General features: G+C 43.6%; 1 protein-coding gene across 7 annotated transcripts; it reads left to right on the forward strand.

Moving 5' to 3' along the window:
• Positions 1 to 635: 635 nt before the first annotated feature.
• Positions 636 to 58,050, forward strand: LOC110497924 (steroid hormone receptor ERR2). Of its 7 annotated transcripts, XM_036954875.1 has the most exons (9): positions 637 to 1,133; positions 5,867 to 5,903; positions 11,642 to 11,710; positions 21,922 to 22,331; positions 27,923 to 28,039; positions 34,676 to 34,786; positions 35,259 to 35,420; positions 51,721 to 51,990; positions 55,577 to 58,050. In XM_036954875.1, the coding sequence occupies exons 4-9, from the start codon at positions 21,935 to 21,937 to the stop codon at positions 55,819 to 55,821; spliced, it is 1,302 nt and encodes a 433-aa protein (XP_036810770.1). In that variant the 5' UTR covers positions 637 to 1,133; positions 5,867 to 5,903; positions 11,642 to 11,710; positions 21,922 to 21,934; the 3' UTR covers positions 55,822 to 58,050. The 7 variants fall into 7 exon arrangements, with proteins under 7 accessions (XP_036810773.1, XP_036810772.1, XP_036810770.1 ...); XM_036954878.1 differs by lacking the exon at positions 11,642 to 11,710 and having other exon boundaries at positions 636 to 1,133; XM_036954876.1 differs by lacking the exon at positions 5,867 to 5,903.
• Positions 58,051 to 72,089: the final 14,039 nt, after the last annotated feature.

Here is a 72,089-nt window from a genome sequence, read left to right on the forward strand (position 1 = left end):
TTGTCTTTAAATGTAGGCTATTTTATGTTAGCCAACTCATTACATTTTTATTTTACACAATTGCCTACGAAACCTATGAAACAATAGATTTGATAAGAAGCATATCAATGCCGACACACCAACAGTGGCTTACTGTCCATAGTTTACACGAATTTCAGCAACTCTTGGTGCATCTCACTGGGCACAGATGTCAGTCAGTTCAACTGTTTATTTACATTCGGTTGAGTTGTCAACTAACGTGAATTACATTCGAAATCAACAAAAAAAAAGGTCATGGGATTTAGGTTAAAAGTTGGGTGTTTCATACGAAATTCGCTTATGTTGATGACTTTTTGCAAATGCAATCAGTTTTCCACGTTGCTTCAACGCGTCACATTGATTGTTTTTGTTGAAATTACGTGAAACAACATTGGATCAACCGGTTTCTGCGCAGTGGGATATTTCCAAGAGGAACAACTAATTACAAGTTTTCAGACAATAGCTGAAATGAGGTCATCCGTAATGAAAAAAGGGGTTTCTGACTATTTGCATACACATCTGGACCCCACTCTCACCGTCTCAAAACTTCCTGGGGATCTGTCACAATGTTAGCTATGTGATACTTTTGCAACGCCCTGATCTCACTCTACTACAGACGCGACGCTACTATTGTCTTGTTATCTATTTATCAACAGTGGAATCCAACCGACCTTTTCCAGAACTGCCGTGGTATTTAAGATTTGTACCGCGTGTCAACTGTCACTGTTGTTTTCTTGGTGAAGATTTACACTAATCCAGGCACACGTTGCTGTTATGGACCCCGAGAGGGAGGGGAAAGAGAGCGAATATTCAGTGGCAGTTATCCAAATTATCTCTGACTTTTTCTCAGTAACTATAACAGTAAAGGTCAGTAATGGCTTCTCAGCTGCATAGGCATCTTGATCTCTGCGACGGATGTTTGGTGTCGCCGCAGGGGATGGAGAATATACTGTAAAAGGGCGAAGGCTGGAGGAGGAGTTGATAGATGTAGCCTACCTACTGTCGTATGACTAAAACGGCGCATTCACAATCACATAGGTAGCCGCTCCTACAACCTGAAGACACCAACCCTACACAGTAGCACCTGAGGGATTTGATATAACCTGTCTGTAAAGGTAGAGTATTCTCCACCTTACTTTTCTCTTCCATTTATTATCATTTAATTACTTTTCTGAAGGCTATTTATAAGTTGTTGGCACGTCCACTATCACTTCATTTATTAGCAACTTTTTTTTAACAACTTTACTTTTCATTTCATGCAACTTTTTAAAAGTTGATATTTAATGTTGCCTGCTGTTATTAATGATAACGCTATAGCCTACTGCTGACCCCGTTGGCAGATCATATGCATGTAGGCTACCTAGCCTACCAACTTGTGAAACAGTACCCTGAAACAGTGCATATTTTTAATAACCCAGCTATTCAATGTTTTATAACTGGACAGTGTTCACTCTTTTTTCAGTTTATTTTTGTTTCTTTATGATTTTCTTTTTGTATTGATTGTGGCGCTGAATCAGAGTCATGATGAGGGCTGCCTGTTTTTTTTTTATGAAGGACTGTTAATCAATGGAGCTGAAATTTAAATCAACTTGAATTGCGTCGCACGCGCCTCGTGGGCATAATGAAAAACAAGAACATGATTAGAGCGAGGGAGCGAAAGAGAGGAGGACATCCCCTAAAGCCAAACGGTCAACACAATTGCCAGCCCACGTCGTATTCATGTGTAATCTTACCTTCAGAGTTTGAGTGAGTTAAATTGTGATTCGGCACCTCCAATCACTCATTACTGCCACGCACAGGTCGGAAGTCGACAATAGCTCAATACAGTAGAGGTTTTTATTTATTTTTGAGGAAGTACATAACGGGAAGAAATTAAGATAGTTGCTCAGCGAAACTCCACATTTGCAGAGTAACAAACGTATTTTGACATTGTAACACTTGCAGCGCTGTCTAATGGGAGTTCGAGTCAGAGCTTCTAACGCCAGATACGGGGGCCTACTATTGCTATTGCCTGTTAGAAAAACATTTGGGCCTGTGCAATTTGGCCTATTGTTAATTCGCATATCAGTCCCTGTAAGAAACTGGAAGTGCGTGACAGACATTAGTTATCATGTTGAGACAGCTGAAGTCGTTGAGAACCCCAAATTCTAGCCACTTCGCAACCAGCAGCCTAGCCTACTTCTTGGATCAAAAACAGGTCATGTGAGGTGTAATGGAACTCGGGAGTATTAGTGCTGTATTTGTCTAACAGGAAATTAAGACACAAGAATGCATGTTTTAGTACTTCATAATCTTGTGGTGACACACACTCACTGCTTCAACATGTTGCTATTCTTATAGAATATGTGTTGTGTCTATTGTCTAAATTGAAGCCTCTATATCGGATCTGCAGGGTGCAAATTTATTGTGGGTTATCTATGTGCTATGAAATAAGGGAGGTCTGTGAATGCAACAATAGTCTAAATTCTTGTATGGCATGAATTGTGCGTGCTGTATTACTTTCTGTCATAACTCTGCTTCCACATTTGCTCACCGAATAGTGATCAAGTGTGTTCAATGCATAGAGCAGTCTCTTCTCTTTTTGTACCCAATTTCTCCCTGTCAAATCATTTTACACTATAGTGGTAAGGGAAGGTTTCATAACACACCTGATACGAGGGCATTATAAACAACATCACTTTTTTCATAACTGAGCCTACGCTACAACAGTCTGGCCAATGTCATCTAGTAAGCACCAGAAGTGAAGTGTAATATTTCTCAATGATATTCCGTCATCTCATTCTCTGATATTCAGGCAGGTTGTAAATGTGGGGCAGTATCAACTCTGGTAGGCTCATAAAGGACAAGGATGAATTTAGCAAATTTGCTGAAAGAGACATCACATCCAAATACGAACTTGAATATGTAACCCTGTAAGTAATCTAATTCGCTATATAAAAACCTGTGTGTGCGTGTATAGTTACGTACTGTAGCTGCATAATGAATGAGACAGGATTTTTTTCAATGGAGGATTCCAGCAGTGAACAAGCCTTCTTGATAAGCATTCCAAAGGGATTGCACCCATCCCCTTAACCAAGTCAGATGGATTACAAATTAGGATGAATGACCTTTAATCCATTGTTTTTCAATGAAATTACAGTCTGTTTCAAAATATCTTAAGACATCAATCGTCTATTTGATATGTGCCTTTAGCACATGCCAAAGCCCTATGCCGTGAGGTCACAGGTCACTCACTGTCTGTTGTATTTTACAGTAGGTTGATAGTAGTTTTATTCATACTGTATGCTGATTCATGAAATCCCTTGTCAGCGTTGCCTGAAATCTCCACCACGTGTCTTTAGGGTTGTATCTAGGTCAAGGAAATTGGGTAGCACTTTGTTTTTAAGAAAACACATAGTCTTGATTTGTCTTTGATTTTGTCTGGCTATTTCTCATTATTCCATTGGAATATTCAGTCAGGGTTATTATAACTTTAACAGATGTTTAAGATTTTATAATTGATTCACACTAGTTTGATTTTGGATTGTATATTGTTTTTATATACAGTAGCAGCCATGTCAATCAATGGCTTAGATGTGGAAATATAGTTCTTTGGTGTACTGTAAGTCATTTTTTGTATTTTTTAAGAAGGACTAGATGTTTTTATGTGAGCTACTTTAAAGCAGCTCTGATGGGGATGTTGCTGGACATCAATAGGCCTGTGATGATCAAGAGGGATTGAGTGATGGTTTTGCGTCGATTATGGAAACGTGAGCTGATTAATACCTGGATTATTTTTTCAACTGGAATACCAACATGCAGTTATGGGGCAGTCCTATTTTACCAGAGACATACTGTTACTGTATTACAGTAAGGAGGGACAATTTGCCAACCTCCTCTCTTTTGTAATCTATTATTGGAAGACATTGTATTCAGTTCCCCAAGTTGTCGACTCTTCAATGATGAAATGATTAAATCAACTATGATAAGTAAGCTACTGGCCACCATCTCTGAACTTGCTTTATTCAAGTAGAGCTAATTAGATAAAAACAGTAAAGTCATGGTATTTGACTTATCCCAGAATTGTCAGCCATTGTTCGACTGCTCTTTTCTACTTTAAGATGCCATGTTAAGCTGTGTTCTTATAATATAGGGATACAGTAACATGGAGCCCCTCATTGACTGTGAAACGCTATCTGCGTTCTCCACATGCTTCCTGGGCTTGATCAACAGTGAAACACAGGCGGTTTTAAACCGAGGTCAGAGAAGACAGGGCTGGATTTTCCGCTGCTTTAGAAGCTGATGGGCTCCCAGAGTTTGAGTTATGGCTTTAGATCATCTCTCACAGCTGGTGAAAGGTCCACAATAGTCCTTCACATGTATCACCAAGCGCAAATGGCCACGCACAACTCAATACATGGATTTACTTTCCTCAACGGATGCAAAGTTGTTGTCTTTTGCAAGAAAATGTGTGTTCCCAGTTGTCTCTGTGTTGTTGGGTTTCAGTTTTCTGTGCTTTTTGACTTGTTCTGAATCCTGACATGTCAGATTTGTTGTTACTTCAGCAGAAATCCCAGAAACATTCCTTACCCCATGACTTTAACGGGTGACTATCTAGAAAAATGGAGCACTCTGTTTCTGCATAGATCTGAAAGATTTATTGACGGGACATTCAAACAGGCTGAAATGTCTCTGGGGTACTGAAAAACCACTACGGCTGTTAGCAGTTTTAAATTAAGCTCATTTGAAGGATGAACAGTAAAGCATTGCTTGGTTACATTGCTTTGTTGTGGTTGTCTGTCATAACCTGCTGAAACAAATACTTTTTTTTTGTAATGAACTGTTGTTATTCTTGTGCACACTACAGTATGTTGTGTAAAAAAAACTTTGTTTTTTACATAAATATTCCTTGTGCTATTTCAATTGGTATAAAAGCTTTATTTTTGTGAATCTGAAAATAAAGCTGGAATTGAATTAATAATATTGTTTTACTATAAATGTTTTCCTGTTTTCCCGGACTAATTGTGATTAAGTGGGCTCAAGGGGGAAATCATAGGATTTTATTTTTATAGATATGTGCTTTCTTTCAACATCAATAGGGCATACATGTCCAGCAACTCGTGCATGTATTCATATTTGAAATTAGCATTGTGAATGGCTGCATGTGAGGGTTTAGCTGTCATATTTTTATTTGTGTGTTTTTCAACATGTTTTAGTGTGTCGTGTGAACTCTTTTAAGTGCATGTTGTAAAGTATATGCATCTGTCTGTTCTAATGACTGTGGCGTTGTGTATGTGTGTGTGAGCATGTGTGTGTATTTATGTGTAGCAGAGAGCTCTATTGAGCGTTTGGTTCCCTCCTCCCCCGTGCTCTGTCCCTTTAAGTCCTACCCCTCGGAGACAACAGCAGCTGTTCCATATTCATCAAGCCACTGAGTCTTAAAGAGCCCTATCCTGACCATGGAAAGAGTCATTCCTCTCTCTCGCTCTCTCAAGCTCTCTGCATCTTAGCGCTCATCCGCCGCTGCCTGCGCTCCTCTCGATCTCACTGTCTCTCGCCCCCCTTTACCTCTCTCTCTCTCCCACTCCCCTCTCTCGATCTCTCATATACACACAGACACACACATACACGCACAACCATAGACACAGACACAAACAGTCTTCAACTCTCTTGCGCACACACTCTGGAACACAGTCAGATACAGCATACCTGTGCAGGCTGGGGGAAGCAGTTGTGGAGGGGCTTTTCACCGTTCTCTCTGAGGGTGCTCTGCTGTCATTTTGGGGGAGAAGCGGGTCTCAATTGTTTCCTATTTCCTCTTCCTCTTCTCATTCCTGGAATGCTAAAACTGGACTGATGGACATTTCAGAACTTTGTCTGCCAGACCCTCTCAGCTATCATAACCAGTAGGTGCACGTCTTTCTTTCAACCTTTCTTTTAACATACCCGTCTTTTGTGATGTTGGATATAGCTTTGTTCCCCTCTTGCAATCTTTCTTTCTTTTTCCTCCTCTCTCCTTTCTCTTCATGTTTTCTTGTAGAAGTGCTTGTATTTGTTTCCTTTACAAAGGACCTGCCGATCTCGACGCTGAACTTTTTACTGCTATTGTTATGGTGCACTGTGCTTTCCCTGGCTCTCTTGCTCTTGCTCTCTCTCTCTCTCTCACACACACACACACACACACACACACACACACACACACACACACACACACACACACACACACACACACACACGTGCACTATCTGACTCTTTCTCTCTATATATGTTATAGAGGGCTGTTAATTCATACAGGACTGTCTGCTGCCAGTGATACCCTAAAAGCAACAAGACAGGTGTACTGTGGTGTGTCTTTGGTTGTGTTCAATAGGGAGAGAGGACCCTTAGCCCTTTAGCACATTGTCAGCCATGTGTGTCACTGTGCACATTTCATTAAGAGCATGGCCGATCAATTAGGAGTAGCTCATTGCAACGTGCAAGTGTGTTTTTCCTAAAGAATAGAGGGAAAGTGTCCTGTTGGGTTAGGAGCTTGTTCTGGGATGGCTTTGTTCTCTGTCCGTGTCCTGGCCGGACTGCCACCCTGACAGAATCAGAATACATTTAAAAAGATTAGATTCAAGTGAATTCATGGAATTGGGGAGGATGAATTGCACGCTGCAATATTTGTATGTCTGGGGATAGACGTATGAAAGAACCGTGTAACCCCAGTGATCAGTCAGATCCATCCCAGCTAGTAGCACATCAGCCAGGCTGCCTGTCTGAGAAGCCCTCACTAACTGTGGGCTTGCTTAAAGTCACCTGGTAATTGTATATGCACTTCTGCTTTTATACATTCATATCTTGTTGGCATGTAGGAGATGTATTTTTTATTTTATAGCTGACTGGTATGATTGCTTGAATAAAAATGGAGAAGTATCTCCAATCCTATTTTAGTAATCTACTTTAGAAAGTGTTCTAAAAATACAACAGCTAGATATCTATACATGTATGTTTTAATAACATTTTACAGTACAGCTATATATTTTAGGCCCAATATTCCACTCAGCAGTGACAATCTTTTAATTTGCAGGGTCTGTAAGTATTATCATGTGCTTTTGATGAAATTCTTTATTCTTGCTGTCACATCCTCATGTAGTATTCCAGATAGTCATTATTTCAACCCATAACTATTTCCACGCAAAAATCGAATCAGCCAAATGTGTCTGTCGTTGTAGCTGGATTATGATGAAAAGGCATGTCTGCTGAAAGATTGAGATATATTTATTTATTTTTGTCATTTAGCAGATGCTCTTATCCAGAGCAACTTACTGGAGCAATTAGGGATAAGTGCCTTGCTTAAGGGCACATCAATAGATTGTTCACCTAGTCAGCTTTTTGGATTCAAACCAGCGGCCTTTCAGTTACTGGCCCAACATTCTTAACCACTAAACTACCCGCCGCCCTATGATATGATAGAAAATAATAAATGAAAGTAGTTGAGCAGTATAGATTTTCATGTATAGTGTTTCAAAGCAATACAACCAGAGGAATTCTCAATGGGATGTCATGCAACAGAGGGAACGGGTAGAATTGTTCTGACAGCCTAAGGATTCACTAACTTGTTTTCAGGAACTCTAGTTTGGGCATTAACCATATCTCGCTCAGAGAGAGAAAAGACAATCTAGTGGACTCATTAACTCCTTAGACGGACTTTTCTAATCTCCTTTGTTTTACAGAGGTTCTATACAACTCTGCCTTTTAGGTACACTTCAGTGGTAAAGGGTCAAAATAACAAACTTGCTCATCATAATATACATTAACTATACAATACCTACTGAGACATATTTAAGATACCTTTATTAGTATTAACGTTTACATAGTATACTGATTTATTATGAGAACATTATTTTTAACGCTCAAACCTTTGAAATGCAATCTTCCACCTCAATGTGACTCATGTATTCATTTTTATGATTTTCCTCCAAATCATGTTGTTTGGTGCAATGTTGTTAACAACATTCTAACCTACTTTGGTGGTTATTCACTGTAAACACTCTAGCCAATATGGGGTGCATAAATTAAAAAATGAAATTGCAGTCTATAAAACCAGTTTTTATTTTAGATTGACTGACATTATATTTCCGATAGGGAATGTTGAATTTAAGATCATTGTGGCAAGTGTTTCAACAGAAATGTGCAATATAATGATTTTGGATTTCATTGGAAAGGTGGGCACAGTGCACAATACAAATAATGTTAGTGTTAAATTAAGCAAAGCTTTTCTTTGGTGGCTTTAATGATACATGTACACTAGGTGATGCAGAATGATTTATTTATTTCAATTTGCATCATGTAATATAACATATATATCATGCAGTGGAATACGATTATTAGATACAAATCATTTTGTGTCCCAATGTTGTGTTTCACACCATTCATGTAACATTTATAAGACAAGCAATTCTAATACAAAAAAAATACAACTACAAGGGGTGGTTGGCACTCAAAATACTGTGTTTTACATGTTTTATTTTCTATCACATACGATGTAGAGACAGCGTGCGTTTCCTTCTCTTCTGTGATATAGAACAGGTCATATCTGTAAATGTAACATATAACGCCATATTAAATATAGGTTTGACATAATTGTGGTGTTCTATGATATAGGTATTAGATGTATGTGCATGTAAAATGAAATGAGTCAATTGAACACTTATTACTGCTTTAGCCATGTATAGCAGGAATTACATACAGTAGATGTTTTGACATGCAATGGCTGGCAATATCTCAAACATAAATCAGTTTAAGATCAGCTGTGATCTTTTTCATACATTGCATTTAAATAGTTTAGATATTTATGTACAGTAACACTCTAGTATACACTTAAGATGTATTTGAATTGATTTAAAATAAAATGTCCAACTATAAAAAAATATATAAAAAATCTTTACAAAGCAGTTAATCCGAAAGTAAAATCATTACGCAAAGGATTAAATACTTTATAATGAAAATAACATTGGACAACAAATTCAAGTCTTTACTTCCAGCTAATGCATTGTTGTTCGTTATAGGACATAGTTTGCATTGAGTTTACAGTGTCTAGTCCCTCTGCTTGGTCCGTGGACAGCAGTATTTCCAGCCCCTCAGTGTGGTGTGGTGGTGTGTGTCTCCGGTGCTTGGTTGCTGGGATTACTGGGACGTATGTACACCATGTAATTAGCAGAGCAATGATGTAGAAGCAGTGTAGTATGTTGCTCTATAGATTGACCTGGGGGCCTGAGTGACACTGCCTACGACTGTAGGAATCGGATTGAATCAGTAATCGTTTTTTATTTCAGACAATATGGAGAGGTATGTATAGCCTATTACTGCTTGTTTGAATTGATCACTCAAATACATTTTCCCTAAAAAAGAGCAATAGTAGGTATGAAGTGGCATGTCTCTCTCCACAGCTTCAAGCTTCCTCTATATTTATTCTCCCTTCTCGATTGGGATGATGGATAGTAAGCTACGCATAGTAAGATTGGGATGATGGATAGTAAGCTACGTATAGCAAGATTGGGATGATGGATAGTAAGCTACGTATAGTAAGATTGGGATGATGGATAGCAAGCTACATATAGTAAGATTGGGATGGATAGTAAGCTACGTATAGTAAGATTGGGATGGATAGTAAGCTATGTATAGTAAGATTGGGATGATGGATAGTAAACTACGTATAGTAAGATTGGGATGGATAGTAAGCTACGTATAGTAAGATTGGGATGGATAGTAAGCTACGTATAGTAAGATTGGGATGATGGATAGTAAGCTACGTATAGTAAGATTGGGATGATGGATAGTAAGCTACGTATAGTAAGATTGGGATGATGGATAGTAAGCTACGTATAGTAAGATTGGGATGATGGATAGTAAGCTACGTATTGTAAGATTGGGATGATGGATAGTAAGCTACGTATTGTAAGATTGGGATGGATAGTAAGCTACGTATAGTAAGATTGGGATGGATAGTAAGCTACGTATAGTAAGATTGGGATGGATAGTAAGCTACCTATTGTAAGATTGGGATGGATAGTAAGCTACGTATAGTAAGATTGGGATGGATAGTAAGCTACCTATTGTAAGATTGGGATGGATAGTAAGCTACGTATAGTAAGATTGGGATGGATAGTAAGCTATGTATAGTAAGATTGGGATGGATAGTAAACTACGTATAGTAAGATTGGGATGGATAGTAAGCTACGTATAGTAAGATTGGGATGATGGATAGTAAGCTACGTATAGTAAGATTGGGATGATGGATAGTAAGCTACGTATAGTAAGATTGGGATGATGGATAGCAAGCTACGTATTGTAAGATTGGGATGATGGATAGTAAGCTACGTATTGTAAGATTGGGATGGATAGTAAGCTACGTATAGTAAGATTGGGATGGATAGTAAGCTACCTATTGTAAGATTGGGATGGATAGTAAGCAACGTATAGTAAGATTGGGATGGATAGTAAGCTACCTATTGTAAGATTGGGATGGATAGTAAGCTACGTATTGTAAGATTGGGATGGATAGTAAGCTACCTATTGTAAGATTGGGATGGATAGTAAGCTACGTATTGTAAGATTGGGATGGATAGTAAGCTACGTATAGTAAGATTGCGATGGATAGTAAGCTACCTATTGTAAGATTGGGATGGATAGTAAGCTACGTATAGTAAGATTGGGATGGATAGTAAGCTGAAATTCACAGAACTTGATTTGTTTAAGTTGAAGTCACTCCTGGTTCAGGCAGCAGGAGGTAACATATGGCAGTCAGACAGGCCTATTGTTGCTCTCCTATTGCTCTGGCTGTTTCAGTGCAACTCAGAAATCAGCCAGTGCTGAGGATTGTCAGTTTGAGTTCATCTGGGCTCTCTAGCAAACACACGCTGAGCGGCAGGCAGCTGATTGAGACGGGACTCCTCTCCCTCCCTAAATGTTCCATCAACACCCTCACTGCTCCTCCCAGCCATACTCTACATGTCCATTTTCCATTTAGTAAATGCTTTCTAAAGCATTTTCATAAAAAAGCAGTAGTTAGAACACAGCAATGAATTACATTTCAATTTGTTTGACTTCATTTCCAGGTTGCTGCATTAGGCTCAGTAAAATGCCCATCTCTAACATTCTTGTCCCTTCTCTCTTTATTCTTATTAGGTTTCAGAGAACAAGGCGAGGGAATTACATTAGTGTATCTTAAGTTAAAAGCTCTTTGCTCTTTGACCAAGTGTTTCAGTGTTATTGGGTTAATCTGATTTTTGCTGTCTTCATGGAGATGCTATCGCAGGGTATAGGTAGTGGCTGGTAACCAAAGCAGTCCTGCACAGACACCATCCAGATGGGATCAGTTTACGGTAATTTGGTTTCAGAATACATTACCAGAAGAGGCTCCTGGCCGAGAACGGCCACCCCGCTAAGAGCTAGGAGTCTGTGGTCGCTGTGGCCACTGCAGACAGCCAGCTCCAGCCGGCCCAGGTGACCACCGCTGTTCCCCGGCCCATTCCAAACCTCCTCTTGCCTCTCTCCCTCTGCACTTAAGGGGAGGTGTCGGGATACATGCCTTTTAAGAAAAACCTAATGTTTTAAATTCAATTTGTCACCCAATTCTAAATGCATCTCCTTGTACCAACAGGGCTTCGTTGTCCAATTCATTAGGGCGATTACTCAGTCCACTGGCCACACTGGAGCCCTCACATTTCTGGTAAGCCCTGCATATAAGTATCATTTCTTTCACTGTAAACATGTCACTCAGACCAGGCTGTTCAGGGGGGTGGGATGCTGCCCCCGGCCCCCAGGGCGTTAAGGGATGCAGAGTGGATTGACCCTCCCTGCTCTCCATTTTTGTTCTGTGTATTTGTAATTGTTGGCTACTTGCATCTGCTATTTAAGGGAAGCTCTTCACAGCACTTCACGTGCAACTTCACATGCAGTGTCACCCTCCACTCTTCCCCACTCTGGCCCTTCATGCATCCTTATCCCCCAGTTAACTAGGCAGGACAGAATATAAGGACAGAGTATTGAGATTCAAACTCCACACATCTACTTCACCTTCCCTGAACATAGCATCCCGGGGTCCCATTTAACTAGGGCCTCATTGAGATGCTTACTTATTTCTTGTAGAATACATAATAAAGATGATACATTCCTAGACATATGGTATAGAGCATAGTTTTTACTGAACTAGGTGGACTTCAACTTCTGTTTGTTTGATGTTTCTTTCATCATTTTGCTTTTGATTACAGACTGTTTATGTGAAGTGTGTGTACTGATATAGTTTATCTCAGAAGACCTCGATAATTGTTTGTAACACCCATTGTTAACACTCTAAAATTACAGCTTTATTTTGGATACCGTGACTCATACGAGCTCATGCAGTGTTTGGCCTTTCTAGTCTTTTCTGTGATGAGCCACGTGTCACTTTGACCATTTCACGACATCCAACCGCACTGAAACCACCAAACTTCACCAGTCGTCCCTCCTGATTTTGGCCACGGTAACCTTGGACACCTTCACTGCAGTGTGAGAATGTGTTTAAAAATAACCAGGTCCATTAGTCAAGGAGGATAATGCTAGCCTGGCTACGTGGGCTACTCTCACGCCCTTGTGGCAGCGAAGTGCTATCACTGACACGGTGCGTCAGCACTTCTTTCTGTTGCTCCAACACGGAAAGGCTCCCCTTGATTCACACACGCGCGCACACACACACACATAAGGAGGCTCAAATGGAGGACTGTCAGAGAAGTTGTGGAAAAAGTGTAAAAACATAATAACTGCATTCTGAATATTATAATACATTATTAGTCATGAGGTATTATCATGAGAATATACGATTTCAGAGTCCAAGATTTGTTTTTCTAACACATTGGGACAAACAGCTGTAATTACATATGTATTACTAATATTCACTGCACAGTGAATATGTGGTTAGAGTGTGATTATCCAGTTATAGTTTAATCATTGAAGATCTTTCTTTGGTTTGGTGTGTTACTCATCTCGTCTACTGTCTGTTTTCATTCATTCCTCTCTCTGTCTGTATTTGCGTCTGCTTTGCCGCCCGATAGACGCCAGACGGAATGATAATTCTGCAGCTTTTAGATACGCTCTGTCTAAAATGTAATGGAGGGAACATGCTAAGTCCGCTAATTTACACTTGGTAAAAAGCGTGACGTGGAGTGGACGATGCAGGCGTTTATCAGTGAATGTTATTGGTATTGAGCGGCCAGTCGTTTGAAGGTTATGTTTCTGAGCAGTAATTGAAATGCAAAATAACATTAGGATCGATGGTTAGCTCTGTTTATTTATGAAATCAATATTGAAACCGTCCGTCACAATAGCAGCTCTGATTCTTACTGACAGCTTAAGTACGGATGGACTGACTGTACACAGCCTCTGCAGCCCTTCCAGGCCTCCCAGCCATAACAGCTGTTAGCCTGAGAGCCATTTGCCTCCTTGCTCTGCCCTGCCCTACACTGCTCTACTCTGTCCTGTTCTGTCCTGGCCACCCAGGCAGACTGATGGCATGGAGCATTGTAGGAGGTTCTGAAGACATATTGTAGGACAGTCTGAATGACACCATTGATGAGCTTGGATAAGGATCGACACTAAAGCTACAAGTTCAAGAGTTTCCCTTAATACTGGAGTAAATGCAATCCAGTCTTGATGTAAAGGTTGTGACATTGTCGGGTGTGTACATACTCATTGGACCCTCGCTGTTGTTGTGTGCATGTGTCTCTCCCAGAGAGAGAGAACACTAGCACATTCTCCTGGTTAGGTTTGCCTGCCCTGGGGCCAGAACTTCTGAATCACCAACCATTAACATCCTAGCATGCAGGCTAACTGCTACCCACCCTCTGCCTCAGTGTGCAGGGCTAGTTTCACTGTGGTGACTGGGAATATTTATTCATGTGTTTATTTCCTAGGGACCTTGTCAATAGGCTTTGTAGTCGCATTACAAAATGGATGGGAATCTTGTTGTTTGGGGTTTTCGGTAAATTGAAAATGTTTCAATTTTAGAATATTTTTTAGAATATCAGCGGGTCAATGAGAGATTTCTGGGGGGTTCACCCGTGAGTTAGAAATGTGTCACTGACAGTCGTCCGCTGTGATCTTTTTCTGGGGTTTGTCTTTTAGGAAGGTTACAACGTCCATTTCATTTCTTGTTTTAATTCAATGTCAAAGTTCTATCTTCTCTACGTAAATCAAAGTCCATTAGATGTCCGTTTTGTCCCTCTCTCAGTGCTGTGCTGACCCGTGGCTGTCTCAGTAAACCAGACTGCATTATAATGTCAATCTTTATTCATCATTCTCTCTGGCTGAGAGAAGCCTCTCGGCTTTCATTTCTGGAATGTCATAGCAGGGGCATGGACATACATGATGCCGTAGAGGGTACATTGAGGCTTGGCAGGGGGAACTGCATGTGTTATGGAAGGTGGAAGCTAGTCGTGTTGTCTTTTTACATGTTTGTGTTTGACCTTTTTATCATTTCATATTTGTATACCCTGTACCCTCAAATGCACACAAAACACAGTGAAATGGTTTAGTTGAGCTGAGTAGTATAAACTGCCAGGTAGGATTCCTCTTTCACTAACACTGCTATGACACCAGACGGTGTCGGCTGCTGAGATGTATGTTTAGATTGCCCCCTGAAGGAGACTCATTAATTCAAAAAATATCCCCAAAGTGTAATTATTCCTGAATGGCATGGTGTTGGATGTCAGCATATAAATCATCCACCCCACCCACCTTTTTATAATCACCACTATTTATGGGGAGTGAGGGGAGGGTCTGGGACATGAGCCTGTAAAGAGCTGGGGACCAGGGAGAGACTAGGGAGAGACCAGGGAGAGACCAGGGGAAGACTAGGGAGAGACTAGGAAGAGACTAGGGAGAGACCAGGGAGAGACTAGTGAGAGACCAGGGAGAGACTAGGGAGAGACCAGGGAGAGACCAGGGAGAGACTAGTGAGAGACCAGGGAGAGACTAGGGAGAGACCAGGGAGAGACTAGGGAGAGACTAAGGAGAGACTAGGGAGAGACGAGGGGGAGACGAGGGGGAGACCAGGGAGAGACCAGGGAGAGACTAGGGAGAGACCAAAGAGAGACCAGGGAGAGACCAGGGAGAGATGAGGGGGAGACCAGGGAGAGACTAGGGAGAGACTAGGGAGAGACCAGGGAGAGACTAGGGAGAGACCAGGGAGAGACCAGGGAGAGGGGCCCTGTGTGTCTCTGGAGCGATTTGAAGGGCTTTAACACACCACCCCATAGCCGTGAAATAAAGGCCTGGGGCCGGTTCCATACAGTGGAATAACTAGAGATCATTGGTGTCCTCTGCATCAAAAGAGATTCAGTTATCGCCTCAAAGATGATGAAAACAAACAAACAAAATCAAATTAATTTTGTCCTCACATTTTTATCAGTATGTTCAACATTGGACATTATTTCAGTGTTCCATATTCCACAAAAAAATGTGGAACTCATCCATGTGCTATGTTTATGTGAGCCTGTGTAAACATTGACACATTTGATTGCAGTTAAATTATTCTGGACACCTGATAAACCCGTTAGTCTTGCCTTGTGTGTGTGTATATATATTGTGTGTGTGTGTTTGGCCCTTCCTCTGATGAAGAGGGTAATTTATGGTAGTGGCAGGACGGGCTCTTTGTTTAAAGCAGGTAGAGTTCCCCCCTAAACAAGGACAGCCTATCAGAGGAAGATTAATGAAGTAATTTCATGCATGGCTCCTTGCCTCTGTCCCCCTGTACTCGGAGTCACTGTGTCTCAACCTGTGATTTACATTGGTCTGCCTTAAATAGGCTTAACCCTTTACAATAATATTTCCTCTGGTTGTACGCACACACTGCAGAGTGCATGCAATGACTTTAACCCTATACACCCCCTCTGTGTATTATCCATATTTCTAGAAATATATGTGTGTTCTAGTTAGATTTGACATACATGTATAGTTGTATGGTTATACACTAGTTGCTGGTTATACACTAGTTCTCCTTGGTTCACAGGGTTGTGTCTGTTCTGCTTCCAGAACAGTGTCGTGTGGTATACAGCTGGAGCCAGATCTCTGTGCTTGTGGTTTAGGTCAGGGAATAGAACGGCTGGTAAGGCTCAGTTAGGAAAGGGAAAGGGGGATACCTAGTCAGTTGTACGAATGAATGCCTTCAACTGAAATGTGTCTTCTGCATTTAACCCAGCCCCTCTGAATCAGAGAGGTGCGGGGGCTGCCTTAATCGACATCCACGTCTTCGGTTAGACATGGTGAAGTGTATGGGATCTGAATTACACAACACTATTTATGATTAGGCATTAGGCATCCACTGCCAACGATTAATGCTCTCGATGACACATTTAATGGTGGCTAATTATTTTGCTGAAAGAGCACCATTAGACTTTCTTCCTATAGTGAGATGTGATGATACAGAATAGCTCCCTGAGCTATTCTACTCTACAGGGAGCTTATCTGCTGTGTATGCAGAGTAGTATGCTCACTCTTTTATTGCCGTAGAACCATGTCTGAACTGGTAACCCACTCCCTAACAGAGTTCTGGCATCTTCATCTGATCTTTCCTACCGTCATTTGTTTTCCGAGGATTCTTAGCCCTTTTCAGAATAGGATCACTCCAGTGTCACTCAGACAGTTTACGTCAGACAAACAGCAGTGCCTGTATCATAAGAGGGCCTGTTTTTCCTGCCAGCATCGTTTCAACAGGAAGAAAAGAGGGGGGATCAATAGATGTGATCTGTGTCTGGGCAGCCAGCACTGTCTTGTGGCTGGCCTGGTGGAGCATGGGGCTCATGTTGTCGTAGTGGGTGAGCTCATGGCTTTATAAAGACTACAGTGACATCGCTGTGGAGCAGCTAAATTTAATCCTCTGTTGGAGACTGAAAAACTGAATTGGCCGGGCCACGGAGCTGCATGGTCCCCGCAGTGGTAACCCTGCACCACCCAGCTCCATCCAGCCCCATCCCCTGGCCTACGGACTATTGATTTGGGGCCCACGCCGCTCTCCATAAGCACGCATAAACAGCCCTGTCTCCCTTCCGCTCTCTCTCTCTCTCTGTCTCTCTCTATCACACCCTCTTTTTTGCTTTCTGTTTGTCTGTCTCTCTTACTCCTCTATTGTGTTCTTCTATAGATCAGCACATTATACATATCTGTCAGCTGATGTGTCTGTTAACAAAGAGGGCCCACCCATCCCACCCCCTTTACACATACCCTGCCCCTTCCTCTATCTGTTTAGAGCAGGCCTAATGAATGAGAAAATCCCAAATTAGGAGATTTTCCCAAACTAAGAATAAAATGGGTCTCTATTGGGTGCAGGGAGTGCCTCTACCTCTATACCAACCACTGCCTCCTTTAACATTTACTACGATGCGTCTCCTCCTCCCTACTTACACACACACCTCCCCATTCCCCTGATGGTCATTAACCTGGACCCAGTTATATAGCAAGACATCCTCCCCCCAAGCTCTGATCCCCCCCATCTCATTTAATTTACATGGCCCCATGTGAATACAGACACCCTCCAGAAACGTCTCCTAAAGAAACGTCTCCTTTGTAAGTATTCCAGTGATTATAGCCAGTCAGCCTGGTCCTGGTTCCAGTCAGTCAGGCCTCTCTCCCTAAATGAGTCGTCCTCCATGCGGCCGAGAAGTAAGAGGTGACGGTGGCCCCTGGAGGTGAGGTCACCATGGCAGCTGCCAGTGGGCTCTGGAGGTGGCGGGAGGCTGAGCGAGACTGAGATGGTCTGTCAGGAGCTAATTGAGTTCCTCCTCCTGCGCTGACTCTGGGCCAGTGGCTTATCAGGGACATCGCCAAGGGGCCTCCAGGCAGATCTGCCCCTACTGGGGCATCTGATATCACCATCACCCCGCCTGTGGATGTCACCCCCCACCCCCCCAGTAGGAGCAGAGAGGGGGGGCTGGGGTGAGGTTAGCCAACGCTATGAAACCATGTTTTTGGCATCCCACAGCCAGAAAGTGAACAGTACATTCTAAAATGATCTCATGCCATTGTAAAACTCTGTCAAAGGAAGAATCATTTGAGTACACATTTTATCTCTCCCCATTTTATCTCTCTCCCCATTTTTCATCTCTCCCCATTTTACACCTCTCCCCATTTTACATCTCTCCCCATTTTACATCTCTCCCCATTTTATATCTCTCCCCATTTTATCTCTCCCCATTTTATCTCTCCCCATTTTACATCTCTCCCCATTTTATATCTTTCCCCATTTTACATCTCTCCCCATTTTCATCTCTCCCCATTTTACATCTCTCTCCATTTTAAATCTCTCCCCATTTTTCATCTCTCCCCATTTTACATCTCTCCCCATTTTATATCTCTCCCCATTTTACCTCTCTCCCCATTTTATATCTCTCCCCATTTTTCATCTCTCCCCATTTTACATCTCTCCCCATTTTATATCTCTCCCCATTTTACCTCTCTCCCCATTTTACATCTCTCCCCATTTTACATCTCTCCCCATTTTTCATCTCTCCCCATTTTACATCTCTCCCCATTTTACATCTCTCCCCATTTTACATCTCTCCCCATTTTACATCTCTCCCCATTTTTCATCTCTCCCCATTTTTCATCTCCCCATTTTACATCTCTCCCCATTTGTCATCTCTCCCCATTTTACATCTCTCCCCATTTTTATTATAAACACTCGAGGTGTGTGATGTGCTCATATACAAAGTCAATGCTAATGTGAATAAGAGATACAGAATGTCTGAGTGTCTGTGTCTGTGTTTAACACTTCAGTACGGGCATTAGCACCCTACAGAAGTCAGCATAGAGCTCACAGCAGGAATACTTACAAATTGGCCCAATTAGTTTCTCCAGGCTCTGTCGTGTTCCTGTGACAGTGTGCAGAATGTTCAGGCCGTGTTCAGAATGCTTCTGGCGGCCCAGCCAGGGAAGGGAAGGGAAGCGCTGAGACATGGGGATGAGTGCTCTTTAGTTCCCTCTCCTTCTGAAGAAGAGGAGCGGAGAGCGGGAGAGGAGCAGAGAGCGGGAGAGGAGATCATTAGGGCAGCTAATCCTGGTCACGGCAGCAGCACTGGAATGATATTAGGGATCTGAAATGCTGTTAGGAGGACCAGCTGGAATCTGATTAAAACCAAACTGCTCAGTGTGCTTTTGTGGGCCCATAACCCACCACTCAGCATGAATGTTGATCCGTACAAAGGGAACAAAAGGACGAGGAAAATGGAGAGAAAGAGAGATATCTTTCAGCCAAGCAGCATAATGGGAAAGACATTTACTGAACCTGAGAAGAAGACAACTATGGATTTCACAACATACCTGGGTCTTCATCAGTTCCGTCAACCTTTTTATTTTATGTCCTGTCTGGGACACATCCTAATTAGCACCTGGTCCATATGTTGTATTTTTATTAACACAGTTCCTGCTGTCAAATGATTCATGTTCATATTTTATTTGCCATATTAATAATAATATTTATAGATTTCATTTGAACTTGTCCCATTTGAGAATAAGATTAATAGAATATTAATAGAAATGTAAGAAAATATTTGATGAATGTATACTAGGTTCAAATGGTTAGTATTCATTCAATGTCATTAATCAATATAAGCAGCCTTGTTAAAAATACAAGCACAGCGGTAGCATAATGTGTCAATGCGGAATGAGTTAAGGAGATTCTAGCCAGAACATGTATTATAAATGACCACATAGAGCTGGAGGGGAAACAGTTAAGACACTTATGCAATTATGCTAAGTGTCACCCTGGAGGTGACCTTTGAACTGGGGTTAAGCTTACTCTGAATTTGTGAAATAAAAGCTAAATGGAACCATCCCGCATGCTGCCATTTTAAATATATTGCCTTTAATAAGCCGAGTGCTGGTGACCTATTATACAGGTGCACAGAGCTATCTAAAACAGAGAACTTAAAGCAGATGAGTAGGGGCTCCTTTCATTCATTTATGTGGATGCAATCCGCATGAGTTATTTAAACAGCGACATTACGTTAAAAAGCATCAAGGGAATGGAGCTTTTTATTTCATTATCTTGTTATTTTCTTGTTTTGCTCTCACTTTCTAAGAGTACATAGAGTCATCTGTTTGAGATATAAATATTTCTTAAAACACGAAGAGAGAAAAAAACTTCTTTGGCTTTACTTTTACCTCGTTTTTTGTAGGTATTGTCCAACTTGGTTTTATAGTTACTGTGAGAAATACTGTAAATAGAGTCACATGATACCTAGTAAAAAGTGTGGTTATGGGTTTTATATTATGTACGCTCCCGGAGTGTTCAGCCGAAGGACTTATTCCACAAGGTCAACGGTTTTAACAGGGGGCATTTTTTATTATTTATTTTAGCAGTTAACCTTTTTGTGAATTTCCAGAGGTGGTGGGCATCTGGACCTCCAATGAATATACATGACAGGAGGGAGGGAAACCCGGGAATTAGATTTAATTTGACATGCTGACCCCCATCTCCACGGGCCCATGAAGCCAGGGTGAGAAAATAAGGTTGACCCTCTGACCTCTGGGCCTGAACCCTACTGTCACCCACCCTTACAATTAAATCAACCAGAGAGAGAGAGACAGCTATCCCGGCTGGCCCGGCCCTTCTCTAGCTGTCCGATGGGGATATAGAAAAGGTCTCTGTCTCACCCTCTCTGCATTCTGAGACGGCCGACCATGTGTCGGATAGATCCTGATGGTAACGTTAGGCATACTGGTAGAGAGTATCCCTTCTCTTCCTGCGCTGCTGATGGGAAACTGACATGTCAACTATGGAAACATTACCATTAGTTGGCAACATATTAATATAACTAATGTACTAAAGCAGAACTTAGGCTGTCTAGCTGCCATCAACCATGAACGCCGATGTCTGCATTTGCATAGCCCTCGCAAGGCTCAATTTCATTAATGTGGGCGAGTGCAGATGACCTTTCACCTTGTCAGTGGTGCCTAATGCAGAGGTGTGTGTGTGTGTGTGACCCTGCCACGACCCTGATGGGTCACTGTGTCCACACGACCTTTAGAAAGCATAGAGGTTGTCCGTCTCTCATAGCGCTCTATCTCCTCAATTCCCTCTGTTTGTCCAGGAAAAGACCAGGTTAGAAGAATCCTCTTTAAATGTGGTGGCGACAGAAATACATTTGTATGGACAAAGAGCTGTTTTAGGGTTAGTTGCATTGTATCGACACAGCTAGAGGTTGCAATTTATTTCAGTCACGGCAGGCAATACATCAGATGAGATGCTGTTATTAACCAGACAGTGAACAAAGTCAATATCCTTCTTTTTTTTTGTTGACTCAAGGAGACTGCTCCCGGTATGTTCTCTGTACTCTGGCTCCAGTCTAAAATATGGGTCCCAGGAATGCAGTCCTCCCTGTGTTAGCGTTGACTGTGTTCCTGTGTTAACAAGTGTGGTCGGTGTTGAGTGTGTTTATTTCACCTGTGTGTTCTCTCTCTCTCATGGCTGGTGGCATGTGGGGCTAATGAAGCTCTTAGTATCCTCCCACCTGGTTGGCTGGTTCATGATGAGGGTTAGGAAACACTGTGGTGAGGATGAGACAGAGGGGAGAGAGAGAGATCAGAATAAAAGAGAGCAGCAGAAGTGTCACTGAATGTGTGCTGATATGGAAGAAGTCCTTCTCTTTGGAGTGTGGGAGTGTGAAGTGAATTGCTCTGTGTGAACAGTAGCCTACAGAGTTTTCACACGTAGTCAAATTGTGCAAAGATGTGTTTTCTCTCTATAGCTGTCATGGTATCGTTAGGCAATGTATAGATTTTAGTTTTGTGGGTAGCACCAGTCGATCTGAAACTTTGAATGTCTGTAGTCTAAAAGGCCATGCTAATGGTCATGTTTCTCTCACCTCTCTCCCCTCCCCTCTCTCCCCTCCCCTCTCTCCCCTTCTCCAGGCTGCTGAATAGAATGGCTGTTGATGACCGGCACCTTCCCTCCAGCTGCGGGTCCTACATCAAGACGGAGCCGTCCAGCCCCTCCTCAGTCATCGACACGGTCAGCCACCACAGCCCAAGCGGCAACTCGGACGCCAGCGGCGGCTATGTCAGCGCCATGAACAGCCACTCCAACGGCCTGGACTCTCCGCCCATGTTTACGCCCGGTGGGCTGGGCGCCGGCCCCTGCCGCAAGCGCTATGACGACTGCTCCAGCACCATCATGGAGGACTCACCCATTAAGTGCGAATACATGTTGAACTCCATCCCCAAGAGGCTGTGCCTGGTCTGTGGAGATATAGCCTCTGGGTATCACTATGGCGTGGCCTCTTGTGAGGCCTGCAAAGCCTTCTTTAAAAGGACAATACAAGGTATTTCCCTCCCGCTCCCTACAGACACACAAGGGATCTGCCCTACTACACATGCAGACACTACATACAGCGTTTTACCCCCCCCCCCCCCTCCTAACACAATCACCTACTGCCCTAAACCGCTATCTTGTTGTTAGACAGAACATGCTGAGTTGTTGCATGTAGCTGTGTTCATCTACATTATTTTCCATTTATCTCCCTGGGAAAAGGTATATTTTTCAAGGCCGGTGACTCCAGTTGTGCTGCTATGGATCGCCAGCATTACTATAACACCCAGGGTAACTTAATAGTGAGGGAAATTACATGCAATGCAGCACAGTATGAGGCAACACATTTCCTCGGGCGCTACATACACAATGGACAGCCACACACAGGACAGGCCACTAGCCAGAGCCGCTCGCAATGACATCATCAACTGGGGTCAGGCTAGGTAGGGGGCAGTGGTGGTGACATCATCATCAGGGATCAGGTTTGGTGGAGAGTGGTTGTGTTGTGTGCCCATATGCCTGTGGGGGGTCCAAAGCAGGAGATTGACTATGTGTGTGTGTGTGTGTGTGTGTGTGTGTGTGTGTGTGTGTGTGTGTGTGTGTGTGTGTGTGTGTGTGTGTGTGTGTGTGTGTGTGTGTGTGTGTGTGTGTGTGTGTGTGTGTGCGTGCGTGCGTGTGTGTGCGTGAACCTAGGGAATAGGGTGTGAGTGGTGCAGATCTGCATGGTATGATGTATCACAGGTTCCCATTAGAGAGGCAATGACAGGCCCCCCACTGTGTGTCTCTCTGTGTGCTCTGTCCTACATTAATCATTGGGACCTACGGTACGGAGGGAGATATTATTGAGCCAGGGAAAATCACTGCTGAACATGCACAGCTGCCCCTGCTTAAGTCTGCTTAAGAATCTGAGAAATTAAAAGGAAAAATGCAGGAGGCAAATATTGAAATATTCAGCTACAGTAATGGCATGCAGTAAAGTAAACATATTTATCTTGCAAAGGAGACAAATTAATTAGAACTTTTATTTCTTTATTTTGTATAATTGTTTTATACCTCAAATATGTTCTGTAAAAATAATAGTCTGTATGTTTCAATTTACGTCCTTAGCTTCTGGAGAATTGTCCACAAATTGTCCACAGAATTGTCCACAAAATGCCATTATTGTGCCCAGGTTATCGAGTGCAGGCTGTCTAGTAGGTGTTGATTTTGAACACCCCAAATCCTATCAGCTTTAAACAGTCTATGTATCTTTGCAGTCAAACAAAAGCATTAGGCCAAATCCTGCTGTTTACCCATGCTGCCATCAGCTATCCTGTCTATTGATATAAGATTATCATTTTCTCTCAAGTAACATAACTGCGCTTTTGTCCCCTCGCTACAAACCATTGACAGTGACACATAATAGAACAGAAAAGAGCAATCTGGAAAGAAAGAGAAGTCTTAAGTGGAGCAATAGCCTGGTACATGAAAAGAAAAATGGAAAGAGTTCCCTTTTTTTCCCTCCCTCACTTTACATTGTCGATTTGAAATTCCTCTCTTTCTCCTCTTGGAGGGCTGCCTGTAATGGAACTAATCTGCCGTCGTTTGTCCGAGCCACAGGAGTTTTGTCAATAACAATCAGCGTTTGGAAAGTGTAATTAAGGCCGAGGCTTTTCATTAGGAGGAAGGGAGGGGGCTGTCTCCAGGGACTGCAGGGCCAATTAGAAACTCAGGCACGCGTCGCACGCTGGGTAATTTCAGGGAAAGGAGGGAGAAAAAAACGTAGGATTTCTTTAGATTGGAGAGGGACCCGAGCGCTCTTTCAGAGGAGGAGAGGAAAAGCTTAATGGCATAATAATCAGACAGGGGTACCAGTCCAGGCAGAAGAGGACAGGGACGAGGACCATGGGACTTTTTAGGAGGGGGATGAGGAGGGGGTGAAAGCTTCTGAATGAATAAAAACCACACAGGATGACTGAAGGAGGAATAGAGGGAGCAGTAAACAGTGGGACATAAAGCCCTTGGATGAAGAAGAGGTTGCAGTAGATGAGACCTGATTAATTAAAGAAATAACGAGGCTGTCTATCCAGGGTGGAGGGTGTGAGATGACGTCCCTTAATGAGAACAACACAGAAGATGTGTCTTTTACACACATTCATCACATTGTTTTTAAGCAATAACACTAAAGCTAATGGACTTTTTTCCGTGACATTTTTAGCACATAATGAAATTTGAGACGATAGTGACCACACGGTTGACTGTGTTGACTATTTTCCAGAAATCTCGGTTTCTCTACCTGGGATTCCTGGATTCATTTAGCATTGCCTACTCTTAACTTCTCTTCTCTCCTTTACTTCCTGATGTTCCACTGCTGTAAAAGAGACCTGCTGCCCCTACCTCTTCAACAGGACAGAATGGCAAATCCATCTTCTGTCACCTAGTCATTCAATGAAAAGCCCCCTGAACTCTTACATGGAGATAGTTACATTAGTCATTCTCGAGGCCCAAATTAATGTCAACCTAGATCACCATCCATCCCGGACAAACTCCTATTCTCATAGCTCCCTAATCACAGGCCCGTGCCGCACCTCGCGTGCCCTGCCAATCAAAAGCATCGATCTCTTATTGAACCTTATTTTTCTCTCATTTTGAACCCAAGTATAAAATTGCTTGAAAACCAACTGAACTCAGTGGCCCTCTTTTTTATATGAAGTAATAGACCTTGACAGTAAGCCTGTAAAAGTCAGTTTAGATTTTGATGAGAAATACCTGCGATTTTACTATAATTTACTTACAGGACCTGACTTTCCCTCACTGCCCTGGCACAGGTCCTGAAAAGCCATAAAATAAATTGAGACAGATAAATATCGAGAGAAGAAAATCATTTTTTTCTTCTTTCCTTCTCAGATTTTTATGTTATTTGTTTAATACTGTAACATTTGAAACCAGAGATGAACCCTGCATTCTAGTTCAGGGTATATATTAACTCCTCCAATGCTTGACTGACTGGCTGTATAAATAGACATTTGTCTGAGGATCAGTCCTTGAGCTATAAACGCCAATAAAGGTGAACCAATCATGTATTTTTATATATAAATACAAAACATCCTAATATTTAGTTGCACCACCTATTTTGCCCTCAAAACAGCCACAATTCGTCGGGGCATGAACTCTACAAGGTGTCGAAAGCATTCCACAGGGATGCTGGCCCATGTTGACTCCATTGCTTCCCACAGTTGTGTCAAGTTGGCTGGATGTCCTTTGGGTGGTGCACCATTCTTGATACACACTGGAAACTGTTGAGGGTGAAAAACCCAGCAGCGTTGCAGTTCTTGACACACTCAAACCGGTGTGCCTGGCACCTACTACCATGCCATGTTCAAAGGCACTTAAATATTTTGTCTTCCCATTCACCCTCTGAATGGCACATATACACAAGGCTTAAAAATCATTCTTTAACCTGTCCCCTCCCCTTCATCTACACTGATTGAAGTGGATTTAACAAGTGACATCAATAAGGGGTCATAGCCTGGATTCACCTGGTCAGTCTGTCATGGAAAGATCTTTGTACAACTGCTTTGTACACTCAGTGTATATTAGTCTATGCACACTGTCCTTTTAGTGTATATGAGAGAGTATGCCTGTGTGTGTGTTTGGGTTTAATGAATATGGTTGTTTGTGCATGGTCTCTGTTTCAAATCAAATCAAAAATGATTTGCCACGTGCCAAGTACAACAAGTGTAGACTTTGCCGTGAAATGCTGACTTACAAGCCCTTAACCAACAGTGCAGTTCAAGAAGAATAAAATATTTACCAAGTACACTAACATGAAAAGTAATAATAAAAAGTAACACAATAAGCATAACAATAACGAGGCTATATACAACGAGGCTATATACAGATTCCAGAGTCGGCTACTCTGATGATTGCCTCCTGGCAACAGATGGGAAATAGATGGGCTTATTATTATGGTATGGTTGTGCTCTGACAACAGACACAACAGGAAGAGAGACATACCGCATCATCTCCCTTTTCTCACACATTTATTTACCTCAATTCCAAAGAGATGAGAGGAATTAGCATGATGATTTCTAACACAGATACAGAAGAATTTCTCATTATTTAATACATCTTGGGACCCTCCACTTGATCTGTCCAATATCATTAACATAATTGCATAAGTTGTTAAAGGGGGTTGGAGGGTTGGAGGGAGAACCCCACTGGAATGTTATACAGCTCTTACTCTCTCTCTCTCTCTTTAGAAAACTCTGAGCGAGGGTCAGTGTGGAGAGAAAAGCAGGTTTGCTGTGTTGAGATGGAATCCCAATGTGCCTGTGTATGGCTGTTTATCTAGAGGCAGGAGAGCTGCTGGAGCACAGTCTGTGTGCAGTTAGACAGGTTAATACTGTATATAGGCCTATGTCAGTCTATATTGAAGTCATCAAGGTTAAACCTCCTAAATGAAAAAGGAACTGTACACAGCATTGAATAGATAATAGTTGTGTAGATAACATGGCTTTGTGGTAGATAAATAAAGAATCCAAGCTTAAGAATGCACATAAGAAAACATCAATGATAAAATAAGTATTGTGTCTCCAGTGTGCCTCAGAATGTGCTTCTCTGTTCTTCCATTCATGGTGGACAAGGAATGATTCTAATTCAGGACCTCGAGTAGCTTGATATTATTTTGAAAGCCTTCATTGAAAACCTTGACGACAGTCAAATGTAGGGAATCGGACACAAGGAGAATGCCATCGTTTATCCTGTCCTTCCTTTCTATTGCTAGTGCTACAGCACAGGCAGAAACATCTCTTTTATTGAGTAGAAGTGAAACTCTTTTTCATTGTGTTGTCCCGGTATCAGACGCTGTAGTACTGGATGTGAATAATGCATAAGGCGTCTTGCCTGTACACTATGTAAATAGTCAACAATGGCAACAGCGGTAACAACAGGTTTGGGGCTCCTGGAGCATTATGTAAAGTGGCCGGGGGCCGTGTGTCCGGCTCTCTCCCCTGCTATTGAGGCAGCAGGCGGCAGGGCGGCCAGCCCCTCTGAAGAGAAGCGGGATGCAGGCTGGATGGTTGGCTGCTCCAGGGGCCTGAGGAGACATGCTCAGAATTAATGAGAACAATTTAGCAAGGGGCAAGGGTGCATTTATGAAGGGGTCCATGAGGAGTATTGGAGGTCTCCTCTCCCTCCCTCCCTCTTTCTTCACCCCCACCTCTGGAAGTTACCTTGTTCCCTGGAGGTCACCTCATCTCACCTCAGACACACTACTGTAATGGATTGTTGCCCAGGAGATGATTAACAAATGCTGATGCCCAATGTCTGGTCTGCACAAACTGATTTTTATAGACCACAGAATCCTGTGTGATATACAGTAACTGTTTTGGGGTTTTAACCTAGAGTACACACTGCCTCGTACAATGTAAATGACAATGTCCTAAAATGTGTATTGTATCCTTACTTTTATGCTTACTTTTATTCTACATGTAAAAAAGGAGAGAAAAAAGGTAAAAACATTTAACCTTTTGCTTTTCCTTTGCCTATAACTCAATAGGAAGATACACTGCGTTATAAAGAGGGATCAGGTTAAGGCTGACCCATGTTTCTTGTCCTTCTCAGGCAACATAGAATACAGCTGTCCCGCCACAAACGAGTGTGAGATCACAAAACGGAGACGCAAGTCATGTCAAGCCTGCCGCTTTATGAAGTGTCTCAAAGTGGGGATGCTCAAGGAAGGCAAGTAGATCTCTGTCTGTCTGTCTGTCTGTCTGTCTGTCTGTCTGTCTGTCTGTCTGCCCATCTGTCTGTCTGTCTGTCTGCTCATCTGTCTGTCTGTCTGTCTGTCCGTCCGTCCGTCTGTCCATCTGTCCATCTGTCTGTTTGTCTTGGTATCACTCTTTTTATGTTAATTAAAATAATCTCAAAATTCGCAGCAGTGGCCAGACAACTGATCTGAGTCCCTGGTCTGTTCTGTCCTCCCCCTACCAACACAGCAGTAAATCATGGGCAGCTGAGCTGGGGACAGAAATATGCTGAATAGGTCGATCCTGCTGTCTGAGTAATAGAAATGTAACAGTATTCCGACTGGAAAGGCTTCTACTGGGTCCCTGAGCACACACTCCGGCCAGTCTCAGCTCTCCCCAGCATATTGATCCGCTAAATGTTTTCCGAACATCTCAGCTCTCTTCTTGTGGATGATTTTATAAAGTCACCCCAACTGGGAATTCAGTGACAATTAAAAATGCTGCCGATGGATTTCTCCGGCCAGGTTTCTTACCCCCTGCCAGGCCCCCTGAGACCCCAGGCTGGGCTTCTCCTTCCGGGGGAGGCCCTAGCCCCCTACCAACCAGGCCCCCTGAGACCCCAGGCTGGGCTTCTCCTTCCGGGGGAGGCCCTAGCCCCCTACCAACCTGGTCCCCTTCCCTTGCCACTTTATCCCCCTCCCCTCCTCACTTGTTGGTCTTTCCAAACAGCCCCAACACATGAATAATGAGAGCAGTGTGGCTGGGGAATGGGGAGGTGCTGTCATATTTATTTAGCTGCCCGCTGGGAAGAGCTCTTTAAGGAAACATGCTCTTTATGTCTTACTTTCCGCGAGCGCTTGTGAGAATAGGTCAAGTGGTGCTTATGTTTGACTAAGCATGATTATCCCTCCACTGCCACTGTACTACAGGGTAGACGTGAGGAAAAGACTCAGAGGGAGATATTCTCTATTACAGTGGCAGAAGAACACAACATGATTAGTCATTTTATACTCTCATTTTATACTCCATAGCAGTAGCCTAATTACAATCCCTTCAAATATGTTGTTAACTAAGTACAACCATTTTCATGTTGTTTTTGGTATCCTTACTCATCAACATGACATGCAGTATACCCAACTACTTCCCCACCCCCTTCTCTCTTAATTCACCAGAGAATGGAATGTATAGTACATCCTATCCCATCTCCAACTCCAGCTGCATATTAGTCTATATAGATCTCTGGTTTGTAACATAATCTCCGTACTGCATGAAGCAAGATAAAGAGACTGGGCCAGAAAGACAGGTTCAGCGCTTTACTATCTGATGAAAAATTAATGCCAATATATCATCTGGGGGAATAAGAGACTACAAAATATGTAGTGATGGTCATAAATGCCTGGCCAGTGTCGGGTCAAAGTAGGAGATAGTATAGAGAGAGTGTAGAGATCAAATATGCAGAGAGAGACTTAGTCCAGCATTCTAATGCATACTTCTGTATATTCAGCATATCCACAGATTGAAAACTACGCTAATTTTTACAGAGTGGGTTTCGCCACATATTAGAATGGAGGTAGAGATTACCTCTGGCTCTGTGAAGTCCTTCAGGAATCAGGTCACCCACCTCTCTCCCACCTCCAGCAACGCTTTTCAAACACAATCAAAATAAGTAAATACATTTCCCAAATGAACAGAAAAATGTCAAATGCATCTTAATGCACGCCACACGCTATCTTCTCCTTAGAGCAAGGTCAGGCGTGAGTGTGAAACCAATGAATCTGGTCACGGGAACTAGGGACTGGAGGAGATGCTAGTCTAAGCTCTACGAAGCCATCGGCTCAACGCCATGTCCAGGCTCAGGGGCTGGAGATGGTCAATGCTCATGTGACTAAAGCAACCCCTCTGGAGTTCATTACTGCAGAAAGGTCATTCACTCAAGAAAAAATAAAATACTAATTATAACTTTATAGCTCTACCAAAGGTGTAATGCAGTTTCCTAACATCAGGCACTCTATGGAACTACAGTACATTTGAATGCATCACAACACACCTAACATCTCTTTTTAAATGCTCTTATCCAAAGTGACTTACAGTAGTGACTACATGCATTTGTCATACTTTTTCATGCTGGTCCCCCATTGGAATTGAACCCGGGCGTTGCAAGCCCCATGCTCTAACATCTTAGCCACACGGGCCTTGATATAACTGAATTTCAAGACATTCAGGGAGATCTTGGAAGTGCAAAGGAATTACTTTTTTCCCTCAGTGCCCATGTTAAGGTTAATAGTTAATACCTTTCAAAGCAAGGCATTTCAAGGCTTTACCTCCCCTACTGATTAAGCGAATACATGGTAAGGAATTAGTGCATGTTTTTAGTCCATTGGAAAAGGCTCCAGTTTATCTCTGTAGACGTCTTAAGGGAAGTGTAAGGGAAGTGATCTCCAAAGATCAGCAGTCCGCTTAAAGGGGATCTGCCAGAGACTTGAGTTGAATCGCTCTACTTTCCCCCGACTGTATAAAAGAGGAAGTGATCAATAGAAGAATCAAATGTCAGGGGCTACAGGTTTCTCCTCTGATCAATGGAGGGGGATCAGAGCTGAGAGAGAGAGAAAGAGGAACAGATACTATTGAGAGATTACATTGACATAATTCAGTGGCAGATGCCCCCGCACACACTGACACACACACATGCAGACACACACACACAAACAGACACATACACACACGACACACTCCCACGCTACAGTACCGCTGTGCTACCTCTCAGTATTAGGCTCTATCTTGTTATGTTCCCTGGGCTGACAGGTGAGAGCACAACAGACATGTTTTAAAGGAGGGTGAAAGAGGCTGATACACAATAAACCTTCCTGTATATCACTCTGATTAGAAGACACGCGATAGAACAACCTCATCCCACAAGAGCACCCCTATCATCCTTACTACAACATAAAGTACGTACACACAAGCCACATACATGCATACACATAAAAATGGATTCACACCAACACATAAGTAAGACATGTACACAGACAGCCACTGAATGTGTGCTTCAGGAAATGGGGATTCAATTGTTTGGTTCCATAAGAACCTATTAAAAGAATGAACATGCAATGTGAGATGTTTCAAACAGCCCAAGTGTAACTTGGCCTTCATATGGAGCCTGCATCTTGAGTGGGGAGTGAACCCAGTTTGATGTTACTGCAATAGGGTTAGATAGTTCCACTACGCTATGGGCAGGTGGACAGAGCATGTGATGAGAGCAGACTGGGGGCCCAATCAGCAGATAGGGAAAGGAGGGCCATCGTGTGACCATTTTTCCGCTGCCCTCACTCATCACCACTCGTGATTAAAAATGCTGCAACACGCTTACAAGCATGCAAAGCTGGCAACAGGGGCTCTTTGAAATAGTGCTGACGGGGGTTTAGCAGGGTGGCTGCCTTGAAAGGCAGGGTTCACCATGCCTCGCCATGTGGCCTTCTGATTTTCCCAGCTAAAATAGGGTCCGCCTAAGCCCCCCTTGGCACTGCCAACCATCCCAGACATCCTGACACTTTCCCTAGGGAGAGACATCCAGAACAGGTGACGGGCTCAAAATAAGGGCCCCTACTACGGCCGGCCACACAAAGTGAGGGAAGACAGGCCCTTTTGTAGGAGTGTGCTCTGAGTGGGATTATTATTGTTTTTGGAGAGAAAGAGGAGCCCTAGGTCAGCTGGCCCCAGCCCCCGCCCCTAGCCCGCCGCTAATCTGTGCACAAATGCCAGCCGCCTTGGCCAAAAGCCCTTTACCCCTGCACCCTGCTTTGAGCTGACACCCGAGATAACCAGCCACAATCACCCTCCCTTTACCCAAACACAGGGTGATGGTGCAGGCCGTTAATCACAGAGGTGATGAGGCAGAACTCACCCCTCTTCACGCACACATTCATATACACACAGACACATTTACATACACAGAGACACATACACACAGATACATGCAGTACCGATGCACCGGACACAAACAAACAATCCAAAGCTTGGTCCATGGCTCACCGAAGTGACACATAGGCTTGACCAAGGCCTCTGTGAGTTTCTCAGACACATGGAAAGAACTGGTCTACTTCTCTCTCTCTCTCTCTCTCTCTCTCTCTCTCTCTCTCTCTCTCACACACAATCCCTTGCTCTCTGTCTCATTGTCTCCCTGTCCTCCCTCCCTGTATGGTCCTGTTTGACTGTAAAATGAGACAGGTTAGTGCCAAGCTTTAATTCCTGTCAGCATCTGGTAATTATGACCGGGAAAGCTCTAATTACAAGAGGCACCCATGTACCTGGGACTCCTCGTCACTGTGGCTTTACGCTGGCTGACACGTACAGCCACATGACTCACCAGCCAGCCCAGCCCAACACCACGGGACAGCTCATAGGCTACGGTACATTCATACCACCTGGCTGTATCTGAGCTCCTCAGGAGAGCCCAGGGAAACTCTAGAATATGGTGACATCACAATTATCGCTGGTATTTTCCACTCCTATAGTACAACCAGATAAATCTGAATCGTAACCCTCCTAAGCACTTAAACCTAGCAAGCACCAACTTGGTGACATAGGAGTCCGTCTTGTCATGGGTTCATACTCGAGGCCTCGTCCCTGAATAGATTTACTGGTCAAATATTCCTTGACACTATTTTTACATGCTACATATGAAAGATGTAAATTGGGGAATGAAGAATTTGTGATGTTCGCTAATGTGGCAGCCGTCAGATGATCCCCCAGTGTTTGCTGAGAAGGATGGGTCTCTTCTGGGAATTGTGGGTAATTAGGTTAGTAGGTTGACAGTGTCAGGAAATTTAAAGACAATCCTAATCAGATGTGTTTCTAGGGAATCAAATAATTTATATAAGTTGAATGAAATATCCTTATTCTATTCCTACACGAGAATCCTGTTTGCTATAGCTACCCATGCATAGAGTCTAGTTTGGGAGAAGGGGTATGGTTCACTCAATGGAAGGGGTGAAAATGACCGTTTTCATAATCCATCATTTCAGTCCTTTCTATTGAATGAAGGCTATTATTTACGTACTAAATCATCTCCTTTTTGCTCCCCATCCATCCCCACTGTCTGTTCCCTCCATCGACCTCTAATCACTGTACATAGGGACATCCAAACCCATCCTCCAAGAGAGTACAGGCTGAGGGGGAAATTGTATTAGCCTCATTTGCAGTGGTCACACAATACCCAGCTATGACACTGTCTTTGTAGTTATAAAGTGATGAAATCATCAAGCAAGTCCTCTCCCTGTCAGTGATTTTAGCAGAGGGCACTTGGTGTGCTGACAAATAAATCTCCTCCACCAGCTAGACCATACATACACTACAGGATAATACCTCTGATCAAATCTGGTTTAGCATCCATTTGTTTAGGCGGTTTAGGTTATACATAATGTGGAAATAGATAGACATTTGCTATACAGGGTAAAGATCCATCAGGCACTTTCAGCAGTGTGCAGGACCGTGTCCCTGTGCAGGACCGTGTCCCTGTGCAGGACCGTGTCCCTGTGCAGGACCGTGTCCCTGTGCAGGACCGTGTCCCTGTGCAGGACCGTGTCCCTGTGCAGTCCCAACAGGATGATGCACGTGAAACATAAATGTTTTGCATACGATTAAATGAAATCACCAAACACCATCCTGTATCACATAAATGGAACACTGCAGATGAAATATTTTTACTCCGTTGAACAATAATAGAATAGAAAGGACAATCCAAATGGAAACACTCTTATCAAATAATGAAATAATAAATAACTTATGTTACGATGAGGTTGGTGACATTTACAGTATCAGTGCGGGACCTGGTCCCCTGTGAGTGGCAGAGAGTGATAAGGCCTCACTCCTGTCCCGTGAAAGAGGGGTGAAATAAGGAGCCTTCATTGGAAAGCTATCCTCTATCTGTGTCATAATTCTATAAGACTGTACACCAGACAGTGTGTGGATGTGGTTGTGTGTTCATTCCTCCTACAGGAGCTACATGGCTGGACACAGAGGCCTCTAGACACTGAGCTCACCGGTACCTGCCTTGTTGTTCATTAGTATGCCGTCCACCTCACCCAAAAAAACGAAATAATTAGAGGACCAGTCTGTGAGATCATTGACCCTGCATTAAATATTCATATGTTTAGAGCTCCTTCAGGCTCGGCAGTGTCACAGTAGACCAGCCAGGCATGGACCGCATATGGGAACGCAGAGCCAGCCGGCAGTCCCTCTGACACACTGACACTCCCTTTACTCTCTCTCACCATGCAGACAACAGAACAGAGCCATTCCTCTGGGCAGACACACACACACCTCAGCTTGGTCAGGCTTTCAGACGTAATGCCCCCTCACATAACAAGAGGAATAGTTTAGTGTTTTTTTTTTATCATTTCGGAATCTGATGAGTGAATCTGAGTGTGTGATTGGGGAATTAGACATAAATGTGTGTTGTGTAACTCTCTACCAATAACAATGTACTAATTGTGGAACTACTTAAAACTGTGTTAAATTGTTATTTTTTATTGATAACATTCCTATGTTGTAGAATTGATTCATTCATTTTATTTGTCAGAATGGTGAAATTTCCTACTCAAAGGTCTCCTTGCATCTTGTCATGTGTCAGGTGTGCGTCTGGACCGTGTGCGAGGGGGAAGACAGAAGTACAAGAGGAGGATGGATGCAGAGAACACAGCGTACCTGGGCCTCACACTCCCCCCGCCTGCCAAAAAACCCCGTGAGTAGTGCTCTGTTACCTCACTACCCATTCCCCTTCCCGCAGCGTTCCCCCAGACCAGGTTCAGTTAAAGACAGATGCATTTTATTCAGACCAGATTCTCCTGTTGTCTGGATAGATGTATTTCCATAGGAGAGCACTTCTTGAGAATATATATTAGGCCAGACAGGCATTGTTCTGGTAACAGCTGAGTTATGACAAATCTGAGAGCAGATGACCGATATTAAACAGTGACTGGCTTCTCAGGGATAGCAGTCCTAGGAATATCCTCTCACATAATGTTGAGTAATGTGAGGAGAATTTTTATTATCAACCATATTAAACCATTCATTCGTTTACTTGTTAGAGGGAGAAAGAGAGAGTGAATGATTGTATATCCTAGCATGTACGTTTGTATCTGAGAGTACCTGTATTTGCATCACAGTAATGTGACTTTTGACTGTTGTTTTGACCATCTCTGCTTTCTCGTCAGTCACAAAGATAGTGTCCCACCTGCTGGTGGCCGAGCCAGAGAAGATCTATGCCATGCCTGACCCCACCATGCCTGAGAGTGACATCAAGGCCCTCACCACGCTGTGTGACCTGGCTGACCGGGAGCTGGTTGTCATCATTGGCTGGGCAAAGCATATCCCAGGTATGCCCACCCATCTACAGCCCACTGCACTAGTTGAGCACCATAGAAAGATATAGAACACCATTCACTCATGATCAGCTGTAACATACTGTGTAGTTAAAAAGCCACACGTGATAGAAGTTTAGATACAGAACCAGCCATTCAATTCAACTGGTAGAATCTGACATCATGATTAGTCCTTGTTAGTTCCATTTAGAGTAGTTCAACACCAAGTCACCCTAATGAACCCTCTATCCCATCATCCATTTCCCTGCCTTTGCTTCCGATGGCTGTGCATGCACACACACACTCGCACACACACGCACACAAATGCAAACACATATAATTAAAGTCAGCAGCTCACATGGACCTAGGGGCAAAATGGAGACAGCTTTAAAATAATCAAATCAATCGAGTCCAGCTAAAATCCCTACTCTGAATGGGGAGGGACTACAGCCCCGGTGTCAATATATGCCATAACCACAGGGGAGATTTAGAGCAGAGCACAGGACCCTCCCTCTGAAACAAGACAGCTCACTCACTCACTCACTCACTCACTCACTCACTCACTCACTCACACACACACACACACACACACTTCAATTGAATTATTGATAGGCATAATCATGTTTCTTCTCTGCTCCATAGACATCGTGATAGACGAGGTGTTAGGTAATGAGATGCTGTTAAATTAAGAATACCACATTCTATGTCAGCAGACATTCTGCTCCCTTCTAGAGTTTTCTCCTGATTCTGACAGTCAACATATTGTTTAGGGACTCTTTTAGCAACCAAAGCAGAGTCTGTCTGATCTTGAGGTTGACCCTGATAACTCTAGAACATTATAGCACACTGGGCATAGAGGTAACCCGCTGAAAGACTGTGTCCCTCAGTACAGCCTCTGTTGTATAGCCTCTCTGTACCCTCGTCTTCTCATCAGCATAGTAGACGTGTCTGCGCTGACATCAGCTGCAGAACGCCTGCTGTAGTTTCAGCTGGGCCTCTCCTGGTTGTGTACAGGACATGTAGGTGTGACAACTGTACCTGGACAGACAGGTGGTCGCTATATCTTACAAGAGAAGAAGTGGAGTTGTCAGCTACAGATCTAGAGATTAGGACTTTCCCAACCAGACTGTTCTGTACAGCCCATTGTCAGCAGAGGGAGAGTTTAACCAAGGAGCTTACCCAGGACTGGATCAGACTGACCCAATAACACAGTCCCATCCCATTTACCTTGCCAAAACAAGCCAGCCAGGTACACTACCTCTGGCCAGAATATACAGAGAAAACACCACTGTTCACCTCTGGCAATGTGCAGGATTGTAGTATTATACAGAGAATATTATAGAATTCTCCTCAAATGATTGAATAACTTTAAAAGTATATGAGAGTTGAATCGGTTTGATTACCGATAGGCTATTAAACTGTCATGTTGTCAGGGCCTTTGTCTTCCTGTGTTGACATACAGGACAGTAAATATGGCGTGCTAACTGGAGTGCTCGGTATGGCAAAGCTTTTAAGTGCTGCATTAATCCGATTATCATAACCTGCATTGTACAGTGGATAGTTGACTAATCTTAATTGGATTTGCCATGGAAGGCCTGAGAATGCTCATCACTCCATAATGATGGTTTAACCCAAAATCCAACCGGAAGCCAGACTGTCTGACATTTCTAAATGTGTGGAAACGCTTGGCTTTGCATAGTGTTACTGTTGTACTGTACAAGCTGCAGCAGGATGAATTAGCATTCTAATCTGCCTGTATACCCACACACAAACATTTGCATCTCTTACCTATTGTTTATATTTACACGACTAGTCATAGGAGTCAGGTAAATATAAACAACAGCGACTTACTGCATTCAGGGGTTATACATTTCAATTACAGTCTAAATTCTATTTTTAACTTCTAAAAATTATAACACAATGTCAGGACTATAATCTAATTTTCAACCTTTATGATTATTTACCTGCCCCAAAAGTGGTAATAAAATGGTCAAATTAGAATGAAAAAGGAGACTGAAACTGTAACTCCAAAGCTCCCCTGTTCTCCCTGTGGTGAGCTCTGTATTAGGTCATTCCCTCTACACCAGCCATGAAATGGCTGCATAATTGAGTTGTACATGGCTGAACCTGATCAGAGATGGTTCACTGGCTGACCCAGACTCCATGCACTAATACTCTATGCACCAATGGCACCTCAGGGCAGTCTAGCACAGCCACAGAGCACAGAGGACCATATTTCTCCCCCCATCCACGCTCTCTATGAGGAAAAGAGAGGGAGAAAACTGCTGATTGCATTCTGATAGATTTTTTGGCCTTTGGCAATGGAATTAAAAAGATTAACAGTTCATTATGAAGTGGGCCACATTGATTAGGACATTGACAGATGGGCAATGACCAGATTCCAAAGGTAACAATTTATACGTCAAGAAAATTGGCACTTAAGTTCTCCCAATATATTTTTCTTTGCCCCTTTTCTTGGCTAACATTTGAAAAAGTGTTTTAAAAGTGCTGTAATTTGACATGGAGTAGATCTAACCGAGTCTAATTCGAGGATGATTAAGGAACAGCAAAGCGGTACTATTAGCTTCCGTAAACGGTATCATTCTCTCACAAGATCCCATATCAATTTAGTGTGTTATCTCTCCTCTAATTTATGGGCTGGAAATACATTACCATACTACATTATAGTATAATTGTACAGTTATACTGTAGCTGAGGATCTCAACCCTAGACGGCTGGTGGCACCGGAATTGGGGAGGACAGGCTCGTAGTATTGGCTGAAATGGATGGAATTGTATCAGACACAAACACATGGTTGATACCTATCACGTTTCAGGTAAAACCCAGATGTAGACAGTGTCGAAGAAACAAAAGTGTATTTCTAAAACAGGGGCAGGCAAACGACAGTCAAAGGCAGGCAGTGGTCAATAACCCAGAGTGGGTGCAAGGGGTCCAGAACGGCAGGCAGTCTCAGGGTCAGGGTCAGGGGTCAATAATCCAGTAAGGTACAGAACGGCAGGCAGTCTCAGGGTCAGGGGTCAATAATCCAGTAAGGTACGGAACGGCAGGCAGTCTCAGGGTCAGGGGTCAATAATCCAGTAAGGTAGAGAACGGCAGGCAGTCTCAGGGTCAGGGCAGGCAGGGGTCAATAATCCAGTAAGGTACAGAACGGCAGGCAGTCTCAGGGTCAGGGGTCAATAATCCAGTAAGGTACGGAACGGCAGGCAGTCTCAGGGTCAGCGGTCAATAATCCAGTAAGGTAGAGAACGGCAGGCAGTCTCAGGGTCAGAGCAGGCAGGGGTCAATAATCCAGTAAGGTAGAGAACGTCAGGCAGTCTCAGGGTCAGGGCAGGCAGAGGTCAATAATCCAGTAAGGTACGGAACGGCAGGCAGTCTCAGGGGCAGGCAGGGGTCAATAATCCAGTAAGGTACGGAACAGCAGGCAGTCTCAGGGTCAGTGTCAGGGGTCAATAATCCAGTAAGGTACAGAACGGCAGGCAGTCTCAGGGTCAGGGGTCAATAATCCAGTAAGGTACAGAACGGCAGGCAGTCTCAGGGTCAGGGCAGGCAAGGGTCAATAATCCAGTAAGGTACGGAACGGCAGGCAGTCTCAGGGTCAGGGCAGGCAGAGGTCAATAATCCAGTAAGGTACAGAACGGCAGGCAGTCTCAGGGTCAGGGAAGGCAGAACGGCCAAAATCGGGAAGGACTAGAAAACAGGAGCAAGATACAGGCAGGAGCAGGGGAACAAACGCTGGTAGGTTTCACAAACAAAACGAACTGGCAACAGACAAACAGAGAACACAGGTATAAATACACAGGGGATAATGGGTAAGATGGGCGACACCTGGAGGGGGGTGGAGACAAGCTCAAAGACAGGTGAAACAGATCAAGGGGTGACAATAGCGTTCCATTCACTCCATTCCAGCCATAATTATGAGTCGTCCTCCCCTCACCAGGCTCCTGTGATCTCAACCACAGGACTAACTAACACAATAGCTAGATAGACATAATAATTGTTAGTCAATAGTCCACACACTGTAATCAGACTGTACAGTCAGTACATTGAGTTTACGTATCAGGAAGTAAGTTGGTGTTGCTGTTCCCTGGCACAGTTTGCTATTATCATCTCTGAGGATAAGGTTCTCTAATGACAGCCTTTACTTTTGATTAATTAGTAATCATTATGAAGCTTTGAATACCAGCATCTCTCTCTGCTCCAGATAGAGCCAGCAGCAGAGGGAGGAGACTAATATGGCCGTGGGCTAACTGGGGCTGGGGCCCGGTCATTAAGGTCAGTGTTAGGGGGACGATGACAGATGGCTTGTTGCTCATAAGGTGCTAACAAACTTTGACACACATAGCTGCCCACTGCCCCCCCACACACCCACCCCAGCTGCATTTCACTGTCCATGCGGTTTAGGATCGAACTCAGTATACTGCCAGTCTCCACATGGCTATAACCTGTGTGTTCCCCTTCATTAGAGTGGTGATGGTCACAGAGGGTGGGTGCGCTGCTGAACCCCCAACCCCTCCAAAACTACCCCCTCAGCACTTAACCCAGGCACAGTGTGAATGTCACGTGCCCCAATGTGGAATCTGCCATGCATGCCGCTTTTATAAGAGGGTCTCATTGTTAGAGGAGGCAGACGTTTGTCACCTGCTGTCAGACCCCCCATTCTGCTTCCAGGGTCGGAATGTTTTCTGATGGGAATTCTGTGGCATGATTCTGTGGGTTCACTGAGTGCTGGATGTTCTCCTCCTGCTGTTTGTTTCTAGTCCACAGACCTAAACCTGCTCTGATATGATTGATAGTGTATTTCAATAGGTGAAACACACTACATATCCTAGTATGTTTTGTAAGACATTTCATGGTACAATATATTTTTTTCTCCAAATTGATAAAACCCAGAATGGCTGATTTCGTTTTTGAAATAGCAAAGTCTAGCATTGCAGTTCGACCCAAACAACCTAATGAATTGTCCTGGTTCTTGTTGTTATTTATTAGTGATCTACTTGATTTAATTGCAGCCTGTTAGCTCAGTGTACAGACTACGTTGGTCATGAAGCTTATGTTTAGTTGTTAGCGGGGAACAAGGCGGTGATGTTTAGGAGAGATCACGCCTCTTGTATGTTGTCGTATCTGTGTCAGCACCCTACACCCCCCTCCTTCCCACAGCCCCCTTCGGGTTCCTGTTTTCTTTTTGTCATTAAATTGTGAAATCTACTTACTGTGTTGTCGGGCTGATCCCACTCAAGCTGCTTAATATCCTTGTAATAGAGTGCGAATACTGCCGGGCAATACATCAGCACCTCATCAGTGTACTTTATTAAATATAGACACCAACAGACAGCTCTTAGTATATTCACTTTACCCTCTGACGTAGACTTCAACACACAAGATAAAGATAGATTGAGCAATCAGGTGGATGCTGAACCCAGGGAGGCAGACAGGCAGGCAGAGTGGGTTTCTGGGAGATTGAGATGGGGGGAGTTTCAGATGGCCAGGCAGGGATGGAGACCAGGAGGGAGACTGAGAGAGAGAGAGGCAGGGAGGGAGAGAGAGGCAGGGAGGTAGAGAGAGGTAGGGATAGCGAGACACCGGTAGGGAGGCAGGCAGGGAGGGAGGGAGGGAGGCAGGGAGGCAGGGTAGGAGAGAGAGAAAGGCAGGCAGGGTAGGAGAGAGAGAAAGGCAGGGAGGGAGAGAGAGAGAAAGGCAGGGAGGGAGAGAGAGGCAGGGATAGAGAGACATAGGTAGGGAGAGAGGCAGGAAAGGAGAGAAAGGCAGGGAGAGAGAGAGAGAGAGGCAGGGAGAGAGAGAAAGGCAGGGAGGGAGAGAGAGAGAGGCAGGGAGGGAGAGAGAAAGAGAGGCAGGGAGGGAGAGAGAGGGAGAGGCAGGGAGGGAGAGAGAGGGAGACACAGGTAGGGAGAGAAGCAGGCAGGGAGGGTGAGAGTGCGTGAGGCAGGGAGAGAGCAAGGCAGGGAGGGAGAGAGAGAGAGGGGCAGGGAGGGAGAGAGAGAGGCAGGGATAGAGAGAGGCAGGTAGGGAGAGAGGCAGGCAAGGAGGCAGGCAGTGAGACTAGGACAGAGACAGGGAGACTGGGAGAGAGGCAGGGAGGCAAGCAGGGAGAGAGACAGCGGGAGAGAAGCAGGGAGGGAGATGGTTAGGAAAGGGGCATCTGCCAGGAACAGAGAAGGGGGAGTATTTGGTTTTGTTACAATGCTACAAATTGTTACAATTTTAAATGAGCAGTTACCGGCAAGCCAAGCATCAAATCTGTCTGAATGCATTTTAAATGTTGATGTAAGATGACGTACAAAAGGCTCAACATCAGCACGGTTTCAATAGTATTACTAATTTGCAGTGAGGAAGTCTTTCAGAGAGCTGATGATTTGCCTTTAGACATTGTCAACTAGGCATTAGCTGTCCCTCCCTCATTAAGGCGTGTTGCTGGTTGGCAGCAGAGATAAATGATGTGTAATTATGTGAATGATTAAAGTCAGAATCCTCCTGGTCTTTGGGCTAAACAGAGATATATAACACCAAACGAGGGCTGTGGGACTCTTGAGACGGCTAAATACTCCCGAGCCGGGGTCACAGGGTCGGGGGGGTGCAGATTAAGACAAGGGGATTACTGTATTTAACGTTATACAACCTCATAACTTTCACAGGCCGCTGGTCAAATCACCCATTCCCAGCTACTTATAATTGGACAATGGTCTGGTGTTCATTTTAAAAGTAGAGATAGCTGGCACTCCTGAAAAGTGGATTACTGAACCATTTAGTCACAAAACAGGATGAAATCTATTAATTATCTGTCATCCAGCTATATGTGACAATCAAATCAAATCAAATTGTATTGATCACATACACATATTTAGCAGGTGTTATTGCGGGTATAGCGAAATGCTTGTGTACCTAGCTCCAATGGTGCAGTAGTATTTAACAATGCAGTAGTATCTAAAAATGATTCACAACAAATCTAGAATAATAGATTTTCCACTGTTGAAATTCAAGATGTACTGAAATGGATATACCACTGAAATTGAAGGTGTACTGAATTGTATCTGTAAAAGCGTTTATGACAAGGTAGTTTGGGTATTGTGTTATGTAATATGTTACAAGTGAAGGCTTGTGGCGGCCTGACTTGAGCTGTGTGCTGTACGTGTGGCTGAGGTTCAGGTCAAATGATTTATGTCAAGCACAGCAATTTATTACCAAGAAGCTATTGATTGGGTCCTCCTGACTCTTTCATGTAAATTCAGGAAGAATCATGGCCAGCAGCCGCAGCTTACACACACACACACGCAGAAACACGCACAAACACACATGGCCAGGCACAAACCACACGGACACACACACTGGCACACACACACGCAGAAACACGCACAAACACACATGGCCAGGCACAAACCACACGGACACACACACTGGCACACACACACGCAGAAACACGCACAAACACACATGGCCAGGCACAAACCACACGGACACACACACTGGCACACACACACGCAGAAACACGCACAAACACACATGGCCAGGCACAAACCACACGGACACACACACTGGCACACACACACAGAAACACGCACAAACACACATGGCCAGGCACAAACCACACGGACACACACACTGGCACACACACACGCAGAAACACGCACAAACACACATGGCCAGGCACAAACCACACGGACACACACACTGGCACACACACACGCAGAAACACGCACAAACACACATGGCCAGGCACAAACCACACGGACACACACACTGGCACACACACACGCAGAAACACGCACAAACACACATGGCCAGGCACAAACCACACGGACACACACACTGGCACACACACACACACACACAAGCTTGCACACGCACATTCCAACCAAAATGACCAGACAGCTTTGCATCTGCTCCAGTCTGTTTGTATCAAACAGATGTATTTAATCAACCTTAAAACAGTACTGTATAACTGATCAGGAGCACATATCATACACATTACAGCTTCTTGCAATAAACACTAAATGTGGTTTAAAAAAATAAGAATGTATCTGTCTCTGAAATAAAAGTAGTAGATTTGGGGATGTTTTAAAAGAGAAATGTTTTTGAAATAAAAGCTTTGATTTAGGTAGATGAGCAGTCAGTTTAGTACAGTGCTGAATAAGATGAGCTGAACCTCTGGGGCTCTTTTAAGGGCAGTATTGCTCAAAGTAGAATGCAGGCACTTGACTGGCTGAGGTGAGAATGCCGTTGGGCAAAATTATTCAGGGATCGCTTGTCCTTCTGATAGCCAGCCATGATATACTGTACACTACATGACCAAAAGTATGTGGACACCTGCTAGTCGAGCATCTCATTCCAAAATCATGGGCATTAATGTGGAGTTGGTCCCCCCTTTGCTGCTATAACAGCCTCCACTCTTCTGGGAAGACTTTCCACTAGAGGTTGGAACATTGCTGCTGGGACTTGCTTCCATTCAGCCACAAGCGCATTAGTGACGTCGGGCACTGCTGTTGGGAGCGCCTGGCTTGCAGTCGGTGTTCCAATTCATCCCAAAGTTGTTTGATGGGGTTGAGGTCAGGGCTCTGTGTAGGCCAGTCAAGTTCTTCCACACCAATCTCGACAAACCATTTCTGTATGGACCTTGCTTTGTGCACAGGGGCATTGGCATGTTGAAACAGGAAAGGACCTTCCCCAAACTGTTGCCACAAAGTTGGAAGCAAAGAATTGTCTAGAATGTCATTGTAGTTAAGTTAAGATTTCCCTTCACTGTAACTAAGGGGCCTAGCCCAACTCATGAAAAACAGCCCCAGACCATAATTCCTCCTCCACTATGCATTGGGGCAGGTAGTGTTCTCCTGGCATCTGCCAAACCCAGATTTGTCTGTGTGAAGCGTGATTCATCACCACAGAGAACACTTTTACACGGCTCCAGAGACCAATGGTGGCGAGCTTTACACCACTTCAGCCGACTTTTGGCATTGTGCATGGTGATCTTAGGCTTGTATGTGGCTGCTCGGCCATGGAAACCCATTTCATGAAGCTCCTGACGAACAGTTATTGTGCTGACGATGCTTCCAGAGGCAGTTTGGAACTCGGTAGGGAGTGGTGCAACTGAGGACAGACGTTCTTTACGGCCTAAGCGCTTCAGCACTCACGGTTGAGCCGTTGTTGCTCCTATGACGGTGCCACGTTGAAAGTCACAGTTCTTCAGTAAGGCCATTCTACTGCCAATGTTAATTTATGGATATTGCATGGCTGTGTGCTCGATTTTATACACCTGTCAGCAACAGGTGTGGCTGAAATTGCCAAATCCACTAATTTGAAGGGGTGTCCACATACCTTCATATACAGTTGAAGTCGGAAGTTTACATACACTTAGGTTGGAGTCATTAAAACTCGTTTTTCAACCACTCCACAAATTTCTTGTTAACAAACTATAGTTTTAGCAAGTCAGTTAGGACATCTACTTTGTGCGTGACACAAGTAATTTTTCCAACAATTGTTTACAGACAGATTATTTCACTTATAATTCTCAATTCCAGGTGGTCAGAAGTTTACATACACTAAGTTGACTGTGCCTTTAAACAGCTTGGAAAATTCCATAAAATGATGTCATGGCTTTAGAAGCTTCTGTTTGGCTAATTGGCTTCATGACTCAATTGGAGGTGTACTTGTGGATGTATTTCAAGGCATACCTTCAAACTCAGTGCCTCTTTGCTTGACATCATGGGAAAATCAAAAGAAATCAGCCAAGATCTCAGAGAAAATTGTAGACCTCTGGTTGATCCCTGGGAGCAAGTCTGGTTCATCCCTGGGAGCAATTTCCAAATGCCTGAAGGTACCACGTTCATCTGTATAAACAATAGTATGCAAGTATAAACACCATGGAACAACGCAGCCGTAATACCGCTCAGGAAGAAGACGCATTCTGTCTCCTAGAGATGAGCGTACTTTGGTGCGAAAAGTCCAAATCAATCCCGGAACAACAGCAAAGGATCCTGTGAAGATGCTGGAGGAAACCGGTACAAAAGTATCTATATCCAGAGGAAAACAAGTCCTATATCGAGATAACCTGAAAGGCCACTCAGCAAGGAAGAAGCCACTGCTCCACAACCGCCATAAAAAAGCCAGACTGTGGTTTGCAACTGCACATGGGGACAAAGATCATATTTTTGGAGAAATGTCCTCTGGTCTGATGAAACAAAAATAGAACTGTTTGGCCATAATGACCATTGGTTTTTTGGAGGAAAAAAGGGGCAAGCTTGCAAGCCGAAGACACCATCCCAACCGTGAAGCATGGGGGTGACAGCATCATGTTGTGGGGGTGCTTTGCTGCAGGAGGGACTGGTGCACTTCACAAAATAGATGGCATCACGAGGATGGAAAATTATATGGATATATTGAAGCAACATCTCAAGACATCAGTTACAGCTTGGTTGCAAATGGGTCTTCCAAATTAACAATGACTCCAAGTATACTTCCAAAGTTGTGGCAAAATGGCTTAAGGACAACAAAGTCAAGGTATTGGAGTGGCCATCACAAAGCTCTGACCTCAATCCCATAGAAAATTTGTGGGCAGAACTGAAAAAGCGTGGAGGCAAGGAGGCCTACAAACCTGACTCAGTTACACCAGCTCTGTCAGGAGGAATGGGCCAAAATTCACCCAACTTATTGTGGGAAGCTTGTGGAAGGCTACCTAAACAATTTAAAGGCAATGCTACCAAATACTATTTGAGTGTATGTAAATTTATGACCCAATGGGAATGTGAGGAAAGATATAAAAGCTGAAATAAATCATTCTCTCTACTATTATTCTGACATTTCACATTCTTAATATAAAGTAGTGATCCTAACTGACCTAAGACAGGGAATTTTTACTAGGATGAAATGTCAGGAATTGTGAAAAACAGAGTTTAAATGTACTTGTCTCAGGTGTATGTATGTAAACTTCCGACTTCAACTGTATATAGTGTAGCAGCCCCTGTCTAGCGAGAATGACTCTCTCTTTTCCCCCTATCGCTTTCTCTCTCTCTCTCTCTCTCTCTCTCTCTCTCTCTCTCTCTCTCTCTGTCTCTCTCTCTCCCTGTATCTCTATATATCTCTCTGTGTTTCTCTTCCTCTCTGTTCTCCTTATCTCTCACTTCCTCTTTATCTTCTCCCTATCTCTCTCTTTCATTCCCTCCACCCCTTTCACTCTCTCTTTCCGTCTCCCTCCCTCGCTTCATCTCTCTCTCTCTCTATCCCTCTCTCTCGCTCTCTCTGTCTGTTCAGTAGTCTGATTGAGGATGAAATACGAGGGGGCTGCAGCTGGAGGGGGCCACCATGCCTCGTAATTACTTCTCTTTTTATGACCCGTGCTAATGGCCCTCGGGGAGAGGGAAACAATAATAAATTAATAGAATATGAACTCCCGCTCAACAGAAATATCCAGCATTTCATTTTGGGCCGTCCTCTGCTCTGGCAGATGAAATGGCACCCTGATTAAACTGACGAGGGGTGGACCCAGAGGCAGCCAGCACTGGTGTGGCCTGCCTGGTCTGCCACCATCTCACTCCCCTCCCTCGGTGAAGGGGTCTGTCGGAGATAAGGAGGATGGGGATTTTGTCTCTCCCCAATTGGCTTTTTACAGTTGTATCCAGAATAACAAGCTAAGAATCCGAAGATGAAGTTAAATATATTTCTACATGTGTGCATGTATAGGATTCTCACCTTAGAGGACAGAGGTAAGAGACTGCAACAGGGCTGTTTGGACAGGGATATTGTTGTATTTAAATCCAGTATAGGTAAGTCAGGGAGCAGAGCAGGAAAAGCTGAGGGAAATCATCTGTCAAAGAAAACATTTATTCCTGTGTTATAACTTTCATATGTGTATTATACAAAATATTGCAGTGAAATCCAATTCGAGATTTGCCTAAATCAACCAGAGAGACCAGCCAAGCTTGTCAATGTTTTCGAACCCATTTCAAGTGGCTATGTTTATTGTAAACACAAACAAAACTGGTGTAATTTTATACTGTGCCTAGCCAGGGACAGGGATCATTGAGAGAACCAGCTGAAGCATGAAGTGAATTAGTCTACTGTTGAACCCAGTCATGGTCTTCAGTGTCTGGTTAAGAGGCGAGGAAGAGAGCATGTTCCCTGTCCACAGCCACCACATGTTTGTCTGTCTCCCTCTGAAATCGCAGGGACCGAGAGAGCCCCCCCCCCCCCCCCCCCCCACATGACTGTGATTGTGTGGTAGTATGGACCACAGTAGTATGCTATGTCAACATTACATTTCTCCTGAGGACTGCTTGTCCACATGTAATGAGGAGGTATATTGTGGTTAAACTGTGATACAGTAGAGATGATTCACTGTAACCTACTGTGTGTTGAAGTTCCATTGTGTTTACTGGATAAAATAAATATACTGTCATGTAATGTCATTTTTAAATTGATAATGTAGATGCCTTTAAAACACAATCGTCCCCTAACATCACAATACCGTATATGAAATGAACAACAGAGATTTCAGAAATGTTGTTATTGCCCTCTGCTATTTTAGCCTACTTACCCAGGGTAGCCTTGTGGAAAAGGGCCTTCAACCACACAGACAGGTCTCTAAGTTTTGGTCAATATTGTGCCGTGTTTCCTAAACCCCACCAAGGCAGTGGTGTGGAAATTAAGATGTAAATATTGATATTTCATTAGAGGAAATCACCCACTCCGACAGCACTTAACCGGGCTGCCTTCACAGCATGGCGGCCAGAGCGCTGTGTGACCTATGGAGTCTGGAAGTCACTTCATTACTCGATTAAATTGAGTGGAAAACGGCAAGTCAACGACACAAGATCCCATTTGGAGCCATAATTTAGGCCCTGAAGAGAGGCAGAGCAGGGGGAAAACCCCTCCTCTCCATCTCACAACACCGGATTCAATTCAAGGACTTTTAGCGTCAAACGTAATTGCAGGCTGCTGTGTTCAGTGTGTGCATATTGCTGAGAGGTGTCTGGTATAACAGAGGGATTTTGCATTCTCTTGTACAAATCTAGAACAAGTGCTTTCTATGTGCTGTCACATTGAGGGCAAGGTGTTCCGGTTGAGTGCTCCTTGGCATTAAAAGGGTGCACAAAGCCTAGGCTGTGATTGCATGCCAACCTGACGCAGAAATCAGGCTGTACCTTGTCTACACTTGCATGACAATTTCCTTGCGGCCAGTCCAGATTATCTCGCTAATGGCACGGTACGGCTTTTCCAGTGCTGACAGGGACATTTCACAGCAAAGGATTTAAAATTCAAAAGGCACTCGCTCATCTGAGCTATCTTTGTTGCAGGTGAATGGTAACAATTGAATAAGATGAGAAAAATTAAGAAACCGGCACACTGCTCTTTATTTAGCTTTACGTATCGGCCTGAAGGCCTTCGTCAGAGCTTTAAAAAGGATTTAAAATGCATTTTGATGTATAGTAGCACAGGCACCTGCACTAAGGCACTCATGGCTTCCTCCTACAATTATATTAGTATGTGCCTCCTAGCAGTTTTGGCTAGTGTCTGTATTGTGCTGGTCCTGTCTGTGGTTCACAGACCCCCTGGTCACCCGGGTGGGGTGGACCTGCCCTGCCTGTGCTGGGCCCTGCACCTGTCTCTGTTTGATCAGACCCTCCATTCGACTAACTATTGATTCCCCTTCACATTGTGAAGGCCCTCACATTCCGATCGCAATCTGTTAATGAATGTATCCTCCAGCTCTTCCCTCCTGTGGTCATCACTACGATAAGGGAAATGAAACTCTCCGCTACCCCCTTTTCTCTCTCTTTCCCTCGCTACCTTTTTCTTTCTGTTTCTACCCTCTTCAGTGTATCTCTCTCTCTGTGTGTGTGTGTCAATACTGTAATCTATCGCCTCCTAATAACCTGGGAGCAGATAGTATTGCAACAGCAAACTTGTAAAAGCAATCATTTTAATCAGGCGACGGGCTAATATGCTGTCAGAATGGGGGCGCCCGTGGGAACGCTAGACCAGGACAGGAGGTAAGGAGAGGGATGCTCCAAGTAGTAGGGGAAAAGGGTAGTACGGGGGAAAGGGTAGTACGGGGAAAGGGTAGTACGGGGAAAGGGTAGTACGGGGAAAGGGTAGTACGAGGAAAGGGTAGTACGGGGAAAGGGTAGTACGAGGAAAGGGTAGTACGGGGAAAGGGTAGTACGGGGAAAGGGTAGTACGGGGGAAAGGGTAGTACGGGGAAAGGGTAGTACGGGGAAAGGGTAGTACGGGGAAAGGGTAGTACGGGGGAAAGGGTAGTACGGGGAAAGGGTAGTACGGGGAAAGGGTAGTACGGGGAAAGGGTAGTACGAGGAAAGGGTAGTACGGGGAAAGGGTAGTACGAGGAAAGGGTAGAACGGGGAAAGGGTAGTACGGGGAAAGGGTAGTACGGGGAAAGGGTTGTACGGGGAAAGGGTAGTACGGGGGAAAGGGTAGTACGGGGAAAGGGTAGTACGGGGAAAGGGTAGTACGGGGAAAGGGTAGTACGAGGAAAGGGTAGTACGGGGGAAAGGGTAGTAAGGGGAAAGGGTAGTACGAGGAAAGGGTAGTACGGGGGAAAGGGTAGTACGGGGAAAGGGTAGTACGGGGGAAAGGGTAGTACGGGGAAAGGGTAGTACGGGAAAGGGTAGTACGGGGGAAAGGGTAGTACGGGGGAAAGGGTAGTACGGGGGAAAGGGTAGTACGGGGAAAGGGTAGTACGGGGGAAAGGGTAGAACGGGGGAAAGGGTAGAACGGGGGAAAGGGTAGTACGGGGAAAGGGTAGTACGGGGGAAAGGGTAGTACGGGGGAAATGGTAGAACGGGGAAAGGGTAGTACGGGAAAGGGTAGTACGGGGGAAAGGGTAGTACGGGGGAAAGGGTAGTACGGGGAAAGGGTAGAACGGGGGAAAGGGTAGAACGGGGGAAAGGGTAGTACGGGGAAAGGGTAGTACGGGGGAAAGGGTAGTACGGGGGAAAGGGTAGTACGGGGAAAGGGTAGTACGGGGGAAAGGGTAGTACGGGGAAAGGGTAGTACGGGGGAAAGGGTAGTACGGGGGAAAGGGTAGTACGGGGAAAGGGTAGTACGGGGAAAGGGTAGTACGGGGGAAAGGGTAGTACGGGGGAAATGGTAGTACGGGGAAAGGGTAGTACGGGGGAAAGGGTAGTACGGGGGAAAGGGTAGTACGGGGAAAGGGTAGTACGGGGGAAAGGGTAGTACGGGGAAAGGGTAGTACGAGGAAAGGGTAGTACGGGGGAAATGGTAGAACGGGGAAAGGGGGATGAAATGGCTATCTGTTCCTTCTAACCAGATTCCCTTTCCTCCTTTTCATTTGTCTGAATTCTCTCACCTCATCTTCAGAGGATTTGTGGGGATGGTTGTTTTTAAAAGGTTTAATTCTATCCATATGTACAGCAGCCTGTGTGGTTGAAGGGGGAAATGACAATAGTTTTATATGACCCAGACCATTTCAGCTCATCCAGTTGATGTTTGTCAGGAACGGGGACAGGATTTAAGCCTTTAGGGCTGTGTTGACCCACGCGACCCCTCGCTGTGTGAGTGTGTGCACACACTCGTGTGTGTCTGTTAGTGTGAGTGTGTATGCATGCCTGCGTGTAGCATGCATGAGTGTGTTGTGTGTGTGTTTTTATCAACTCACCCAGCGTGGTACTGAGTGTGTGTCACGTCCTCGACCCCTCCAATGAGGATCTGTCTCAGTGCTAATCCCACCAATAGCAGTGTGACAGGAAACAAGGGCTGACCAGACGGCTTTGTGTCTCAAAGACCTTTGCACCGATTTACTGTCTTCACTTACAGTAAAGCCCACTGGAGTGCTGTGACAACCGTTTCAGAGAGGACCTTCCAGAGTGCATTTAAAATTAAACACCTCTGCTGCTAACATACCGTGGCATGTACTCTAGTCAGTCGGGGTTGAGACTTTGAACTCATGTTTGGGTTACTGATCAGATCTGTCCACGAGAAAGACCTTGAAGGTGGACAGTACATGTTTGTCTTCATAGTGTTTTCATTAAAACAATCAGGGTGGTAATGTTCATTTAATTGTTCACCCTTAACTAGTTCACCCCATTTAATAGTTTACCGATGATAATTGCATTGATCATCAACAAAGAGAAAATATAAAGAGCCTATTAGAGTATTTTCACTGTTTTCTATTTCATCTTGAGGGCAGAGCATGAGCTGGAAACACCCACACTCACACACACAAACAAACAAATATATTTTAAGTGTCTGCATTGTAGTGCAGAAAACTGCAGGTGAGAGATTCTCAGAGTGTTTTCCTCTGTCTCCCCAGGCTTCTCCACGCTGTCGCTGGGAGACCAGATGAGTCTACTGCAGAGCGCCTGGATGGAGATCCTGATCCTGAGCATCGTGTTCCGCTCGCTGCCCTACGAGGACGAGCTGGTGTATGCAGAGGACTACATCATGGACGAAGAACACTCGCGGCTCACGGGCCTGCTCGACCTCTACGTGTCCATCCTGCAGCTCGTACGCAAGTACAAGAAGCTGAAGGTGGAGAAGGAGGAGTTTGTCACCCTCAAGGCCATCGCTCTCGCCAACTCAGGTAGGACAATATACACCGACTCCGTATGTAGCATAAATAAGACGGCAGTCAGTGATAATAGGTGAATATTTGGATATTTTATTCTTTACAAGGTTTTTTTATTTATGCAATATGATGAGAACAATCAATCTAAAAATCAATCAAATTTATTATTTAAGGTAATATTGTATTTTTGCTGAAAATGTATGTTTTGAAGAGTCTGATTTTTCAGTATTTTATGGACAATATGATATTGTAAAATGGGCAATCACAAGCAATATATCCATGTGGACAAAAATAATACTTTTTGGACTTTTTAACTTTTTGTTGTAATTTTATGAATTAAGCTAGTATTTATACATTTTAGGACACATTTCATTCATCTCATAAACTGTCATATACTGTATCAAATCTCGAGCTAGAGTTCATTTCAAATGAACAAACTATTACTATAGTGCCAGTGACACAAAAATATAAAATTTGTTAGGAATATTTTTAAACACTCATTAATTTGCCAAAACCAAAACATTTTCCATTTATATTGCACAAATGTAGAAAACTGTTTCAAATGTTATATTGGAATATTATCTTATTATCTTATTCATAATAACAACTGTTCATAATTTATGATGGTTAAGTCTCCATAACAGTAGCTGCAGGGCACGCCAACCATGGGAGATAAATTTAGCATTTCATTAGGAGCACAGGGCCTGTCAATACAATGTGTTAAGTCGAATGGAATGAGTATCAGGGAGTGATGGGGCTTGTTTGTTCCAATGCGAAGACGGTACACTCGTATCGACAGGCTGCTTTTGAGTAGGCAGGGCCTGTCCCTCTCTGATCAATGCCTGGCTGGGCCACGGGCACACTTTCTCTTCTTTTGTCTGGCTGAAAAATGAAAACGCTGACGGTGGGCTTTGCTTTGCTTTGCTTTCAGACAACAGAGCTTTGTTGGGGGGTGGGTGCGGGTGAGGGAGGGAGGGAGGGAGGCCGGGTGTCGGGGTAGGGAGGAGGCGTCCGGAACGTTTGAACAAGGTCTCTGTGAGATCACTCTCCCGGGAGCCCCTCTGTCTGACAGCTGTGAAAATTCATAGCGATTGATTTTGTAATTAGCAGTTTATCAATCGGATCGACTTGGGCTCTCTGATGGATTGCAAGGAAATTGTTTCTTCAAAGTAGTTTTTTTAAGCCTATCCCCTCCTCCATAGCCTACATGCTGCATGCTCTCCCTCGCTCTCTCTCTCTCCATATCTCCATCTCGCTCTCTCTCTGTATCTCCATCTCCCCCTCTCTGTCTCTCTCGCTCCATATCTCCCTCTCTCTGCCTCTCTCTGTATCTCCATCTCCCTCTCTCTGTCTCTCTCGCTCCATATCTCCCTCTCTCTGTCTCTCTCGCTCCATATCTCCATCTCCTTCTCCCTCTCTGTCTCTCTCGCTCCATATCTCCCTCTCTCTGTCTCTCTCTCTCCATATCTCCAGCTCCTTCTTCCTCTCTGTCTCTCTCGCTCCATATCTCCCTCTCTCTGTCTCTCTCTCTCCATATCTCCATCTCCTTCTCCCTCTCTGTCTCTCTCTCCATATCTCCAACTCCTTCTCCCTCTCTGTCTCTCTCTCCATATCTCCAACTCCTTCTCCCTCTCTGTCTCTCTCTCCATATCTCCATCTCTCTCTTTGTCTATTGCTCTCTTTTCTTTCTCATCTGGTCTCTAGCTCTTTCTTTCATTCCTTCCTTCTTGCCTGCACTTCACCCCGAGACCTTTGTCCACTGCTCACTCATTCTTGGCATTAGATGAGTTTAATGGCACACATATACTCACTTATGTTTTTGATACGTTTATTGGTTGTATTATTTTATCACAGTAATTCAAATGCATTTAATTGCTAATAATTTGTCTGGGCATTGACTTGTACATATTACCTAATATGCTGTTTATCTTTGACTAATCCTGTACGAAGCAAAGAGGAGATACGATACTCTCTGACTTCCTGGTGAATTTCCCTTTTGTTCTTCTATTCTGTCCCCCCCCCCCCCCCCCCCATCTGCTCATATCCCCCCACCCCCCCTGCTCAACTGCTCATTCACTTTCCAAAACGACCTACTTCATTTTACCGCTGTGGATTGGAAAGCGTCAGGGTGAGAAATGTCTCAAGGTCTTGGGAATATAGTTGTTCCAGTCAATGAATTTGGGACGAAGTCTGAAATCTGTTTTGCCTTTTATTGTCCCGCGTGGTGAAATATGCACTGCCAAGGTGATATGAGTCAAGCAATGACACACCGTCTCATAAGTGCCAGACACTGGTTAACCACAAGCCCAGTGCATCCTTGAGAAAGAGAGAGAGAGAGAGAGAGAGAGAGAGAGAGAGAGAGAGAGAGAGAGAGAATATGAAAAGGGAGTGTTACAGCATTCTGTACATACCTTAAGAGTATCCTTGAACAATGCAATACACCACAGCACATCAGACAGGGAGAGACTGCAATGAGTCAGAGAGAGAACCCTCCTCTGAGACTGAAAGGTCAGGGAGGATATGGGCTACAGAGTCAGTATGATACTGTACACATGGTTGTTGTTGATGTAGTTTCACTGTTACAGTAGACCTACAGTACATACATGTAGTTACACTGTTACAGTAGACCTACAGTACATACATGTAGTTACACTGTTACAGTAGACCTACAGTACATACATGTAGTTACACTGTTACAGTAGACCTACAGTACATACATGTAGTTACACTGTTACAGTAGACCTACAGTACATACATGTAGTTACACTGTTACAGTAGACCTACAGTACATACATGTAGTTACACTAGTTCAATTGGAGTTAATATAATTTGTTTCGTTTGATCAATCATCAGTCAAAATATGGTTTCCAGCAAGCTAAAGCACTAACATTCCAGTGATTATTTAATCAAATGTACAATAGTGTTTACTTTCATTCCACTCATTTGTTGTTCCACATGTGTCTGTGAGAGAAGAGGGAGGAAATGAATGAAAATGTGAAGGAAGTATTATTTCTTTATTGAAGCTAGTTTACACCATCCAATTCCCTGATGGAGTGTTTATAAGAAAACAATCTATTCCGGAGCTGTCTTTTGGAACAGTGAGGTGTTTAATATGTATTAATTCACTGGGGGTTGGCTGCTATTCATTCCATTGTGTGCTGCAGGAGACTGCTGCATTATATGGATTTTCAGTCTCGTTGGTCAAAGGCCATACGAAAATCAAACCAAGGCCACCTGGCAAAACAAAATACATGAAGCTTTGTGTTTTTCTTTACGTTCTACTGTTTATCTTGTCGCAGTGTGAATTATGCCGATAACGTGTCTAATAGCTGATCACTAGATCACTAGTACACACCCAGCCATGTTTTACCTTAGCAAAAATGGAATTCCTGCTGTGTTCATCAGCCTCGTTCAGCTCTCATTGCATTGGAAATGTGCACTGTATTCTGCAAAGTGTTGATGTGTTACTATTTACAGAACTATTTTACATTGCAATAAATCAAGCACTGGTTTGTGTTGTCATTGTATCTCTGAAGATGTTAACATGACTCATGTTGAAGAGCCCCCTCTCACTGACCGTTTCTTTCCCTCTCCTCTCCAGACTCCATGCATATAGAGGACGTGGAGGCAGTGCAGAAGCTCCAGGATGCGCTCCATGAGGCCCTGCAGGACTATGAGAGCAGCCAGCATCAGGAGGACCCCCGGCGGGCAGGCAAGCTGCTCATGACCCTGCCCCTGCTGCGTCAGACTGCCACCAAGGCCGTGCAGCACTTTTACAGCATCAAGGTTCAGGGCAAGGTGCCCATGCACAAACTCTTCCTGGAGATGCTGGAAGCCAAGGTCTGATGGAGGAGCAGGTGATGCAGACAGAAGGACATGGAGAGAGGGGACTCAGGACAGGAGAGGAACACCCTGCTGACTGTGACAGGAGACTGTGACCGACCTGTGACTGTGACTGACCTCTCTCGCGCTTTGCCCCCCCCCCCCCCCCTCCAACCCAAGACATTTAAAAAAAAATACAAAAAAATAAAGAAGAACAAATGCAAAACTTGGTTAAAAGTATAAATGTAAAATGATGCAGATTAATTTAAAATATATTAGAAATACTATGTACAGTAATAATTTTGTTTTGTTTATGGTCTGTGGTCATACTGTATGTGAAGGATCTCCCCCTCTCTATATCTTCAGAAGGAATAATTGCAGGCTCTTAATTAACATGGTTTTATTTCTAGTCAGAATATACAGTTGAGTCAACCACTATGACTCACTTGTTAGACAGTTGTTTCACCTCCTGGACTTGACCAGGACATGTATATATTTATTAATAATGATTGACTGAGTGAACAGTTATGTCTGGTGAAGCCGACGGCCATTTTCTCTCTTTCTCCTTTTTTGGAAAAAAAATGAAAAGAAAGAAAGAACAGAAAGTGTTACCTAAATGTGAGCTCTACTGATCTAAATGTCCTTGAATATACCTCTTCAGAGCAGTGAGCTGTGTGATGTGGATTGGTCTCAGACAGGAAGAAGATAAACTGGTCACATGACATGTTTAACCAAACTAGCATAGCCAGGTAGTCAGTCGTCTTATTCTGTAGTAACTCAGCAATAAAGGGAGCCGTGCCGTGGACAAGTCATGTTAAACCTCCTATATCATCAGCTTCACTACGCTGCTCTGTCTGTCTGTCTGTCTGTCTGTCTGTCTGTCGCTAGAAGACCATGCCCTCCCATTTGTGTGTGAGTGTGAGTGTGTGTCCTGGCAATGGACACACCACTCACCTGTTGCACTGTAGCGTTTCTCCTCTGTAAACCCCACATTTGGTGATTGTTCAAGCCAATGGAAATTGCCTCTTGGCAACTGAGTGAATGACCTCATCTGGGCAGGGTGAAAGATGATGAGTGGGTTTGGGGCGGGGGTATCAAAGGATTACTGCCGAGTGGCAGAAGTCCAGAAGATTCCATGTTCAAACAATCAGAGGCCCATGTGTCAAATGCTCTATTTTGGGTCCTTTAAGGCTGTGGCAGAGTCCTCCCACACAGGGAGCAAGGTGTCCAGCATCTGCTGCCTGTCTTTTTATAGCTGGGACTGTCTTTATGGAGCTACAGCCAAACTGAGGTGAATGGCAGGTGCAGTGATGTGTTGGTAGCTAGAGCTTCACGCTGACTGGGGGTATTTTTAACCCAGAAGGAGGTTATTGCTGTAGCTGCCTGCCTGCTATCTACTGTTCAGCTCTGCCTCCCTCCAGGAGTACAGTAGACACGTGGAACGCTGCTTGACCCCATGTTGACACAGTAGCTGTGTTGTAACACCTCTCAACAGACCAGGAGACAGACAGGCATCCTTAAAGACAGCAAATCGCTCCCCAAGGTGCTCCTCTTGTGAGAAGCCATGCAGGCTATAAAGTGTCAGCATGTTTCAAAGGGTAGCACCAGTCCCATGGTGTGTCTGAACAAGGTGTGATCTCGGTGGGAAAGTGACGAGAGGGCCTCCATGCTCCCAGTGTGTAGGTAGGTCGACCTCCATGGTGCATGCTGGGCCCTGTAGTTCAGTACTGTAGACTCATGCTGTTCTTGTTCTGCATGGGAGAGAATGTGATGGGAGGGGGATGATTATACTACTGACGTGGTTAATGTGATGTGATACATGTTGGTGCTGTCACAATATGAAACTGTGATCAAAGGAATCCCTGACATTGTAGACGGGATGGTTGCTACTCTGCTTGTGATATCATTGACCAGTGTTAATCCTGCAGCACCCTATTTTACTGCAGCCTGATTGGTCACTTAATGGAGGATGACTACACACCCCAACACCTAATAATCCCAATTTGAACTAGCCGCTGTCTACTTAACAGGCTCCACTTTAGGGGGTGACCATGTAACTTAAACTATTTTACTGTTGTGCAATACAACGGGGACCAATTCTGACTGAAACCATGCTGTAAGCATGCTTTTACCAAGATTTTGGACAATTGGATTAATATTTCAATATTATTACAAATTATTCTTATCAAAAATAACTATCAGAACTACATTTTCATTGCTCTACTGTAAAATACAAGCGTTTGTATGGACAAGTACAGATGAAATAGATCAGACAGTTAAGCAGAAAAACTTTACAACAAGCTTTTTGTAGTGATCCAAAATTCACACCCAATACAATGCAACGTAAACTCCAGGCACCTCCCTTCAATGCTTTCAGTTGTATTTAGGCTCCTCTAGAATGAAAATAACAAGTCTTACATTCAAACTGGGTCTATACAGTATATACGGTGTATATATACTGTGTATATATACTGTGTATATGTATATATATATATATATATACAGTATATCAATATATATATATATATATATATATATACAGTATATCAATACCAATGGTTACTGGACAGTATACAGTAGGTTGCCGAGTTACAGCAGTTCAAAATAAAGTACAGCATGCAGCGTCCTGCTGACTACTACCTCATCACTATTGTCGATACTTTCGACTTCAAGATGTATTCTTCATCAGTATCATCATCATCATGGCTGTATTGAAATATACATGAGCCATCCACGTTTCTATCAAAGATTTATTGTCTAGAAATGCCCCTGCCAAGATACACTATACACACAAAAGTATGTGGACATCCCTTCCAATTAGTGGATTTGGCTATTTCAACCACACCCATTGCTGACAGGTGTATAAAATTGAGCACACAGCCATGCAATCTCCATAAACAAACATTGACAGTAGAATGGCCTTACTGAAGAGCTCAGTGTCTTTCAACGTGGCACCGTTATTGGATGCCACCTTTCCAACAAGTCACATTTCTGCCCTGCTAGAGCTGCCCCGGTCAAATGTAAGTGCTGTTATTGTGAAGTGGAAACGTCTAGGAGCAACATTGGCTCAGCCGCGAAATGGTAGGCCACACAAGCTCACAGAATGGGACCGCGAAGTGCTGAAGCACATAGTGCATAAAAATCACTACCAAGTTCCAAACTGCCTCTGGAAGCAAGTCAGCACAAGAACTGTTCGTCAGGAGCTTCATGAAATGGGTTTCCATGGCTGAGCAGCCGCACACAAGCCTAAGATCACCATGCTCAATGCCAAGTGTCGGCTGGACTGGTGTAAAGTTCGCCACCATTGGTCTCCGGACAGGTGTACACACATTCTCTGGAGTGATGAATCACACTTCACCATCTGGCAGTCCAATGGACGATTCTGGGTTTGGCGGATGCCAGGAGAATGCTACCTGCCCCAATGCATAATAGTCTGGGGCTGTTTTTCATGGTTCGGGCTACAGTAGGCCCCTTAGTTCCAGTGAAGGGAAAGCCTAACACTACAGCATATAATGATATTGTGGACAATCCTGTGCTTCTAAATTTGTGGCAACAGTTTGGAGTAGGCCCTTCATGTTTTAGCATGCCAATGCCCCCGTGCACAAAGCAAGGTCCTTACAGAAATGGTTTGTCGAGATCGGTATCTAAGAAATTGACTGGCCTACACAGAGCCCTGACCTCAACCCCACCGATCACCTTTGGGATGAATTGGAATGCCGACTACGAGCCAGGTCTAATCGCCCAACATCAGTGCACGAACTCACTAATTCTCTTGTGGCTGAATGGAAGAAAGTCCCCTCAGCAATGTTCCAACATCTAGTGGAAAGCCTTCCCTGAAGTGTGGAGGCTGTTATAGCAGCAAAGGGGGGACCAACTCCACATTAATGCCCATGATATTGGAATGAGATGTTCGACGAGCAGGTGTCCACATACTTTTGGTCATGTAGTGTATTTGTAATTATAGTCACCAGTAGTCTCTTACCATCCATATATCTGTTTGTAAAGGTAAAGCGTGCTTAAAGTTGACTTCATGATTTGGCTATCAGTGGGCGAGACCCATTTTGGTTATGAAGCGGGTCCATGTTTTTATTAACATCAATGTGTCAGAATTGGTCCCTTGATGACAAACTTGCATTAAGGAACAGGTACTTAAAATAATTTCCTGTTCCTACAGTATAAATATTAATGGTGTGAATTATTTCATTTGGCAACAGTGTACATTGATATCTCTGATTGTTGAATCACCAATATCGGTGTCACCTTTATGTTTTGATTTCATAAAAGGTAAAGGAAGAAATAATTAAATAACTCCCAGAAGTCTGTGATTCATTTATTATCCCACTACACCAGGGACCATCAACTAGATTCAGTCACGGGCTGATTTTTTTCTGGAGTGGAGGGTCGGGGGGACGGAACATAATTACAAATCATTTGTAGACTGCAAATTGACCACAAGAAGCCAAAACAGATCATGTTTGACTAAAAAAGAATCATTTCAAACCTTGCTTACATTTGCATACAATCATGTCTCTATTAGGTGTGGGAATACCTGGGAACAAATTTCTTAAATTAAAGTCATATGGAGCTTATTTCCTGGTGTCTTTAGTCTTTTCTGTCCAACAATGAAAAGCTATTTTAAAAATTGCTCAAAAAACTTGGGGAGTCAAATAAAACCACCCACGGGCCACCAGTTGGGGAAGCCTGCACTACACTATTGATGATGTTGTGGTGGATTTAAATGTACATTTAAAATATCCCAAACAAACCTGACCTCTTTCAGCACAGTACATACTCGTGTAAGGATATGCCAATCATAGTGCATTTATAAAGTCACATTTGTGATGACGAGGGCACATTTTTAGTAATAATATCATTAGACTCAGAAAGAGGATCAGACAGAATACATAAACTCGGCAAAAAAAGAAATGTCCCTTTTTCAGGACCCTGTCTTTCAAAGAGAATTCGTAAAAATCCAAATAACTTCACAGATCTTCATAGTAAAGAGTTTAAATGCTGTTTTCTATGCTTGTTCAATGAATAAACAATGAATGAACATGCACCTGTGGAACGGTCGTTAAGACACTAACAGCTTACAGACGGTAGGCAATTAAGGTCAAAGTTATGAAAATTTAGGACACTAAAGAGGCCTTTCTACTGACTCTGAAGAACACCAAAAGAAAGATGCCCAGGGTCCCTGCTCATCTGTGTGAATGTGCCTTAGGCATGTTGCAAGGAGGCATGAGGTCTTCAGATGTGGCCAGGGCAATAAATTGCAATGTCCGTACTGTGAGACGCCTAAGACAGCGCTACTGGGAGACAGGACGGACAGCTGATCGTCCTCGCAGTGGCAGACCACGTGTAACAACACCTGCACAGGGTTGGTACATCCAAATATCACACCTGCGGGACAGGTACAGGGTGGTAACAACAACTGCCCAAGCTACACCAGGAATGCACAATCCCTCCATCAGTGCTCAGACTGTTTGCAATAGGCTGAGAGAGGCTGGACTGAGGGCTTGTAGGCCTGTTGTAAGGCAGGTCCTCACCAGACATCATGGGCGGTGTGTCACCGCATCATTGGTCTGAGCTTGTTATCATTCCAGGCAATCTCAACACTGTGCGTTGCAGGGAAGACATCCTCCTCCCTCATGTGGTACCCTTCCTGCAGGCTCATCTTGACATGACCCTCCAGCATGACAATGCCACCAGCCATACTGGTCGTTCTGTGCGTGATTTCCTGCAAGACAGGAATGTCAGTGTTCTGCCATGGCCAGCGAAGAGCCCGGACCTCAATCCCATTGAGCACGTCTGGGACATGTTGGATCGGAGGGTGAGGGCTAGGGCCATTCCCCCCAGAAATGTCCGGGAACTTGCAGGTGCCTTGGTGGGATGCACTGCAGTACTTAATGCAGCTGGTGGCCACACCAGATACTGACTGTTACTTTTGATTTTGACCCCCCTTTGTTCAGGGACACATTATTCAATTTCTGTTCGTCACATGTCTGTGGAACTTGTTCAGTTTATGTCTCAGTTGTTGAATCTTGTTATGTTCATACAAATATTTACGCATGTTAAGTATGCTGAAAATAAATGCAGTTGACAATGAGAGGACGCTTCTTTTTTTGCTGAGTTTATATTATTCCATGTTTCCAGTGGCTATTTTAGCATGCAAATTTTGGTGGGGCAAGAAAGAAAACATGTGGGATGCATGACAGCAAAGCCACTACACAATACAACACTAAACAATACAGTAATTGCACTATAACAGTGACAAACGGTGCCCACAAACTGTTAGGGCCTACATAAAGCTATCCCAACAGCAGAGTCCCAACACATTACCACTGCTACACCTGGCTATCAGCTGAGCCTTGTCTGGCAGCAAAACAGTTAATTCAGCCTCATTAACTGCTTTTTTAAAAACATAGCTGATATTTTTTTGCATTTATTTAACCTTTATTTAACTAGGCAAGTCAGTTAAGAACAACTTCTTATTTACAATGACGGCCTAACCCAACCAAACCCTAACCCAGATGACGCTGGGCCAATTGTGCACAGCCCTATGGGACTCCCAATCATGGCCGGTTGTGATACAGCCTGGAATGGTCTGTAGTGACGCCTCTAGCACTGAGATGCAGTGCCTTAGACCACTGCACCACTTGGGTGCCCCATGACTGACTTGCTATGGCTGACTGGCTTTAAAAAATTTGGTTTCTACTGACAATTGCGATATACAAAGTATGGCATAAGGGATGATAAGCAGATAAGAGGTCATCCGTAATTTCGATTAAGACATTAATGAGCGAGCTAGGACGTCCGGAGTCAATATAACTATTTGTTCAGCACTCTTGAAGTGTACAGCGACAGAATTCAGAACATGGGCTGTTCTTACATTGTTCTCCCTGTACACCAAGTCAGAACTGTAGGATCAATAAAGGGCAATAAAGGGCAATAAGCAGACAATGAAAGCTCTTACAATATTTGATGATTCAACTTCTAAACAACAGCTGCACCACCAAGTCAGGACAGTAGGCCAAATTAAGAATATATAATATAAGTACCTAGGTGTCTGGCTAGACTGCAAACTCTCCTTCCAGACTCATATCAAACATCTCCAATCGAAAATCAAATCAAGAGTCGGCTTTCTATTCCGCAACAAAGCCTCCTTCACTCACGCCGCCAAGCTTACCCTAGTAAAACTGACTATCCTACCGATCCTCGACTTCGGCGATGTCATCTACAAAATGGCTTCCAACACTCTACTCCGCAAACTGGATGCAGTCTATCACAGTGCCATCCGTTTTGTCACTAAAGCACCTTATACCACCCACCACTGCGACTTGTATGCGCTAGTCGGCTGGCCCTCGCTACATATTCGTCGCCAGACCCACTGGCTCCAGGTCATCTACAAGTCCATGCTAGGTAAAGCTCCGCCTTATCTCAGCTCACTGGTCACGATGGCAACACCCATCCGTAGCACGCGCTCCAGCAGGTGTATCTCACTGATCATCCCTAAAGCCAATACCTCATTTGGCAGCCTTTCGTTCCAGTACTCTGCTGCCTGTGACTGGAACGAATTGCAAAAATCGCTGAAGTTGGAGACTTTTATCTCCCTCACCAACTTCAAACATCTGCTATCTGAGCAGCTAACCGATCGCTGCAGCTGTACATAGTCTATTGGTAAATAGCCCACCCATTTTCACCTACCTCATCCCCATACTGTTTTTATTTATTTATTTTTCTGCTCTTTTGCACACCAATATCTCTACCTGTTCATGACCATCTGATCATTTATCACTCCAGTGTTAATCTGCAAAATTGTAATTATTCGCCTACCTCATGCCTTTTGCACACATTGTATATAGACTCCCCCTTTGTTTTCTACTGTGTTATTGACTTGTTAATTGTTTACTCCATGTGTAAGCATTAGAATGACACATTTCCTGAACAAATTCAGTGATATTTGCTAACCAGACGTGTCGACCTCATTAATTATTTTGTATTGCTAAAGAATTCAGATGGTTAGTCATTCATTAAGGGCTGAGTTTCATCCATATCGCAGAAGATCCAGGTTCTGTGTTGTCTGCTCATACTGCTATGCTTTATCTTGGCCAGGTCGCAGTTGCAAATGAGAACTTGTTCTCAACTAGCCTACCTGGTTAAATAAAGGTGAAATAAAAAAATAAAAAATAAAATAAGAGGTGATAATACACCAAATTATTAGGGTGGGGCACATGGCCTACTATCAGCTTACTACACAACATACACTTAGTATTACTTTCTTAACTACAGTATTTTTTCAATTTATTTTACCTTTATTTAACTAGGCAAGTCAGTTAAGAACAAATTCTTATTTTCAATGACGGCCTAGGAACAGTGGGTTAACTGCCTTGTTCAGGGGCAGAAAGACAGATTTTTACCTCGTCAGCTCTGGGATTCGATATTGCACCCTTCCGGTTACTAGTCCAACGCTCTAACCACTAGGCTACCTGCCGCCCCACAGGGATATTACATAATTTATGCAACAGCATACAAGGCATTTTTGGACTCACCTTGTTGTGCTGCGCTCACTTGAACAGGAAGGTGGTGCGGTGGTCATATTTTGTCATCAAACTTTGTCATCAAAATCTGACATTCTCTGGATATATGGTGCTTTCAAGACAACTAGGAACTCGAAGAAAAAAAAAGGTTGAATCATGATAATGTCAGTGATCTTCAGGTCGTAGCTCTAGAAAGAGACCTGAGTTCTGGATTTACAAGTCTGAGTTGGATGAAAGTTAAAAACGTATTTTCCCAGTCGCAACTCGTTTTTCCCGAGTTCCCAGATTTTGCAGTTCCGAGTTAACAGTTGTTTTGAGCGCGGCGCAATTCATGCTTCATTGATAACATGGGAAATGTTGCATGTTTAAAATGTTAAACTAGGAAAAGAGATCCTTAATCTTAGGCTTGGGACCACACAGCCACTCCACTGAATAGCAGTCTAATGATTGCTTTGCAATGCTTGCAGTTAGCCACTGATTCCTTCCAAACCACTCATTGTTTAATTTGAGATTTCCAAGATGTTGTGTAATGTTTGTCCAATGGCCAATGAGCACCAATAGGTTTTACCTATAATTTATCTTCTTTATTTCTCTTCATATGACAAGGATTAAAAAGGATTTGCCAGTAGATTGTCGACTTGATTCATAATGATGACTGCTAGCTAAGATTTTGAAAGTAAGATGTTGACATGATCAGTCCAATCAAAGCAACTGTAAACATAACGTGATTTGACATAATTTTATCTGTGGCCAATGACCTTGAGCCTTCTTGGATGGGCACTTCTAATGTAACTCTATGGCAGCACCCAAGGGGCTTGAATTTTCTAGCTCTACCCTAAGGTGGTGACGTAGTGTCCCCATGAGTGACAGAACACTAAGCCAATCCCGGCCCAACGCTCGGTTAGATGTCCAAACCGAATAGCCGAAACTATAGTTTGTTAACAAGAAATTTGTGGATTGGTTGAAAAACAAGTTTTAATGACTCCAACCTCAGTGAATGTAAACTTCCAACTTCAACTGTATATTTGACATTGTTTGCTAACTGATATGTGACACGTATTAATGCCAAAATAACATGCAAAACAGGCAAGCCCCCAAATATGTTGGGCTCAAAATGTGACGGGTCGCCACTGCATGTTTCACCCTCTCATGTCTAGGCCACTTACTCATTGAGCGTTCAGGGTAACTCCAATCCCATCCTCCCCTCAGTGTATTTACCCAATCTGCAGGGACACTAGCATATTGCTCGTCCACATTGTTGACAGACACTCAGATTGTGCTTGACTTAACGCTGTGAGTTCAGGAGCGGTGAGAGCAGAGAGCAATAGTCCCAGCAGACCAGAGGAGAGCAGCCGGGGCGGTAAAGGAGCCAGGCAGGCCACCGGCGAAGAGCAGACGAGCTAACAGCCTCGGCCTCCACTCAGCCAGGCCAGGAGCTATGGAAGTGAACCATAGAAAATGCATTCATCACAGGAAACAGGCAGACACGCTAACACTACCGGGGGAGGGGGAGGACTGGGATGGGATGGGATGGGATGGGGGAGGTGTGGTGGAGGGAAGATGGTTCCATCATTTCAGGAAGCTGAGATTCCTGGGACTTGCGTATTCCCTGCTCTATATAATTATAAGAGGCAATTTCCTTTTTTGAAATAATGTCTAGCTAACCAATTAATTGTAATAATCCTCCATGTAAAGACGGCAGTATTAAACGACACGAGACAGCGCCAGGGTGATGGTGGCTTTAGGTTGACTGATGGAAGAAAGCAAAGGAAAGGAGGGTGTATTTTCTCTGTCGCTGTGGGGTCAGGTAGCTCCTACACATACTGTGTACACATCTGAGTTGTAATGGGTACATTTAGAATTATGTTGTTTTCATGCTAAATTAGGATCTTCCAGCCTTTCCAGATATCCCAAGCTGTACAGCACCCTCTCAACTGAAAACAGGCAGTTGTACAGCACCCTCTCAACTGAAAACAGGCAGTTGTACAACCAGCCAGCTATTGACAAGTAAAAACACCTTTCATTTCTTTCGTTACAACGCATCTCATCAGAATGCAATCTCGATTGCAGGTGTATGACGGCTGTGTATTGCTTAAGTGTGTTTCATTATTCTCTGAGCAGCACTGATGATGGGAAGGGAAAGGATTACACGTCAGTGTGAGTGATTGGGTTTGAACAGAGCTGCTGCACAGACTTTGCATCAACCAAAGGCCCAAATTACACTTAGGTTGAAAACGGAGCACGCAAATACCCAGGAGAACATGTGGCACAGATATAAAGCATGGGCCACCATCTCTCTCCCTGTCTCTCTCTGTCGCGCTCTCTCTCCCTCCTTTCTCTTTTTAAATCCTCAGCTGCTCTGTACGATACGGTTGAACTTATAGTGAGACTGACTTTATTGTGTTAATTTATTGCTCCATTTGTGAAATTTGAGGCATTGCCAGACAAGTCTATTATTATTGAATAACAGGAGCGGGGCATATTTCACAACCTAAGGGTATCAGTGTCTAAGGCAGCACAATGTACAGAGAACTTTTACGTCATTTACTTCCAAAAGTAGGGTCAAATACTGTAGTATTGTGTTATATTTTGTATCCTCTTAACAGGGGAAAAGCTGACTAAGATTTCCCAGGACAGGACCATGTATCCTGTAGTGTTCAGTACTCAGGTTGACTAATGTAATGTGTAATGTAAGTGCTCAGCTGAATGAGGTTGTGGCCAGGGGCCAGGGGCCAGGGGCCAGTGGTAGGTGTTACTTTGGACCAATAAATCCTATTGCCCTTTTAGACTGGCATCGCTCCATTCACTGTGCCTAAATAAACACTGGCTCCATCCCCATCTCTTGCCCATATTCTGTTCTGTACACCCTCAGTTAGTTGTACCTTGTACCTGATTCATCTTATTCTACTGCAGTATACTATATAAAATATATCCAACCAACCATTTTTTCAATGTCATGTTTTTGTGAATCGCTCTCCCATTGTACCTGTTACTCAAGCATAAGATGATCCATGAAGCCAACACCTATGACCCTCCTTTGGACTCTGTGTGGCTAATCAATAGCCTCTAACTGCCTAGCAGGCAGACTGGGCTACAGCCCATCTGAGATTTCCTCCTTTCCCTGTCCAGCTTCACTGTTTTAAGTGCATTTATCAGGTTACACGCCTACTGTCCTCCCCATTTAATGCACTGGAAGCAGGGAGGTCAAGCTGTTGTGCGTACACGGCCCTCACTGAATCAGCATGCAGGAGTGTTTTGGTCCTGATATCCACTCAGGCCTCACACGCACACACTCACACACACACACACACACACACACACACACACACACACACGCACGCGCGTACAGAGGCTGGGGAAGAGTCAGCCGACACTCAGTTGAGAACATAGCCCATTCTGGAGCCTGTATAGTGACATACCAGTGGAGTGCATCCTGTGAGCTGATATGGTTTCTGGACAGAGCACTCACTGAGGTCATTCACACCAATTGGAGAGAGCTGCCTGAATGGCCCTTCCATTTCAGCTGATCAACACCATAGAAATGAAGTGATCCAAAAAATCCCCTGAGCAATGGTCCTGAGGGAGCAGACAGAGGGGAAAACGACAGCAGTCCTGTCTATATAACACTGACTCCACTAATACTAAAACGTACTGCAAAAAAGTGCACACTTCCCTTATTTGTTTAGTATAAAAAGTATTTCTGAGACTATAACAATGCAAACACACACACACTACATAATCCTACCTGAAGTTTTGTTCCTTCATTTGAGATTTATATGGCTGGCTGTATCTTTATCTATACGGCTCTATATGGTGCAGTGGGGAGCAGAAATATCCCTGCTATCTGTGGAGTCTATCTTCTATTGCCGAAGCAAAGCCCTAGTGTAGTGGGACTGCTTCTCCCTCTGTTTTATTTTATTGCTTCTGCCATGTATTCACACGTTCTTATGGGATTTTCCAATTTACCCACTGGTTTGGAAATAATGAAGGTAGATAAGGAGCTCGGATAAGCATGAATACGTCCATCAAATGGAGAAAAACTCAGAGAGTATACTCACTTCACAGGAATTGAACACAATCACCATGGCATTAAAGACCAGTACTGTAATGTGTACACTTACAGCTAGATAAAGACATTCATTTGATGAATGTGTGCAAGAACACTTGAGCATAGCGCGTGCTGATTTTAGTATACCACTGCTGTACTATTGTCTAGTATTTCCTCTAGTGTTTACCTTGTAATACAGTATTTTTTATCTCAAATGTGGATGTCCCATACATCGTTTTTTTCAGATGTGAATAAATTAAAATATTTTCACCACTGCTCAAAACCCAAATTTAAGATGTATTCATATTTTCTCAAATGATCAAATCTGCAAAGGGTTTGTTTGAATTTAAGCAAAAAAGAAATTTCATAGAAACACATTTTGATTTGGTAAATTATAACCAATCCTTACTCAACAAGATCTTTGCATTGTACTCGTATATTTATTTAGAGATATACAGCATATCACGTGTTCATGCATTTGTGTTTGTCGTTTGACCATGTGACTTTCTCAGTGATAGTAGCAGTGGCAGTAGTGACAGTGACAGGGTGATGGCAGGATGGGACATTGTGTTTCTTCACTTGCATGCGGAGTTCAGGCTCCTTCAGAGCCCCAGCCAGATAATAAAATGGTCAGGAGTAACTCACAGGGGGAAGCCAGGGATGGACGTGACCTTTTCTGCATGTCAACCAAAGGTTAGAAATCTCCCCTGGCCTTAAAGGAAAGGCACTTGTATGCCATAATGGAGGAGGCCCCTGCTTATTCTTGCAAACAGGGAGAGACCAGGTCCAATCCCAGGAGAATAACCCTGGCTGCTGTGGAATTCTTTCTGCAAATACACATACATACTCTCTATCCTCCCTTCACCTTTCCTTCTGCCTCTCAGTCTCATTCTATCGCTCTCTCCCCCTCCCCTCTCCGCAGCCTATTGGTTTCTGATATCAAACAAAGCCTTTTGAGAATCAAAATACTGTGTTGCTGCTCAAAACGGAGGGTGAAAATATAGCTGGTCAAAGACAAAAAAAAGGTGTATGTATTTTTTTTATTAACAGGAATTCATAAGTATCTTGTAAGTTAGAATATATTTACTTACATTTCCTACCATTTTATATTTGAGGAGGTTTAATTGTCAAACGTGTAAGGAGATGATAGGAATTCATTTGATGGAAGGAAATAGGTGATCAACTGCCTAAAATAAATCCGCCCGTTCCTTATCCTCTTATGAGACATAGAAATCTAGTAAATATTGGTGTGGTACTTTGTCTGGAGCCCATATACATATTGCACATCATATAACACATATGACCGCTCTCAATTCAAACATTTATATTCAAAAATGTGATTTTGTATTTAAAATATGACTCATAAACCATGATATATGGAAATTGGCAGATCATATGTGATTCCTAAATGAAATATCATATAGATTACATGTTTGATGTCCTTTCCTTTTCGCCTGAGAAAGGAGCATTGACCATGCAGGTCATTTACAGTGTTATGGGAGTGCAAAACATGCTGTAAATAAATAAGAGTCGATCCGTTTAATTTTAGAACAGGGGGAGGTTAGCCCCCCAATGTCCCCTGAAGTGGTTGTCCCTTCACAATGCACATCTGTATATCACACAGAGAGGACTGGACAGCAAATGGGGAAGCAAGCGACACTCTTCAGTCCATTTGTTAATTTCAGTATGGTGTCTGTCTGTGTGGTTATGGCCTTGGGCACGGTACAGTAGCAACCCCCCTCTTACCACACCACTCACCCCATCTCTCCATCTCTCCCCCTCTCTCCCCGTCTTTCCCGTCTCCCATATGTCCCTTTGACCTTGCTCTCAATCACAGAAAGACGTAATAAACACACACACACACATACACACACATGCACACACACGCGTCACACACGTGCAGATGCTACCATTGCGATGTCATGGACATAATGCCATTTAGGAAGCCTTTCAAGCCTTGTTAACGACTTGGTGTAAACAAACCATCTCTCAATCACATGCCGACATAGCCTACACACACAAATCCACAAACAAAGTATAGATGGCACTCTAAAGAAAAGGTTCAATGTAAAATATAATAACAACAACAAAAATAGCATGACTTCCAAATTCATGAATTCATTTAAAAAATGTGACAGTGCTCTTCAGATAGGTTTTTTTAACCATAAAAATACTGTAGAAAGTGGCTTTTACTTTTTCAGTCTAGAGCTCTACGATGTGAGACACAAAAGGTACCTCTGTCAAGTCCTGACATCCATCAATACCATCAAGCTATAGCTGCAGGGCTGGACTATTGTCTTTGTGTAGTTAAAGCTCACATATCGGCAGGTATTTTGGGACACTTTTCACTGGAATTAACACTGTCACTACACAGCTAATGAGAATGGTCAGAGAATAGATTATTGTAGAATAGATTATTGTAAGCACTTCAATAGGTATATGTAGCTTAATTGTCCTTAGTCTCTGTCTGCAACTGCAACATGTTCTGTGCATGGGCATGTTTGGATTGTCCCGACTGACTCAGTAGCAGAATGATGGGACAGCTGCACTAGCATGATACAGTACATGCATCATCATACTGGAGAGCTAGTGAATGAGGATCGCCCCGGTGTATAAGATGTTTATCTAATTTAAAATCTATTTTATATGTGTTGTTTCCCATCTTTTTACATTTCTAATAAAAAAAACACAAATATGTCTCTTATTACTTCTTCAGTCCCATGATCTAAGATGGAGGTGATGGTTTTGCCGACACTTGGCCCTAGACGTGGAGACTGACGCCCTTTACTGGCTCAGGAATAATGATCAAAACCCATCCAATGAATTTATTTATTGTTGTTACTGTTTCATTTGTGTGTGTGTGTGTGTGTGTGTGTGTGTGTGTGTGTGCGTGCGTGCGTGCGTGCGTGTGTGCGTGTGTGTGTGTGTGTGTCTGTTGATGAGGTAAAACAGAGAGAATATCACCCAATCCTCTCCATGCATTATTGTAATTATATTTCCCAGGATAGCTCAATTAAGTCATACTGCTCCAGGGAACACAGTGGTTTATGGTTTGACACTCACAAGGGGTCCAGTCTGTTAAGTAAGAAAAAGGAATACAACTATTAAAATGGCCACAATATCCATTTAATGAAGAAATCATTGTAGGCCCCCCCAGCTGGTGTGGATCATATGTTTTTAACCACTTTGTGCTGCTCAAGGTCAGATAAAGGTAGCTTTCTCCTCTCTGCTCTGACCGACGCTCCATGGGAGATGAACGGACACATAACATGAAGACAGGCTTTTAGCTAATGTAATGTATTCTAATGAGAAGAGCTCCATCTATGGACCACCTGTTGAACTGCATTTATTATAGAGAGCAGCTTGACAGCTGGATTTGTCAGTTCCATCTCCATCATGGACTGATTCTGAAGCTTGGAATTAAATTCAGGAATGTCTAAAAGGAAATGCTTGTAAATGGCACTATTTTCTATTTTCTTTTGTCCAGTTTATCTGAGTATAAATGACATTCAGCTTGAAAAATGTTGGAGGTCAGCCTTTATGATTATATATTTGTGTGAATCAGAACAAATGTGAATATTTGAAAGAATTGCATGTCATGCCTGATGACACAGGTAGATTCAGCACTTTAGATGAAATGTGGTTACATCACTGTCCTCAAGGCTGGGCCTTATGCTGGGCCTCAAGGCTGGGCCTCATGCTGTGTC

This window comes from Oncorhynchus mykiss, chromosome 19, assembly GCF_013265735.2.
Source record: "Oncorhynchus mykiss isolate Arlee chromosome 19, USDA_OmykA_1.1, whole genome shotgun sequence".
Taxonomy (NCBI): domain Eukaryota; kingdom Metazoa; phylum Chordata; class Actinopteri; order Salmoniformes; family Salmonidae; genus Oncorhynchus; species Oncorhynchus mykiss.

Bases quoted from the DNA above. Each gene is read 5' to 3' on its own strand.
- LOC110497924 (XM_036954872.1), top strand. From the start codon at position 11,348: ATGGGATCAGTTTACGGTAATTTGGTTTCAGAATACATTACCAGAAGA. The intron at 22,332-27,922 runs GTATTTCCCTCC...TGTCCTTCTCAG, and splicing joins CTTTAAAAGGACAATACAAG to GCAACATAGAATACAGCTGT. The intron at 51,991-55,576 runs GTAGGACAATAT...TCTCCTCTCCAG, and splicing joins CATCGCTCTCGCCAACTCAG to ACTCCATGCATATAGAGGAC.